A 65,205-nucleotide genomic window follows, 5' to 3' on the forward strand; every position below is an offset into this window, starting at 1 on the left:
AAATTCAAATATTGAGTATATTTTAGCTGCTTCCAAACATGTAAAATGTAAATATAAGGAATGTTTTTTGCAGTTTAGTGTAAATTATTGGTGTGTGAATCACACAAACTTGCACGTAGGCATATTTTTCATGAAGCGCGCTATTCATGAAATATGCCTACGTGACAAGTCTGTGTGATTCCCACACCAATAACTCACACAAAACTTAAAAACATTCCTTAATTAATACACAACAAGATTGTCACTTTTCCTAAAGATTAAGAATAAAGTTAAAATATGTGAAAAATCAAGCATGTTTTAATCACACCCGCCAAAAAATTTGAAGTTTTAATAACTTTTAAATGAAATAAGATTTTTATTTAATTTTTGTGTGAAATGCTAACAAAATATATAATTCATGATATTATATAGAAAATATACTGAAAGGATAAAGAAACGCATATTAAACTTTTGAGTTAAATTAAAGCAATTATTTCAAATATGTTTTCCAGCATTATTATCATACACTTTAATTCATCTTTAATCAACAAGATACCAAAATGTTGTGTGATTTTGAGTGATAATTCCTGAGATATCGATATCAATATGTAGAAACCCCCAAAAATAAAATTAAAAATTCTCATTATCTCCCTTTCGCATAAGTAACAAACTTGATTTTCCTGTGCATTGAGTTCACCAGAGCATTAAAATTTTATCTTTTTCATAGCATTATTATTCAACCCCTCCGATGGTAGTCTGAATGGCTGAGATTAGCTGTATTATTCCAAAGCTAACAAATCCCCACGACCAATCGAATCCCACGAATTTTCGATTTAGGATAGAATGTACAGAACCTAGCAAATATGGTACACATCAATGTTTGAAAAAAAGTCTCAAGAAACACTAGCTACATTTTTTCAGTGTAAAAATGTTTAAAAATCACGCAAACGATGCATACGTGCGCGTTTCAGAGTAAAATCGACGTAAAGTGGCCAAGCTCGCGGTCTAAATCATAGCAGACAGTTTCTGTCAATTTAGAGTAAACAAATGAGTATGATTGTCTGCTGTATATATATATCAGTGATAACCGATGTGACATGATGAAAAGCCTAATCTCTTTGTGACGTTGTTACGCGCCAACATTAGCGTCATGGTTGGTTGGAAACATTTTAAGTTAACTCTCTGACAACCATAAAAACTTTTATTTGGTTGAAAAGTTTAAAACAATCTGTCATTTCATTTAGTCAAAAACCAGAGAAGAATCTTACCTTAACGCAGGTCTTTTTTATGCATATAAATTACTAGAAGTCTTAATCTAGGTTTTCCAGTCAACCTCGTACAGTTTGATATTTTTGTAAAAATGCCCATTTCGGTTAGATAAAGATGATACCTTTTGCTTTAAAATGCATCTTATTTGCCCTGAAAAATATCCTGAATGATAAAATTTGGATGGGATAGACAAGGATCAAATGATAAATATATATCTATCAATTAAAAAAAAATAGGTGAATGGTGTACTATAAACATGATCTCTTTGATGCAGCTTTTTGTATCAAGGAATTTTACACTGAGTATCACTAGCTTTTTAATATCGTGAATCCCCAGGGTCGTCCGAGTGGCGTAGTAGTTAGAGCGTCTGACCGAGAGTCGCCAAGTAAGGCATTGATCCTAACGTCGCCACTGTAGGACGTGGAGACCGGTCCCTTGGATGATACTGTATAAAACGATGTCCCATGTCACAGTAAGTGCCGGCACGACAAAAATAATCCTCACTGCTAAGTAGCCCTGAGTGCCGAGTAAAGGACAAAATTTTTAGTTCTCCATCGGCAAGTAGTGGCGTCTCAATATGAGTGAAAAATTCTCGATATTATAATTATACAATAATTATAATATATAATTAATCAATTAAATAGCTCCAGTCTTATGATCATGATCATGAGAGGTTAATTACTATATTAGGTCTGAGACCTGTGTAATATATAATGACTATGTGAGCTTTCAACATCGTGGTTCCTATACCCAAAGCCATTGAACATGTCATGTGTAATTGTTTTTGCCTGTCCTGTGACATTCTAATAAAAGTATAAACAGACAAAAGTCTTCTAATTCTAAACACATTGAGTGAGTTATTTTGCTAAAGAATGTAAAATCACAATTTGTACCAAGGTAATGAAGAAAAGAAATCTAAATTATTACAGAATTATGCTTACCAGATACATGTGTTTAAATCTGTTTTTTTAACCTTTTTCAATCCAAACAAACCTCAAGATTTTCAGCAAATCATTGATGTGAAAAAAAAAACATTTTCCGCTAGCTAAAGACAAGGACGATATCTATTGCTCTAAAATGCATCCCATTTGCCCTGCAAAATGACACAAAGGACAGATAAATTATAAATGAATACGTGAATAGATCAAATATGAGCAACTTTTACGTCTTGAATTTCTGTCAACTAACCAAGAAATATGTATTTTTACATAAATGTGATAACACTTTGTATATTTAATCTCATATCTAGTTTTTTATTTATTTTACATGCAAAGTTCTTCAACGTATTTATACAAAAATTGCTTGCTTTTAATTCTTTCTTGACAAAATATGTCTGTAAGAAGATATAAAGTCTGCATACTAAGGGGGAATGCAGTTTTCATTGAGCTTTAGACCTAAATGTGACATTTCAGGAGGAACTGAAGATCAGGAATAGATATACAGTAAAACTCGATTATAACGAAGTCATTGGGACCAAAGAAATTACTTCTTATATCCGTAATTCGTTATATCCGTATAAGAAATATATTAGATTTGTTTAGTTGGGGATCAAAAATGACTTCGCTATATCCGTGAATTCGCAATATCCGTGGTCGTACTAACCGAGTTTTACTGTATACATGTATTTCACTTTAAGAGTTTTTAACAAATTATTTAAACCGATAGTTCAGTTAATTATAAGGTGTCTATAGGACTCTTCAAAGCAATAGTTTCTTAAAAAACATTTCAAATATTTTTTGGTAATTATACTGTATATGAAATAAGTGCCTAGTTTTTGTAAAGTTGCTTAATTATTTACCTCAATAGTTATTATACAAACGTTAAACAATTTGGAAACAAAATCATCGTTGCTAAACTTTCTACAGACTTAAATGGTTTTAAAGTAAAATTGAATCTTGCAAATTCACCCTTCTTGACTTAGATATTATGTATGCCAAGAGAAATAACTTTTGTTTCAAGTGCTGTTTATATGAATTTGACCAGGTATGTACATAATGTGTAAAACAAACGAGGAACAAGAAAAGAGATACAATGGAATGGAATGTGAAATTCAGCATAAATATCTAATCCTTTTAAAAGTTCAACGAAGGGAGCAGCATTAGTTTTTTATTTCATTTTGTTCGATAACAGATGCAGCCTGTACAAATGTTTTACTCGCACACATAAAAAAAATATGTTGATACATTTAACTAATAAGTACAATACTATTATTTGAAAGAAATGCTTGTAATACGCATTTTTTTGCTTAGAATAATAATGTTGTCACAATCTAGCACTAATGAACAATTTCCTAGTTTTATCAAAGAAAGGCGCAGTATTTGAGTACACAGGAAAATCAAATTTTACTTGCTATTGTGCAGCAAGATTTAAAGATTCTTACAAAAAGTTAAAAGTACCCTTCTCAGTGTGATCCACTAGGGGCCAAATGAACGGGGACAAAAAAAAATTAGCAAACGTTAATTCTAGCATAATTGTAAAAATTCTATTCAGGATAGTTCAAAACAATAAAATTTAAATAAGAATACTATATAGCTAGTTCAATTGTGTAATTCCTTGCATGAAATTAATCCGAATATGTTAGTTTCAGAACAAAATTATTAAGAAGAGACGTCATTTAATGTTTTGTTCTTTGTGGTTAAGTTATACTTCCTGTAATATCATAGGTGAAAGTTTTGTCACTGTTTTAAAAGCTTTATTTACTACAAGTACTTAACAAGTTATAAATATAAACATTTATATTTATATCATTTCATGTTATGTTAATCAGGTTTATACTCTGACAAAGTAATAACAGAAACCTATGGTATATAAACCCCTGGTAATAATGAATGTGTCTTTTATAAACTGACTATGTACTTTTCGGCTGTTTGTAATCATTATATCTGTTGACAATTTATTTTTTTGCGTATGAGAGAGTTTTGCAGGTTTTCATTTCACTTTGCACCTTATATACAAAAGCTGAATCTGTCCCACTCTGTTGACATTTTAAATTAATTAGTTTTTTATGCTGAATCTCGCATTCCATTTTTTGCTCGAGGGGAACTGGAATCTTGTTGACTCCCTCAATGATATACTTTAAATGTTTTATTATACAAAAATAGACATTTTCAAACCCAGTAACTGCCATTCGAATTCAAAAATGGTGCAATTATAAATGAAATGGAAATAAAGGAAATATTGTTTACTTAAAATGTAAATAAAATAAATTAAATAAAATGTCTTTGCATTTGAATCAATTACATACAAAATACTTGTATCTATAAATAATTTAATTTCCTATTATGAATCATTCTGAGGAACATATAATATTTTGTATAACATAACTTGCCTACGTCACAATGAGTTACGTCAAAAACGTATTACTGCGCTTGACGTTATTTTAAAAAAAAATGCTCAAATTGAAGCCTTTTTCCGGAGGAAATATTGTCTCATTGTCTACACTGAAATTAAATTATAAGGAATGAAGCTTATTTCAACTTATGTTATCCGATATAACAAAACTTGGGGCAGTTTACGCTTAACCGCTTCGCGGTTTATAAAGCGTAAACTGCCCCAAGTTATGTTATATCGGATAACATAAGTTGAAATAAGCTTCATTCCTTAAGAAACTTTGTTTTATAAATAATTTCCGCTGTCACAAAGTTACGTTTACAAGGATGACGTCACAATAACAAGTTGCATTTTCAGGTATAAATTAGGTTCCGCCTCCTTTTACAGCTGCATTATGTAAATTCATGATTTTTGGGAACACATCGGTACTTTTCATATGAATAAAAGAAATTGCTAGGTGTTTCGAATAGGTGTGTATCAGTTCATCAAACTGACACACCTTTCTGAAAGGAATCAGCAAAATATATCGATTTACTCTTTTATATAGTGAAAAAAAAACCCAGTAGAGGTATAATGACAGCAAATAAACTTAATATAGAATAATTAAATAAAATATTACTGCAATAAATATAAAATAAATAGATAATTATAAATTTAAACCTAAACTCGAATTGAAAATTACATTACCTAAATTAACTGAACACATAAGATGGTAATACTTGTGTTAGATTTATAGTTTCTTTGTTAGAACTCTTTAATTTATTCGAAAGTTAACAGGCGAACTGGTTTAAAGGTCAGAGATAGTCGATTGGCTATACTTTTTTTGCTGTAATTTTATTGATAGGTCATTGAGGTCAAATTCTTTCGTGAGTTTTGTCTTTGTTCCTTTAAATCCAGTCATAAGCTAGTGTTTGTCTGATACATCTATGTTTGATTTAAAATGTTTACTAAACATAAACCTGATTACAGTTAGTTCTTTATTTTCTTTTACTGACACTTTGCAAGGTTGAATGAATGGTTAAATGAATGAGTATTAATGAAATAGTTTTTTAATGATTAAATGGAAAATGTGTAATTACAAGCACGTAGCAAAAGGGTAGGGGGTTGCCCCCCCCCCCCCAATTTTGTACCCAACATTACTTTTACTATTGGCTCCCTCACTTTATACTACAGGAAATTGATATTAGGGAAATGAAGTAGATCTATTGAACTCCAAAAAAAAAATGATACGAAAAGAAGTTGGCATTGAAAGAAGATCACCCCCACCACCAGCACGAAATAGGATTTTCGAGTTCGGGCAATTCCCCTTTTTTTGCTTGTCAACTTTTTCAGGTAAATCAATAAAAAATTCCCTGACTGCCCACCCCACACTTTCAAAAACGATGTTAATGTGGCTGGTAAATAATATTCAGCAACTGATTTAAATAAATATAAATCTTGAGATCTGGTCTAAAGTTACGGTGATATATAAAGTATTTTTAAATTTATATGAGATCTCAAAGAATATGTAAATATTGTAATTTTAGTAAATACAACTACATATGTAATGTTATGATACAGGTTCAGATATGGTTTGGAATTAGAGCTGAATGTTCAAATAATTATTTGAGTTTTATATGCATGTGGAAAAATAAGAGTCATTTCCCTTTAATTTTAGAGATAATCATGATCATATTAAATGAATCGATTTTATGCTAATGGAATAATTTGTGATAGACTACACCTATATTATTGTTAAGAGATATTTAAAATGTTAACATGTTTTAAGGGTGATTAACCTGATCCACAGGGGCATCTTATCCACTCTGTTCTCTATTTCACATATATTTTTATATGTGAAATAGAGAACAGAGTGGATAAGATGCCCCTGTGCCTGATCTTTAATTCATATCTTTCACACATTAAAAAAAACTGTAACACAACAAACTGAGTTTTCATCTTATAATATTATGCCAGAAAAACCAGGTTACCACTGATTCTCAAATTATAGTCTCAATTCGCTTTAAATAATGTACCGTGTTTTAAGTAATATAATATTTCTAATAATTTTTTTCTGTCAGTCATATGAACCATTGTTGGTTGTTGATTAAAATACAACAATTGTTTGTTGTAACTTGAATGATTGTCTTAGGTGAAAATCGCATTTTATAGCAGAAATCGATATTTACGTTACTGTCGCCGATCATAGTGTAGTTTTTATTTAAACCAAAAAGAAGTTTTAAATCACTTACATATCTTTTTCTTAGTAAGATTGTCCTTCATTTGAGTTATATTTTCTGAATATCACACCCTTCACACATATGCGTGTCACAAATTTTTAAAAATTTTTAATATATTTATCAAATTTTGATGTCACCGCAAAATTATTACTTTTCTATTTGGAAATTCAAAAGGACTTGGAGGATTGCTGAACTGACTCAGTAAGATTAAGTTCTAACTTTTTAACATCATGAACACTTGTTCCATTGCATGGAACGGTAAAAAAGACACTGTTTATCTGTATTTATAGAAAATAGCCCCCTTTTCTTATGAGTCCAATGGTTAAAAAAATCATCGATATTTACGTGTTAGTATTTATTCACAAATTAAGTAAAAGAACTACACTGTTTCCTATGGGTCAAATTGACTCACACTCAAGCACTAGAATATACCTTTAATTAACAGTGGAATAATTAAACAACAGCATTAAAAGTTACGATAAATCTCAGAAAGATATTTACGTTACCGATATTTACGTTACCAATATTTACGTTACGATGTTTTAAAGTAAATTATGATTAAATTCTAAAGCTGTTTGAACAGATTTGCGAGTGAATCTTAATGATTTAAAAACTTAAGACATGAAGAACATGACGAAATACACTGTTTTTCAAAATGGCATTTTTTTTCTGAAACAAGAGTGCAGAAATGCAAACGTAAGAGCACATGCAATAATGAACATATTTTACACAATGTGGTGTGCATCCGTGTGATTTGAAAATTGAATTGACATAATATTATCACAAGAAGAATTGTGGTTTAATGATCGAATGCTTTCATTTTTAGCAATTGGTTAATATTGCATAGTTTTAAGTGTAATGCACGTTATCATTCGGAACGTAAATCCGAAACAAAACTTTCTTTAGTTTGTATTTTGCTGTTTGTTTGAACTGATAGTGTATCGTCAATTTAAATAATGGTTATTTACACCTAAACTGAACTGTATACCAAGCTAAACATTTTAAAGAACAAAATATCATTTTTCGTAGGAAATATAATTCCAGAAAATAGGCGCTGCGCTGCACGTAAAGGGGGGGGGGGGGGGTCTTCCACATCGGATTAAAGAAAAAAGACGGCTGTGGGTGTTGGGTGTCAAGAAACTGGTCGAAATTGAATCCATTTCCATTTTTGTTGCTTTGCAATTGATTTTAGATTGTGCATGCACCTAATTTTTCTCATTTAAATTGTTGCTTAGACATAGAACTTAGAACGTATGCGTCCATGCTTTAATGGTACTGAAAATTCAATTTACGTTATACTAATGTAGAATGTACGTATACTGCTTAATAGAGCACAAATAATATGCAACTGTAATTATTAACAAACCTTTTTAAGGGTGGTGGGGGTAACTTTGTTTTGTTTTTGAGATTTGACGATAAAGTTTTCACAAGCAATTAAGCATTTTAAATAAACAACAGATAAATGGTGGAAGGGGGGTGTCATAAATTAAATGAATCCTCTATAGATAAGTCATAACTTGAATTTTCAATGCAACCCTTTGTCAAGAACACAGATAAGAAAATTCATAAAATTCAATAATTTGAAATAATATATTCGTTTTTCCTCGAATATACTTATATTTTTGTATGATATCTATGTGCGATATTTACGTGTTAGTTAACAAACACTTCGTAATCGGGTAATGGCGATATATTTTACCTTCTGATATTTTTAAAAATGTGCGTTTCTCTGAACAGATTAATAAAGAATCAAATAATGAAGCATTTTAGGGAATATTGTCATTATTTAGCTTATCGTCAGATTTGATAAAAACTTTTTAAAATAAAAAGAAAATAATTTCATTTAAATGAAAATTATGCCTGTTTTGTTTTTACTAGTAACCACAGGGGCATTTTATCCACTCTGTTCTCTACTTCACATATAAAATACACGTGTATTTTTATATGTGAAGTAGAGAACAGAGTGGATAAGATGCCCCTGTGTAGTAACTGAATCAAAGATTTCACAGCCTTTTACAAATGTGCTTAAACGGTTTCATAAATGTTTATAGTTAACAAAATTTGATGTGTATTATCTTAATTTTGTATTTTTCAAAAAAATTCTTTCGTTTCCACATATGGCTTTTCAACATCACGTAAATATCTTGGTGTAAAATTAGCCCTCCAACCGCATTCATTTCGAAGGAGGTCAACAAAACACAGCTTGAAGTATGTAAATCAAATTGTGATTTTTAATAACTATACACCTTCATGTTTCAAATGACATATAAAAGTGTTATTTTCAGTTCACAAAATTTTTTGACTTTTTCCAAAGTCGATTTGGCACTATAAATTGAGAATGCGTGTTACACAATAATACTGGTGAACTTATAGCTAGCTGTACTGGTGTACGTTTAGGTGATTACAGGGATTATGGGTTCACATTCAGTAAAATCTCGATCCATTGTGGTAGCATATTTATGAACATCTGACAAATAGTGGCATAAATATGCCACCGTAGACCAGCTGTAGACGATGACCATGTTCAAAATATCCTAGCTAGCTAAACATTGCTAAAAATAGAATAAGGAATTTCCAACTTTAATATAGATGTTAAAGTTAATTCTTAAAATAGAACACGGAATTTTCAACTTTAAACATGTTAAATGGCTAACAATTGTTCATAAACAGTGAAAACAAACTATAAGTCCGTATGATATCTCTATAACAATCGTGTCAAGGCTTATTGTGTATACTTACCAGTGTAAACAAACATGGCTGGCACGGATTGATATGGTGAACGGCACATTCAACAGCTAGAGGATCTTCGGATGGTTAAAGGTGAGGTATGATTCTTGTGAATGTGATATATTGTCTTATTTATATGACTTTGATACATCCAAATATTTAAAAAAATAGATGTATATACTACACTAACATGACTAAGTAAATATATTAATGAAAATAAAAAAAAAATCGATTACTGATACATGTAAATAGAGAATGATTTTATGGAAGCTTTTATATATTGAGGTAGCCTATACATGTAATTTTTCATTTGGGAAAAAGATTGACAATTTTTTAACTCTTAATCAATGAAGCATGTAGAGATGACAAACAGTATTTGATCTCAAACATCAATTAAACATTACAAAATAGAACTAGAAGCCAAACACAGACCTCATGCATATGTAGAACATGCAGGTACCAGGAAGGAATGAGCACCCCCTGTAACTTAATGCATAAAAATTAATGATACAACAACACACTTTCTTCTCAATGTTACAGATGTATAGGTAACATGTAGGTAAAAACAGTAATGATAAACCTGATCATGCATGAATTAGATGTCAAAGATTCAGATCAATACGCCACCGTTTGATTTTTGCTTTTCTCAAAAACAGCCTCGCGGCAAAGCGATGAAGCATCCTCATGTAGTGTACATTCAAATTTGTTCAAATCATATCCCCATGGGGTAGCGTACGACCACAATGAAATTCAAACTCGTAGGGAAAAAGTCAGTCAAAAAATATGTTTGGATGCTCAGATACTATAGTGTAGATTCAATTTTGTTTAAATCATACCCTTAAATCATCTCCCTTTTAGAGTAAGGTCGGGACCACTATTTTGATTCATACTGATTTTTTTTTCTTGAGTGCTGAGTTGAGTGATGTTGCCTCTTGGCTTCTTTTTATGAATCATGATGGTACGGCTGTTTCTAGTAACAAAGTGAAAAAAAACGGAAAAAATAATTGATATTTAGACTTAAAATAAAATTATGAAGATTTTTGCCAGAGATTTAAAAAATCGCAAGATGTATTTATCATTCTGAAGTTCATGCTCGTATTGAACATGTTTTACTGTACATATTTCTATTTTCCTAGATGTTTAATAGCACAAACTTTCGTGACATTAGGGAAACAAGATTTGTCCCATACAAATTCACTTTATGAGAAATCGTCGGATGAGTAATACACACGTGTTTAAAATTTCTAATGACCAGTCAAGGATAGATTATACCCGGTATAATTATGATCATTCTTTTATGAGACACACTTACGGTCACACGCGAAGGTCATGTTTCAAACACATTTATTATAATTTTAAATTACTTAATTTATTATGAAAATAATAACGCCATTGTACTATATTTACATTCAATGTAATTTTCTTTATGAAATCCATTAGAAATCCATGACGTTCAAATCTCTATAACACACGCGAAACCTTGTCACCGCGCTTTAGAATAGACAGTAGGAGCTATATGCATTTTCAATACTTTATGAACACCAAAATGTACATTATATATTTGACACAATTTAATTAAAAAAAAAAAATAACCCTGTTGAATTAACGTAAAAATACAACAAATGTGCATTTAAAATTAATTTGTCACTTTTTTCCTCGCAATGTTCGTTTGCGTTATTTAACTTTACGACGTCACAAACGGCTCTTACGTCTATAAAGCACACCAGTTTTGAAGGGCGCTAAATTCACATCAAAGATTACCGAAATAAACAATTATGAAGAGGAAAAATTAAAGAATGTAAATATAAGTATTGAATTCATATTTTGGGATGTCTTCGGTCCTATAACACACCTGGCCGTGCCGACAAATTATCATACCGCGCTAACGCACGGTATTCAATTTTTCGTCACGGCCAGGTGTGTTATAGGACCGAAGACATCCCAAAATATGAATTCAATGCTTAAATATGTATTATCCTTTTTTCCAGGTTTAACAAAATGGCTTCTACTGAGGGTTCTCGTTCCCATCAGAAGTTAATGGAATGCTTCCAAAAACTGGGACTAAGTGCTACAGAGGCAGAAATATTCCAAGAAGAATTATGCATGGTTTTCTCCGCTTCTGATACATCGATGGAGGTCACAGACACCATCAAAGACCTGAAAAACATGACTATCGACTATGGAGATGTATTTCACAAACTTTCCATTGCAATTAACATTGTCTCTGGGGTAGCTAAGCTTTCACCTTCAACTGCAGGGCTTACCACTACATTTTCTGTCCTGTCAAATATATTTTTGCAAGTTGGAAAGGCTATGAAAGCGACCGTTCCGTCTGCAGATAAGGACAGTGCCTATGCTGCCATTGAACGCTATCAGGACTCAGAATTAAGGACAGATGCTGTGGGCTTAGAAAAATTGTTTTACAATACCATTGCCTATCTGAATTGTATTGAAGCGAATGCTCCTAAAAGTCTGATAAATCATCTAGAGGATAAATACCCTACAAATGATGCTGTGAGGTTTCTTGGTAAATTAATGGCGAAAGTAAAGGAACTCCTACCTTCAGATGTAAAATCTGCCCGAAGAGCATCAGCGTATATAAATTTGTATTCTAGACTTGCAGTACTCCGAACATTGGTTTTATGGCAACTGTATTTGATTAAATATTGCAGTGATTCAGATCGGTCCAGTACACAAGGTGTCCATGCCATGATTAACGAAAGTTGTAAGTTGGACCTGGAGGTGGTGAGATTTGTCACTGAATGCAAATTTGAAAAAGCTATATTTTTGGCCATGTTTAATCCAACAGAACATGAACATTTTCTTCATCTCCTTCGAATAAACCAAATCCGGATTCCATGTTTAGGACAGGATAAGCAATTCTGTACACAAAGTCATTTGATTCGGTCCTCCAACTGGTCAGCATGGAAAATGGAAATATCAAGACATGGTGGGCCTATTGGAGGATGCAATAAAAGATCCGATGCCTGCGAATTGCATTTGGAGCCAGTAAAATCACGAAATCTCGACAACATATTTTTCATAAAATCAAAAAGAAAGCCCTCACGTTACATCTACTTTGGTCCTAAGTTCAGGTTTTGTTGGTCTGTCTCGAGGCGGCCTGGTCCTGAAGGACATTGGAAGATCGTTAAGCTAGAAGCAGATGGCGGCATGCCTCAATACCTCATGTCCCCTCATCAGTGTCCGGGTTATTTTATTTACATGACTTCTTCACCCAGAGGATACGTGAGGGGCTCGACAGATCTCAAAGTCATTAAGGATCAGGGATTGTGGGAGATTCTTGATATTTAGTGTACAGTCGAGACATAAAGTGAACAACCATGGAGCCTAAAAAGTGAAGAGATTTGCGTGTACAATCATACTTTTGAATTTTTAGAGAAATGCTCTCAACACTCTTATTTAATATCGAAATATCCATATATAATGTGTCATTTAATGCGGAAACATGTCAAATAAAAATTATATTAAATGAATATCAATAAAATAAGAAAATAAAAGCAAGTACTGTAATATTCTCGACCTAAATTTTATTTTTTAAAAATATTATGACTTATAAAAACTTCATTTTAGTAAGAGGAAAGTTCTAAATAGCGTGCTCTGAAGATGTCTTGTATCCTTGCTCATGTTGTTATTATCTGTCTTTAAATAATGCACATGTAAGATAGAATAATCTACCTATTCACAGCTACTTTCTTGTCTTTAAACTTTGTCTCAGAGAAGAATATTTTGTACACTGTTGTGAAAATGAACTAGTCACTGTATACTCCGGTAATATATTGGTCAACATTAACGCTACATTGCCAAAATTTTCAACTCATTTCCGCTACATTTTGTCAGATTTTCGACCGATCATTACCGCTACAGTTTTCCGGCAAAAACCAACTCATTACCGCTACATACTGAATCACATAGGCACATAATTATGAGGTACAACTTTTTTTTAGTGTCTAGAGCTTCCTTATATAAATATGTTTTTTAATACATGAGACAAAGCGCATCCCTGTGTGAATTTCAGCAGATTGTTGGATCTTTTTAATTTTTGCATCCTATTAATATCAACTTTGAATACATTTTTGTGCAATCAGAGTATTTTTTCAGCAAAACGATTTTGCATACGACCAATGGGCAAGGTACATGTTCCATTTTTTTTTTTTTTTTTTTTTTTTTTTGAAAAAGCAGCTGTCTTTGAAGTCAGAATTAAAGCATGGGTTTAAACTTATCATGAGGAGCAGTTTTATGAAATGTTAGATAGGCATATGTATCGATGCTTAATAGATTTAGATGGACAATTAAAGTTTTTATTTTTCAAGTTCCCTAGAGTTTCAAAGAATCTGGTTAATACCAGTTCTATAGAATATGTTACATATGTACAGCATTCAAGATTTAAGATTTAAGTGAGGAATAGATAAAAGGCTTTAAGTTTAATCATGAATGCAAGAACTTCCAATAAAGATGATTTTATCACAGATGATGTACTCCAAAATGATATTCTCAGGAACGTGGCCGAAATTTTGACCTATGAAATGGACACAGCATTGCCTATACGTGTAAACCCAGACCAAGGAGTTAACGACTATGGAGCAAAACTACTGTCTCTGTGTAGATCTAGTGGATTGAGGATACTTAACGGACGTCATAAGCAGGCAATGGACAGGGATTTTACTTTTATGGGAACAAGAGGCATGAGTGTCGTTGACTACTGTATCTCAACGCCTGATGTGTTCGAATTAATTGAAAAATTTATTGTGTCAAATTTTACAACTTTCTCCGATCATGCCCCATTACATCTCCAATTTAAATCAATTTATAGTGAAACGGAAAAGCAAAAAAAATCGTATACTAATATTAACACTGAGTGTACACAGAATTTAAGGGTACTTACACAAACAAAAAATGGATGCACGGGTTGATATATATTTTTTGACTGATTTTGATTTGAAATGACATAAATAATAAATCCCTGAATTATAAAGAAATCGTAGGTTTTCCTTGGTGCTTATATATGAGATTTCGTTTTGCCTTCTATATAATTCCATACAAAATTTTGCATAATTTTTAAACCTTATGACAAAATCATATATAATTCTCCCACTCTACTTGGTAAACATTATTTAGGTTACCAATTTAAATGTAAATCTATGAGAAATAATGCTGATTTCTGAAAAAAAGTTTGTTTCTGTTATTTATCCTTAAGGCAGGTAAGAAAATTTAAATGGAATCCTGATTATGTAGAGAAAGCAAAAACCGAAATATTAAAGGCACTGGAAACATTGCATTCTTTACTGGAGGCTCCAGAGGATGAATCTCAAGACACGATTGACACATCTATAGATCGCTTTACTACTAATATATCACAGGCCATGGGACCCTATTTCGAAATTCAAAGAAAACCAATGCGTAAAAATCGTTACTCATCCAGAACGACACACGAGGACAAACCGTGGTTTACAGAAGAATTAAAAAGGAAGCTCGGTTTATACAAACGTGACCTTCACCTGTTCAACAAAGACAAGTCTCGGATCGCGCACCAGAATCTAATGCAGTCAAAAAAGGAATACAAGATAATGGAGGCTAGACTAAAAAAGACAGTTCAAACGTAAGGAGGGAAACGTTCTCGATTATATCCGGAAAAAAAATCCAAAAGCAATTTTCAGAAAATTTAGGAAGAAAAATATTGATGAAGTGAATATACACCCCGATACACTATTCAATCATTTCAAGGAAATGACATCTGACATCAATGCGCAGGCTTCCGCGGACTTACACATTGACAACGACAATATTATATTCGACGAACTTGATAAAGAAATATATGAGAAGGAAATTTCAGACGCAATTGGCAGATTAAAGAAAGAAAAATCACATGGAACAGACTTAATAATTAACGAATATTTTATAGAATTTAAAGAAATATTAATGCCTTATCTATGTAAATTGTTTAACAGAATATTATTGTCTGGTTTTTTCCCACGAATGTGGTCAGAGAGCATAATAGTTCCTATATTTAAAAAGGGAGATATGTCAGACCCAAATAACTACAGAGGCATTAGCTTAATCAGTTTTTTTGTAAATTATTCACGTCAATTCTAAATCAGCGTTTACTCGCATGGTCAAATGATAATAACATTATTACAGATGCTCAGTTTGGGTTTCAACCAAATAGGGGAACTACAGATGCCATATTTTGTCTCTCTTCTATAATTGATATCACCTTACGTAAGAAAAAACGCTTGTATTGTTGTTTTATTGATTTTAAAAAAGCGTTTGATTCAGTAGATAGGTTAAAATTATGGGAAAAACTAAGTGTAATCGGTATAAGAGGTAAATTACTTAAAATCATTCGTAATATGTATCAGGGTATGAAGTCATGTGTGCGGTCTACAGAAACTTTGTCAGAATTTTATAATTGTAAAACGGGTCTTTTACAAGGAGAAGTATTATCTCCGATATTGTTCTCATTGTATGTAAATGATTTTGAAATGGAGTTTTTAACAAAGGGTAATGTACCATTACAAAAATTAGAACTAAATCTTTTTGCACTCATGTACGCTGATGATATGGTAATTTTTGCAGAAAGTGTAGATGAATTACAGTCTATGTTAAATTCATTGTATAATTATACTACAAAATGGGACCTTACAATCAATATAGAAAAGACTAAAATTGTTATATTTAGAAATGGGGGGAAAATTTGTGATAATGAAATATGGAATTTGAACGGAGAACCTATTGAGATTGTTGGCAAATTTATTTACTTAGGAATGCTTTTAAATTATAATGGAAAATTTAATATTACACAGAAGCAATTATCTACACAAGGTAGAAAGGCTATGTTCTCTTTAAAAGCTAAAACAAGTGAAATGTATTTGAATACAGAGACAATGCTGTCTTTGTTTGACACTTATGTTGCTAGTGTTTTAAATTACGGATGTGAAATTTGGGGTTTTCATAATGCAAAAGATATAGAAAGTGTACATTTGCAATACTTTAAATATGTTTTAGGTGTAAGAAAAAATACAAACTCTGTAATGATTTATTGTGAAACTGGGAGACTCCCATTGAAGGTGGTAAGGTTACTTAGAATTATCAAATTTTTGTTCAAGGTGTTAAAAAGTGAAAATTGTATTCTTTTAGCCTGTTACAATATGCTACTAGAGGAATGTGAAAGGAGTAAGAAAAATATAAATAATTGGGTAACAAATATAAAAGAAAAATTGTTTGAAATTGGACTAGGTGATGTTTGGTATAGTCAGGAAAGTATTCAAATGAAAACACATTTCCCTATCATCAAGCAGCGGATTGTAGATATTTTTATTCAAACAAGTTTTGAGCAAATAAATTGCTCATCGAGATGCAAAATTTATAAGTACATCATTGACAATTTCTCTCTCCAATATTACTTAACAAAAGCCATTCCTTCTAAATATAAGAAGCAATTAAGTAAAATACGTATGTCGTCCCATAACCTAGCTATTGAAAGCGGTCGCCACAATAATATACCAGCAAATGATAGATATTGTGAAATGTGCCATTTAGATATTGAAGATGAATTTCATTTTATTTTAAAATGCCCTCAATTAAGTGATATTAGATGTCGATACATTAAAAAATATTACTGGAAAAAACCTTCAGTTTTCAAATTAATACAACTGTTAAGTGTAAAAAACTTTAAGGAACAGTGCAATTTAGGTATTTACCTCCACCATGCTTTTGAAATACGTGAAAGTGTCACAAAAACATTTTCTGTCTAAAGTATATGCATAATCTCTATATTGTTTAAGGTTGTTACCATCTATGATTATGTACTACATTTGTTTATATTACCATGTCACGTAACATATCATTTGATGTTTTTTACATTTTCTTATAATGCTATAAGATGTATGTCTTGGGCAATAAAGATATATATATATATATATATATATATATATATATATATATATATATATATATATATATATATATATGTATATGTATATATATGTACAAAGAATAATTTAAATAATAATTAACTGTGAGATCCAGTTGATAGCATACACGTCAGTCCTACGTATCTATTGTAAACAAACAGCTAGCAATGTCAGCTGATCGTTAAACTCCGGACAGGGATTTTAAACATAAAGGATTCCTTTAATTCTGACGTCGGTCGACACTCCTCACGTACATGTACTTTGAAGGTAAAAATATGATACATGATTTTGTAAAATGTGTATGTTTTCTTACAGCATGGTATCAAAACATCAGGTAAAAAATTCTTCCGATAAGCAGATAAGGGATAAAAATAGACTGACATATTTTAAGTTATTTATATCTGTTTGTGAATTTAAACCCTGAATTGTTTTGATTCCTTATGTAGATAAGGCGTTTTTTTTTTATTACATGACTGTTTAAGATATCACTTTGCAAATTATTCTGAGATGTAAACGCCGATGATTCAATAGATATTTTTGTGAAGCATGAGCATTCAAACAGATCAGTGATGTATAATATCAATAAATTTTCTGGGTGTCGAATTCTGAAGCGAGTTCTGAAATTACAAAACACTGACTCTGGGTATGAAGATTATTTTGTACAATCAATGTTTTTTCATTGAATGTATTTTATCGACATGCATGGTTTTATTTAAGGTTTCGTCAAAGGTCAACATGTCTAAAAAATTATTTTTACAATAGCTCCAAAACTATGTGTGGTATAAAGTCAAAATATTTACAGTTTATAAATATATCATTGATTAATAGATAGAAAGTATCACTTGATAACAAATATTTCAAAAAAGATATTTTTTTAGAAAAATTGTATCAGAAAATGTACATATTTTAAGGAGGAACAGGACCTTTAGCTGAAAAAATTCCTGTCAATGAATTTTTTTCATCTTTTTTATATTACTTTTTTAATATGTACTTAACATTTTAAAACGGTCCTGTCATGGGATTTCTTGACTTATTTAAAAGATATTGCCCCACAAATACCGCCCTGTTTAGAGTTTGTATGGAGTTTAGATACTTCATGTTTACGGGCCCATAACGGAGTACATAATGCGAATTTTTACGCACAAACGATAAATATGATAGATAACACTATATACTCAAATATTTCATAATATTCATAGCGTTTAAATTATCTGAAAGCAATTGTTTTAATTTTATATAATATTTGGGTGGGATAATTTCTGCATTTTTCAAGGCAGCTTCAACGACAAAAACCTCCTTTGGAAAAAATTCTGTCAATAAATATTTCTTAATTTACGATTGAATGTCAGTCCTTCATCGTAATTATTTACTGCATGAATATCATAGGGTGAAGCTAACCTCAATATCGCACAGGACATCGTTGAATTAGACGTAAGCTTGATAAAAACGCTTCACGTTTGTATTTTCCGAGTGCGGGAAATCAATTGTGACGTCACACGAAAATATAAACATTCAAAATTATCTAATTAGAGAGAATCTCTACTACTCAACACGAAAAAATATTAATTTTAAAAAATCTGCTTCAGAAATTTATCACGATATATTGACTGTGACCTGTTTAACCCTGTTTATTATGAAATAAAATTGGTCATGACTAGTGTGTGTACTTGATCTGGCTGCACTGAGAATTCAAACACATTGACGTCAGACTGCAGGGTAAAGAGATACAAGTGTGTGGATTGGGCAACTTCAGTACAGCTATTTATAAGAACCAGGCAGAAATGAAAATAAGTGATTCATGATAGTGATAGATTTTTCAAAAACTATCATATTTACATTAAGATACATCAAACTAAATACTTGATCACAGTTAAAAATGGATTTCATGCATAGTTGATTAAAAAATGAATTCAATATATACTGAAACAGTCAACAATATCCATTGAAAGGTGTCTGTACGTGCAGGTGATTTTTTAAGAAGGCCCGCACTCTCCTTGAATGTGAGTTATAAAATATTGAAAATCTTGTATCAAAGAATAAAAAACAATTAAAAAACCCATGGGTTATTTTAATTACAAATAGATATTGTGATTTTAATTTATGTAAAAACATGAAATTCTAGTTATCTCCCTTGGCACTCTTTAGTAAAAGGAGTTGGAAAGAGTTATTTAACTCTTCAGTTTAGAAGGGAAGGATTAAAAAATGTGTGTGATTTCATCCTCCTTTTGGAAGTTTTGCCGGTTTTCATACATCCAAGGGGCATGTAAGTCTAAAATTTTCATTAGAAAAATATAATCCTAGGATTAAAAAAAAATAACTGCCTGCAATTTGCTTAATTTTATCTGACAAAAATAAAATTTTATTTCCTAAACATGCTAAGAGTTTGAGTGTTTTGAAAAAGGCTAACTTGTTTAACAATAACATCAAAACCACTTAATTTCAGTTAATTTTGGGGAAAAATATTTAATTTTGTACTGGAATTTGAACAGTATCTCGCTGCTGGGGATTAGAGTATGATAAGTATCTCTCCTTTCCGTCGATACTTCCTTAGTACTGCAATATATACACAGTCGACTGGAAGAAATCCTCGACCTCAGCATACATGAAGCCGTAGCAAGAAGCAGTGAAAGCCACAGCAGAGATTGGATTGAGCATAATTTTTTCTATGTCTCGGCGCCTCTATCATGTCTATGGATGTCATTTTTAGATCAGGTATTTGTTTAATACATAACACAGACAAATGTCGAAACAAAGACAATATTGACTATTTTTTTTTCAAATTGAAAAAGGGGAAAGAAAAAATAATAGCAAACATACAGGCTGACTGCTAGTAAAAATCATCAGTCCTGCTAAAAATCTACCAGCCTAGCTGAGAAAATAATTGTCTTTATTTTTGAATGTAGGCTAGAGGTACTGTGAGCAATGAGCAAATGATACCCCCCCCCCTTGCCTCCCATATGAATATAATAGTGTCCATGTTTTGCTGTAGGAAAATATCATATTAATAATGCCATACTTTCGTAAAATACCACTTTGCATATGATTGTACTTTGGAACGTCACTATCAATACCCCTTGTCTGAACAAAGTTATATATCCACGCCCCCCCCCCCCCCCTCTCCCCCCTTTTAATCACAAATCTTGTACTGCATGCTCATGATACCATTAGTTGATTTGGAAGCGATTAATCAAATTATTAAATTTTATTGAATGATAACTTTTAAGTCCAGCTGGGCATCAATATGTGCAAATTGGTAAGCCCACAGCTGCACAGCAAAATTTGTGTGTCTCGGGCAGTCAGGTGCACTGTTTTTTCAAACACTGTTTTCGGAATTGCCAATTGGTCCTTCTTAAAATAGTGAATATTTAGTTAAGCCCTGAAAAAACTCAGATGTTATGGCAAAACGATAATTGCTATTTTTCTTATTCATTTAATCAAAATGTAAAATTGTGCCCTATCAAACTGTATATTTCAAAACTTATATATGTATGATATTCTTCGAATGCATTTTTCTTCTATTTAAATCATATATAAGGGTGGAGAGTCCTACAGAATTTAATTGACAAGCAAAACAACTAATAAAATACTGTTATGGTTTTATCAGTGAAACGGGGGAGGGGGTGTTAAAGCCACAAAACCCTATCCGAATGGGGGGGGGGGGGCTTCCCAAATATTCCTACAAGCAAATATATACAAACGTAAAAAGAGAGAGATTTATAAATATAAATATGAGAGCACATACAATATGCATGGGTTTCTGCCAATGGTTTCATCTCATTTAGGTTTAAAATTCAAAAATAAAATTTGATCCTACAAAACTAGAACTCTTTTTCAATTTATAACTAACAGTATGAACTCATGATGATATCACTAGTACATGGGAGAGGGGGTAAATAAATATTTGTTATCAATAATTCAAAAGCTAAATTGTTATATAAATGTATGCATTCTCATGTCATATGATGAATTTCATGATTTGTTATCATTTCAGATGCAATCTGAGCCTTGTTCTGAATTTCAATATCCAGTTTGACAAAACCTGCACAGCTGAGGTAATGTAATCTCACCAAGAAAAGATTATCAATTCAACTAACGTTAGTGTTATATTATTTATGTATCATTAGATAATTCTGTATTTTGTGTTGACAACTTGGAGTTTTTTTTAATTATCATTAAGAACATTCCTTTTCGTTTAGTAATCAAGGGCCTTCTGACTAAGGGTTGAATTATAGTGAACACTACCATTCAGAGACTTTGAAACAGGTATATACTTCTTCTGATCTTGATTCTCTGAATTTTTTAGCTCACCTGTGAGTTGAACGCTCAAGTGATCTATTCTAATCAAAGTTTTCTTTTGTCTGTCATTGTCATTCTTCAAGGGGAGAGAATTACAAAATTAATAGCATTACTGACACTTCTCAAGAACCAATGGCCCAGGAAATATGAAACTTATGTTGAACCATTGTCGGGTGGTGTAGATTCAATTTTTTTAAATCATGAACCCCATGTGTAGGATGGGGCCACAATGGATGATCAGAGTTTAACATAGGAATATATAAAAAAAATTTAAAATATTCTTCTCGGATACAGCAAGCCTTGATTGGTACTATTTATATGAAAGCATTTTCAGGTGGTGTAGATACAAGTTTGATTAAATCATGACCCGGGGATACGGTGGGACCACAAAGACCAATCAAAGTTTTACTAAGAATATAAAGAAAAAATCCTTTAAAAATAGTCTTCCAAATAACAGAAAAGCCAGTAAGTTATATGTACATATGGAAGCATTTTCTGTAGTGTAGATTTATTCGAATCATGACTGCCCCCCCCCCCCCCCCCCCCAGGTATAGCGTGGGGCTACTATAAAAGTGCTCAAACTTGTAGGGAAAAACTCACAGTCAAAAATAAGTACCCCGTAAGCATCCTTAGTGTAGATTCAATGATGTACAAAATCATACCCCTCCCCCCTCTCTCTCTTTCTTACAGGGAGAGGTCAGGACCACATATGCTTTTAAGCTTTTCAATACAAAGCTGATTTTGGATTTTTATCCAAGCCAGGTGAGTGATGTGGCCATGGGCCTTTTGTTAAATCATTCCTCTACACACATATGTACAGTACAACTCTGTTATAACTAACTAGGACCTGTAAAAGTACTTCACAAAATACTTCGTTATAACCATATTTTTAATTTTGTAACATTTATATAGTTGGGGATCCAAGAAGACTTCTGTGAATTCACAATATCTGTGTTTGAACTAAACAAGTTTTACTGCAGTTACAAGTATGTGGGAGCCAATTAGAAGTAAAAGATGTATTATTGTATGTCATCTTCATTATTTTGCTCAATCCATACAAATGTTACTTTGAATATTGGAATATAAAAATCAGTAAAAAGTTAGAAATTAAAATTTATAAAATGCAGCATATCTAAACAGAATTTTTGTTCTTGAAAAAAAAACTGTTTTCAGATGAGGCTGTAATAGTAATAAAATTATTCAGAATCAAATAACAGCTAATTACTTGAGGCAAGGATGTGGTGAGGGTTAAAGAAGGGGTTACATCACTTGAAAATTTAGAGAATTGTAGAGCTGAGGTTTTTCTCAAGAACCCTAGGGCCAATTTTTACCAAACTTTGCAGGGCTAAGACCCCTTACAAGGGGTGATAATCAAGAAAAGAGAAAAAATAGGGAGCCACTGGGTCAGAAAAGCTGAAACTTGTGTTAAAGCATCCAGTGATTAACTGAAGATTCTAAATTGTTTAAATCATGTCCCCTCTTCCTAAGAATAGACCTAAACCACAATAGGTATTACAAGTAGGAAAATCTGGTGTAGAACAGAATGACCAGTTACTCTGGTGAGTGTTATGGACCATGGCCTTCTTGTATTCATGATCATGATCATAGAGAAAACGAACCTTATCTACTCTCCTCTTTTAACAACAACAATAAATAAAGCTTTACTGAATTCCTATTTTCATTAACAAAGTTCAAATTTTGAATTATATTTTTTCCAGATTGATGAATGAACCACATGCATTATGTCAGAGGAATCTAGCTGGAGCACCTACTTAGCAGCCAGGACACATAGATGTACCTGTACAGTTGATACAGATAATCTCAACGGCACATTTCTAAATGATGGCCAAAAATCTAATAAAGACACTGTCAGTTTAAAACTTGTTGAAAGAAATCCTACGATGGCCGATATGAGCCGTCAAAATACAAGTAAGAGTAGCTCTATTATGTACGAAGAATCAATGGCAAAACACAAGAAGTAGTAATAGTAATTTGTACATGTACAAATCTTGAGACAAAATACACTCGAGACAACTTAACATTCCTTAGATTTATTGGGAAGATTATCTGTTAACTTAGAAGGGACAAAATTAAGAACATGTGTATCTGATTTTCCCCTCTGTATTCTCCCCTAAGTTTAAGTTATTTAATAAATGGTGTGCACCTTTCCGTCTCTCTTTCACAAATCTACGGAATGTTTCTTTGTTCCAATGAGAAAAAAAATAATGAAGAAAAATGTAATATGGATCCAGGGCAAGTAAAGTATGAAACAGGGGAGGATCCAGCCATTTTTGAAAGGGGCTTCCAGGGTTGTGTCCTTCTAACCCCCATCCCCCTACAAACTCCCAAGCAAAGATTGACCCACAAATTGAAGATCTAAGGTTGTGGTTAATATTATCTTTGTTTTTACTTCCTTTTTTTCTTTGAAAACGTACCCCCAGTTCAAATAAAAAAATAAACACATTTCAAAACCTATTGAAGCCTTAAATTTTAATAGATTTGCAGCATTTCCGAAGAGTACAAAGGATTTGTTTTTAGAATTTGAAAAACATTTTTGGGGTGGGGTGCGGGTGGGGTTTAAAATAAAGAGTTACATGTTAGTTTCTTCAAAAAATATAATCAAAACACAGTATATACATGTACATGCAAACACAGATAAGATTGCGGGAATCTAATATCAAATTAAACCTCGCATGTTACATATCATACATAAAATATATAAAAATAAGTAGAATATTTTCTACCATTTTCTCATAAAAAAATAGTGAAGGTGAATGGAGGAAACTAAATGTGTGAGAATCTAGCTATTCAATACATAAGTAAGACGTATAAGTGTTTACTACTATTCTCGTTCTCTCTCTCTCTCTCTCTCTCTCTCTCTCTCTCTCTCTCTCTCTCTCTCCACTTGAGAAAAAATAAAAGGGGGTTCCAACCCCTTGACCCCACCCACCCACTATGGATCCGCCAATGTGAAAAAATAAACACATTTCTTACACAGATCATCAAGAAACAGATTCTCATCTAGAGGCATAATAATAATTAAGATGCAGATCCCTTGTTTATGGAATTTTTAACCAGCATCTTGGGGCTTATGAATGAAGGTACATGTATAGATTTTGTTGTCGCCAGAGTTAAAATCAAAAACACCCAGATAATCTTAATAGAGACACTTGGAAAATATTTGATTAGATCCAAGACGAAAATAAAAAAAAAAAAAAAAAAAAAACTCGCTGCATTTTATGATCAATTGAAGTAAGGTACACAACATTTATTTAACAAAATAGAAGAAAAATCAGATACACATGTTTTTGATTTTGTCCCATCTAAGTTTACAGATAATCTTCCCAATAAATCTAAGGAATGTTAAGTAGTCTCGAGTGTATTTTGTCTCAAGATTTGTACATGTACAAATTACTATTACTACTTCTTGTGTTTTGCCATTGATTCTACGAACATAATAGAGCTACTCTTACTTGTATTTTGACGGCTCATATCGGCCATCGTAAAATCCAGACCAGAAACAACGGATATTGATTTCTAAGCTTCATCAAATGTAAAAGGGGTTTAATGAAACCAAGACCAGGATACACCCAAGGATATTTAATATTACACCCCTTCAACATAAAATTTTGAATTTTAGTTTGCCTATCTAGTCAAGAACATGAATTTTTTTATACGCCCGTCTTAAGACGGGACGTATTATGTTATAGGCTTCGTGTCCGTCCGTCTGTCCGTCTGTCTGTTAGCTTTTTCGTTTCCGGCTCATAACTTTAATACTACTAGGCCTAGGATTATCAAACTTTGTCATCTGATGCATCTTGGGTAGAAGGTGTGTCGCGCACAAAAAGTAGGTCACTGTGACCTTTAATTAAGAAGTTATAGCCAAATGTGGAAAAATCCTTTCCGGCCCATAACTAGAAAACCATAAGACCTACAATCATCAAACTTGGCCAGTTTATGCATCTTAGGTAGAAAGTGTGTCGCGACCTATTTCAAGGTCACTGTGACCTTTAATTTAAGTGAATTTTTTTTTTAAAAAGTGTCTTTTTACTATTCATTTATACATCCCAAATAATGTAAGAGCATTGCACTGTCCTTATTAAAAAAGTGTTAAATCAAGAAAATACTTATTTTTTTTAAGCATATACTTGACAGCAATCTTTAACAAATATAATGTATGTTAGAGAAATCCTACCTCTCCCATGAGTGTAATTATCAAGCACTGGTCAAGAAGAATTTTGATAACAGAAAATTGCATGTCAAATTAGAGAGAAATTAATGTGTTTTGAGTGCGAGGAGCATTGGTGTTATCTATGTCCCTTGAGTATTGGGCAAATGGGTAAGCCTGTTTGATTAAAAATAGCTCTTGCTGACTAGCTTAAGTTTTAAAATGAATTTGATGAAAAGTAATTAAAACAAATTTGATACTGCATAATAGACCAATCTGATATTATGTAACATTATTTAAAAACTAATTTTATGGGGTGGGGTGAAATCAGCATGTCCATATGAATTACATATTAAAACCTGTCGGACATTAAATCTCAACCAAAAAAAAAAAAATCTTTGAGTATTTTATATGTTTTAAAAGAAAAATTATAGTAGATTGTGCAGACCCATTCATCTCTTGGTAGTAATGAGTAGACAAGCATCCAGTTAAAGATTAATTATTGAGTTCAATGTAGGAAGGCTAGAATCTTATCTGTACCCTTTGGGGATTAGACAGAAGAACTGCTGGTCAGTTTATAACATATGTCATTTGATGGCCAGCCTTTTTTTTTCAAAATTAATTTGATGTACATTCAGTTGTTAAGACTAATTTGATGATGGGCATTTGACAAGGTCTAACACAACCAGCACTGAAATCTATCAGTGTTGTTATATTTATTATAATTGATGCATACATCACAGGGGATGGATAAATATTTTAAGGAATGGAAAAATCATCGAAATCTTAGAATCAAGGTTGATGTGATTTTCTTGCATCTAAACTGTTCAAGAAAATTGTAATCTTTTGACGGGCGTATCATGCTGTGGCGCGGCACTTTATTTTTATATTTGATACACTTTATAATGTTATATTAACATTTTTCAAGATTTCTTTACTGTGAACTATGTATTTCAGCAAAAATTACATTTACAGATGATTTTTCAAAAATTGATTTAAAAATCCAATTGAAATATTTAGATCATGTCTCATAAATGGTTAATCACAGTTACCACAGAAACCAAATATTTGTTTTAAAGAAGTTAGGTACAAAAAATGTTGTGTCTTTCAGTATTTTAGCTTATGGCCACTCATTCAGTTTTCTTCATACAAGCTAATCACATTGACAAAATTTGTTTAGGCAAATACAATATTTTTGGAGATGTTGTCATGGTAACCAGATACAAATCACAAAAGCATATTTAAAAAAATATATTTTCATGCATTTACAATTAACTGTGAAAATAATACATGGATGTTACTGGGGTAGTCAATAATTATTTTGTATTTTATGGAAATTTGTAAAGTCAATTTATTTAAAAAAGCATTTCCAGAATAATTTGTTACCATGGTTACAAAAATCTATGAGAAATCCACTGGTTTTATCTAATATTTGCAAGGTTTAGGAGAACATTTTTTATCTTATATTATCATTTTTTGTGCTTGTGGTATTTTTTCCACAACATACTCTGAAAATGATATATTTTGGTATTTTCTTGAAAAATGAATTTTTGTGATATTCTGTTACCATGGTTACAGAATATTTTTGAAAAACCCATGGGATTTGCTTTGTTTTAATATTAGAATAAGGATTGTGGTCTTTCTATCCTATGCTTTCAGTTTTCTTTAACATGTGGGATTTTTTCTAACTATGCTCTGAAAAAATGCTTATTATTGTGAAAAATGAATTTTTGTGACATTTTGTTGCCATGGTAACAGAGTGTTATTTAAAATCCCATGGGTTTTATTTAATTTTATTGAAATTAAGAAAGTGCTCTTTCTATTCCACCTTGTCAAACTTCTTAAACATGTGGGATTTTTTCTTACTATGCTCCTAAAAACGGCTATTATTGTGAAAAATGAATTTTTGTGGCATTTTGTTGCCATGGTAACAGAGTGTTATTTTAAAACCCATGGGTTTCTTTTAAATTTTATTGAAATATAGAAAGTGTTCTTTCTATTCCACCTTATCAAATTTCTTTAACATGTGGAATTTTTTCTTACTATGCTCCTAAAAACGGCTATTATTGTGAAAAATGAATTTTTGTGACATTTCGTTGCCATGGTAACAGATTATTTTTAAAAAACCCATGGGTTTTATATGATTTTATTAAAATTAAGAATGTGCTCTTTCTATCCCATGTTATCAGATTTCTTTAACATGCGGGCCTTTTTCTTAATATGCTTCTAAAATATGTTGGATTTGAAGAAATATTGTAAAAAGTGAATTTAATGAAATGGCCTATGTTAAATTGAAATTCAGCACCTTTAATAAATCCTATATAATTTTATCCTTATGGTAATCATTTAACATTTTATATGTACTTCTCAGGAAAAAAAGATTTATTTATGGTACTATCATCAAAAAAGCTCTGTTCTTGTGTTCAATAATAGCTAAATTAACATTTTTTTTCAATTTTTTGCTTGGTTGCCATGTGCATTTACATGGTGCATTGTTTCCATGGCAACAAAGGCTGGCCAAAAAAATTATGTTGTCCAATGATGTTCCCTTGGTCCATGAAGCAACAAATTAAAATTTTGTAAAAATCTGAAGTGGTCATGAATCACCCCCTGCCTGGTTCTTATAAATAGCTGTAATTCACAATATCTAAATGACGGCAAGGTCTTTTATAAATTTCATTAATAATTATTTCTAAATTTAAATGTTTAAAAAACAATTTTAGAATTTAGAATAAAATTACACAAGAACTGTTGATTTTAACAACGTTTAACATGTATATCATCACCGATTATGACGTGATTTGTCTTTTAAGTCATGTGACATGTGTCCTGTCTCCCCTTAAGATAAATGCACCTGCTTAATTTTGTCCTTTTTGTGAAAACCATCATTGCAGAATAAATATATATGTTTATCATTGAAGGGCACGTTTGACGTAAATGGTCTCTGAAATGCTGTAATTGAAAGCATGCCATGTATAAAGACAAGACCCCGATAGAATCTGCCTTTTGCAATGTACTTTCGCTTTCAAGTACCAAAATTTGCCTGCACTTATTTTGTCCTAATAAGGGCATATAATTCCTCTCTCACACAGTAAAATGTACCCCTATGGTTTTTATAGGGTTAAGAGAAAGGGATATTGCGAATATCGTGTCCCTCTAGGACAAGTGGGGTGCAGGCAAAACCAAGTAATGAAAAGGAAACAAAATATAATGCTGTGCAGTCTTTTTTTTCAAAGAACGAATTTTTCAAAAACAAAAAAAGATTCAGTAGCGGATGATCAAGGAATCTTGAAAAAGGAGGTTTAACCAGTTTAATTTTGGGTATGGGAAGGGGGCCACAGTCATACCAAAATAAAGATATTTAATGAATCTCATGTATAAATTTTAATTTTGACACAAAAGAGGGGAACTGCTGCCTCATTAATCCTCCAGTGAGATTTGTTACCTGCAGATTTACTTCACCTCAACATTCTTATTGATAATTCTGCCTATAATCTATTGACACATACATGTAACATCATAAGGCCCTAATACACTTCCTTCACCTGCTTACATCTTTGGCAGGTGCCCTTGCTGATGCCCACTTTTCCATCTTAGCTGCAATTGCTCTTGCTCTGTTGATGTTTTTTGCGTAGCTGCCTTCTATCCAACATCCTTCTAAATGCCATGTCGGTGAGGAAGCAGAAACCCTGGTTTTCTCTATTGTTATTACATGGCTAATTCAATTCCATTTCAAGAGAGTTATAATTTCTTCACTAGCATTGTTGTCAACATTATTATTTTATAATGGGATTCTAATTAATTTGATATTTTTTCAGGCCATATTACTATCAGGATTTCCTCAAGCATCTATTCTAAAAGGTGTCAATTAATCTTTAGACTTTTTTATTATCTCTCTTTTTGACTATTCCATGTCTCAATTTCATACTTTAGTAGTGACAGGAATGACATATTCAGAGATAACGAACAGTACTCGACCTCAAAAGTCCACTCATAGCATTATAAAATAGGAGCAGAGCAGACGCAGACCCCAAAAACATTTGAGGGGGATCAGGTGCTATAACTGTTGAGCGATTAAATTTTGTTTGAAGGGAGAATTTTGATGCGTTCCAAATTTTCCTAATATCCTGGTAAAACGGTATTTACTTTTCCTTCCTACATTATAGGTATATATGTAAAGGTTTTACTTCCTCAAATTCTTGTACATCGGTCTTTACTGGCCGTCTTACATGTATGTAGCACAGTTGGGCCTTTATACTTTGCAATATTTGGTTTGATGTCCTGAAAAATTGACGAAAGTAGAGCAGACTTTCACATCTATATCTACAAGTAAAAATCCCTCCTTATTCGTAGGCCTGTTGTTGTTCTCTTTCTTTTATTTTCTTCTTCTTGGTTAAAGACGGGTATATACATGCTGACAAAACGCTCGAAAAGAATAACACTTTATTTACAGGTTGCCCTTTCTTAATTCCCCCCTCTTTCAGTATATAATTTTAACATCAAACACATTCCTGATAACCGGTCAAGGCTATATATTTTTAATACTTAAATGACAGGTATAATAGATAAATTTATTGCACAGTCAGAGGAAATCGATGAAATATTTAAATTATTATCTATGTTACATGAATATAACGAAAACAAACAGGAAATAATTTTTGATTATATGATTATTCAAATGTACAGTGTTTCTAAAACAGGAAGTCATTTAGGGTAAGTTATGAATCTAGCAATTTTCATGTTTTTCATGTATTTTACATGCATGGGTAAATTATCTAAAAAATGAATATAATTAACAATACAGTGTGTCATAGTCCTATATAATTATATAAACAATGTAAATATTCGCTGCCATAAAACATTTGCAATTATTTATATAAATGGTTAAAATTATCTTAGTCATAAAAAAACATTACAAATTCTAAACACATTCATTAATTTTAAAAATTGAACTTATTATTGATGAAGGTGACTCCTACATGGCATTTTATGCAATCGATACTTGCCCTCAAACTGTTCTTTCATAGACGTCAAGACCTTAAGTTTTCTGAGATACTCGTGATGCATAAATTTAATTAAGCGTTTGTCGATTTCATCAGTTCGATAAAAAATAATATCGATCTGTTTGACTTGATAATAATGATAAACATGTACGTAAGGAAAATTACGCAAATTAAAACCGATAATGTCAGGAAATCGACACGTATTGTCGACAGAGATATGATATGCAGGGCGACAATATAATACAATTATACACTATTATAGATAATTATAGATGCGGTGAAAGGGTAAAACATACAGTGCGCAATTGTGCAAAAGTGAAATATATATACAAATGCCATTTTATACATTTTTATACATATGTTTTCCATCTTTACTTTGCAGGGATATTCAACAATGGCCATGGCTTCTAAGGAGGATTTTCGTTTTGAACAAAAGTTAACAGAATGTTTCAAAAAAGTGGGACTGGATGCTAGAGCAGCAGAAAACGTCTTCCTAGAACTATGCACGGTTTTCGCCGGACCTAAGAAATCAAGAGAGGTGAAGCAGGCCATCAATGAATTAAAGAAGTGTGTTAATTCAGACAGTGGAGATGTGTTCAACAAACTTTCCTTTGCAATTAACTTTGTTTCCAAGATTTCAGCCATTCATCCCATACCTGCAACCCTGGCAACTACGTTTTCAGTGTTGTCGACTTTGTTTGTACAAGTTGGAAATGCAATGAAAACGACAGTTCCGTCAGCAGACACGGACAGTGCCTATGCTGCCATTGAGCGCTTTCAGGATTCAGAGCTAAAGGCGGACGCTGTGGGTTTAGAGGATTTGTTTTACACTGTCAATGCCTATCTGAATAGTATTGCGGAAGATGCTCCAGAGAGTATAATTAACCATTTGGAGAATAAGTTTCCTACAAGTGATTCTGTGAGGCTTCTTGGTAAATTGAGGGCAAAAACAGAGGAGCTATTGTATTCTGATATAAAATCTGCATACAGAGCAGCAGCGTATATCAATTTGTATTCCAGGCTTGCGATACTCCGATCACTGGTGCTTTGGCAGTTGTTCGCCATCAAAAATCGCAAAGGTTATGATCAGTCTAGTGCACAAGGCGTCCAGGCCATGATTTACGAAAGCGAGAAGATAGACCTCGAGGTGGTGAAATTTGTCACTGAATCCAAATTCGAAAAAGCTGTATTTTTGACCGTATTCAATCCCACAGAAAATGAACATTTTCTCCATCTCCTTCGAATTAAACAAATTTGGATCCCATGCATAGGTCAGGACAAATTGTTCTGTGCACATACTCACTTGATTCGGTCGGCCAAGTGGCCTGATTGGAAAATGGAGATGTCCTCAGCACCTGGAGGGTCTATTCGTGGAAGCAATAATAGATCCGATGCCTGTGAATTTAATTTGGAAGTGGTGGAAAATCGAAATGTGGACAACATATTTTACATAAGATCGAAAAAGTGGCCCTCACATTATGTCTACGTAGACAGTAAACTCGGATGTTGCTGGTCTGTTTCTGGACACCCTGGTCCTGAAGGTCAGTGGAAGGTCATTAAGTTAGAGGGAACCAGTGGTACACCTCAATTCCTCATGTCCCCTCTTAAGTGGCCGTGCTATTTTATTTATATGACTTCCTTACTCAATGGAACTGTGAGGGGCACATTTAATCTGAAAGACATTAAGGAAAAGGGATTGTGGGAAATTCTTGATATATAGCGAATATACCATGTATTGTAATGAATTTAACGAAAACATAATCTTAAGACTGGGTAATGTAAGGTTTGTTATGTTCAATGCTATTTATTTTGTCTTAAGGCTATCTTTAAAATCATGATTGCTTGCCTTTCCCCAACTCACGGTAAAATTATTGTGTCGGTAGATAGATGGGGGAATTTTTTTCCCCAGAAAATGACAACGTATTTGTTGAAGGGATAAGAGGAAAAAGAAAAAAAATGTCCTGGAATGTGAAAAAAAAGTTTTGAATTGGCCATTTTCATTCAATCGGGAGAGGGTAACCAAACATTTTTTTAAAGATGGCCTTAATCGTGTTTTCATTTGTTGCAACACAGTTTTCCTCAGAAAATGAAACAGTATGTAAAGACACAATTGAATTGATGCATATGCTCCTTTTCCTCTTTTATTCACAAGTACATTCAGAACCATTTTCCAGTATAGATCAGAATCACAGAAAATGATACATGTACATGTAGCACTGTACAAATTCCAAAGGATAAAAGGATAAATGAATCAAGTGTATACATGTAGGTCCTTACCTATCATTCAGATTAAAGCATGATTTTTTTTTTTCAGTTTTATAATGGAAATGACTTTTGTGTAGATACATGTAATTTGTTCTTTGGCATATACAGAGGTAACAAAAAGATAAATATTATCTATTGTCCATAATAAAATAGAATACTTGTGTACATTACAAACATGGCTATTATGTACTTTAACAGACAATCTTACAATATTTAGGATATCTAAACTTAAGGAGGCTAGGGGATCAACTAATTTTTTTTTCAATTAACCACTAGATTTAACTGAAATTTTGTGATATATCTTAATGTGCTGTCAACAATCATTTGGCAGAGAAAAATTTCATAAATTTTAGCTTTAAATTTGATCATTTTATTATATATTTATATGGAGCTCTTCTTCTAATAGAGATCAAAATAGTCAAAAAAATGGTCATGACCACGCAGCCTTTTTAACAAGTGATTTAAAATTCCTAGCTCTAGCTAGAGAAAAAATTCTTCACAATTTATAACCATAAACATCATATACACATAAAATCATCATACACTGTATGTATGCATCTGACAACATTCGTTTGCTATGTAAAATAGCATTTTAAATCATCAAATGGATTTTAATGAACATTCAATGCACCCAGAACTGAAAAATATATGAATATGCATTTTCAATTTGAAAAAAAAATACTAAAAATTTTCTTTCAAATACATGTATCAGAGTATTAATATATTGATATAATTACATGTATGTACATGTAAAATAACAGAATTAAAAACTAAACCAACTGATTACATATAGACACCTCTACCATCTAACATGATTAACCTCAGTCTCAAAGTCTCTAAAATTTTTTGTCCATGTTGAATTGTGAACTTCCATTATGCAAAAAAGCATTGGATTTTTTTCAAAAACATGGTTCACCTTAACATCTACCTAAAAAAAGTTAAAAACTGACCTGCTACACACAAATTATATGTTTGTGTTCAATACAAATAATATGTATGTGTTTTAGTTTGTTTTGAATTTTGTAATGCCAATATGACCAATGGAATAATGATTACAGAATATTGTTAATTTTTTTTTTATTCATGGTACACAAACTGGGCATCACAGCAGATGACAATCCATCTGAAAGCAGTAAGTTGCTGATGTGGTACTTCTTGGTCAGTAAAAGGTCACAGCCTTTATGAGCCAATCACATGTCAGGGTGCCTTAGATCCAATATTAGCTGAGAGTTGTAAAATGTTTTTAGCTTGCAGGACAGATGGCATGTCTATCATCTTTCCTCTGAATGTAAAAGCACCCTGGAAAAAAAAATATTATGGGCATTAATTGTTATATTCTGAAAAACACAAAATGATAGAGAATGTACATAGAAACACTGTCACATAACAAAGTATCAGAGACACATTATTTTGCTTTGTTGTAAGCATAATTTGCTTTAATCTGTAGAGTTCACAATATATTTTAAAGTCAAGGGGAAGGAAAATCACTTTTGTTATAAGCATCAATTCTTAATAAATGTGTTCACTATAATCATGTTGTACTGTACCAATAAATGACATTTTTCATTTCTTTGGAATTTACTGTATGTTGTTTAAATGTATATTCATTATAAAAGAATCCATACATTTTAATCTATACTAAGTCTTGTTACTGTTAAAACAGAATTCAATAATTACAATCATGTGTGTGATCAAATAAAATAATGTCATAATTGTGTTTTTAGTTTGCTGGTTTTTGATAAACAATGAAATTTAAGCCCTTTCTTCTCAAAATTTCTTGTAATTTATTCTCTACATTTTAAAAATATTTCTCTCAACATATTCCTGCCTTTGCGTCTTAAAAATAAATTTCTCTACCCCACTCCTTCACCCTTCCTTATTAGACTACATGTGATAAATTTTGCTTATATTTTTACAGCAAACTGTCGACTGAGTCCTCATTGTTTGTGGGGGACCACTGTGGATTTTCTTGAGTAACCATTGCCAGAAACAATTATTTTAATTTTCAAAATTAACTGTATATACAAGATATGTATTTAATCTTCTGAATAACACAATTAATCTGCATGTTCCTATGAAACTCTGACCCCACCCCAACAAATAAAAGTTTACTTACAGTGTACCAACAAACACTGAGCTCAAAAATTCAAATGACAACACAGTAATTCCCCTTTACCTTCCCTGACTCTGTGTGTTTACTGAACGCCTCCACGAGCTCCGTGGCCCACACCACCTGATCCTGGTTGGGGGAGAAGGCTCTCTGGACAATGGGCACGTGGGAGGGGTGGATGACCTGCTTTCCTGTGAAACCCATCCTGGCTCCTTCCAGTGACTGCTTCTCAATTCCTTCTAAGTCTGTTAAAGAAAATATTTATTTATAATTTATAACTGTTTTCAAACTTCAAAAACAAGCTTCTCACTTTAATGGAATTTTTCCTGTTACTTTGACCATTTTCTTACGGAATTAGGACTGAGATCCATGTAAAATCTATTTCAAGAAGATACATCCAGAGTGCAGTTTTCATGCAGCTTATTACCTATGTGTATTTGACAATAAAAAAAATTAATATCCATGCACATTTAGAAAGTTACACTACCTTTTCAAAATTAGACCCCCTTTGTAAACGGGATGTTTGTAAAACACTTATGCCCCTCTCCCCCTAAATTGGATTTTTTCTCAGTCCAAAAGAGCATATCTTAAAATTTTTAAGTCCAAGGGGCATAACTCTAACAAAAAAGGATGCGATCATACCCAAAACAGATCTTGACCTAGATATTCAGTTCATAAATCTGTATACCAAATTTCATTTCAATATGTGCAACCTCTGTGAAGAAAATGAACAGAAACGGCAAATACATGGAATTTTTCTAAGTCCAAGGGGCATAACTCTGTCAAAAATGGTGCGATCGTTACCAAAACAGAACTAGACCTAGATATTTACCTGATAAACCTGCATACTATATTCCTTCTCAGTATGTGCAACGGCTCTGAAGAAATGAACGGAAAATAAATGGACCAACATACCAACGGACAGCAGCAAAGCAATATGCCCTACATTCTTCGAAGGGGGGCATAAATAATTGGTCTTGGATTTATTCAATGTACTTTATACCTGTATATTTTAATATCATAACATGCCAGAAGGTCAAAAATGAGAGCATTCCTTGAAAGAAGTTGTAAAACTTACATGTTATGTATTTCATGTTAAATTTTTCAAATGAAATTCTCTCAAATATCAACGTATCATATCCTGCATATTTGTTTGGAAGTGTTACAGTTTATACATGAAGCTGTTTGAAAAAACAGACCTTTTAAATCAATATGTACCATATCAATGGCTTGTAGTTTGAAGGCTTTAGCACATGTGACTATTTTCTGCCTGGCATACAGTAATTCCTTAGCATCAGCTGTTCTTGTGGCTCCTAAAAGATGAAAAAGATACAAAATTTTAAAGAATTTTTTCAAGTCTAACTAAAAGTTTGTTTGTTTCTATATTGATTCACATCCCTCTTAAGAATTTTTCAATCATAATTTAAGTAAATTTATAGTACTAAAGTCCATACTTATGCTCCCACAGTATCCCTGAAAGCCTTACATGGGAGATAGAAAGCACAATGATATACTGAAAGGAAAAAGAAACGCAGGGTAAACTTTTGAGGTGAATTAAATTTGTTTTTCTTAAAATACTTTTTAGTTTTCCTATCTAACTTTTAAAATATCTTTCAAAAAGATATAACCAAATTCTCATAGGATTTTGTTAATAATTCAAGAGTTTTGAAGGCTTACCCCCCCCCAAACATGAAAATGACTCTCATATCTTCAATGTCCATCTCGTGCATCTGTCAGAGTCTTATTTCTCCTTTGCATGGAATTTCATCAGAGTGTTTATCTTTCGAACCCTGGCTATATTTAGCATGGGTAACGCATAAAAATTAGTCAAACGGCGCGCGCATGCGCCAGTGAGAGGAATACAACCGTAAGTTGACTGGCTAAAAAAAAACAAATTGCGGAATTGTTTTCTTTCAAATTTTGTATGAATGTAATGATTATAATCGTGTACACTTTAAATAGCGGTTTTTGTGGTAGTAAGGTGGCGATTTAAGAGATGGCAGGACGAATAACCCGCTCGTAACATGGCTCTGTTTCACGTTAACGTCGTCGTCACGGTTGATTGAAATCCACTGTAATGCCCTCTTGACAACGGCTAAAAAGTTTTTGGGGGAAAATTTACAAGAGAATGCTAAGTAAATCATTATTAGGCAATTCGAAAACAAGACCCCGTTGAACTTCCGTAAACTGTGCCAAGATTGCAATAAATTTATAATGTCTCTTAATATTGAAAAACGATGTGCATACCTCATATGCATCAAATAAAGCAATAAGATTTGTGGACAAACACGTCGTTATCAAATTGCACGTGTTTTTCTTTTGTATTTTCCCTAATGACGTCATAAATTTTACGGTTGAGTAATTCTGAATACTGATTTTGATGCACAGTAGCTAAATTTCCCATCTGAACAATTTTCGTAATTTTCGGTCATGTTGTCAAATATTTATCGACAATTATCCTACCCTGCGTTTCTTTTTCCTTTCAGTATATTTTGTTTCCTATTGGAATACAGCAAAACTCGGTTACAACAAAGTCACTGGGACCTATGATATTACTTTGTTATATCTGTATTTCCTTATATCCATAAAAGGAATTCATTAAATTCATATAGCTGGGGATCCAAGATGACTTCCCTATATCCTTAAATTCGCAACATCCTTGTTTGTACTAAACAAGATTTGCTGTACATGTGACTAAAACTTACCAATATCTGCGCAATAATCATCCGATCCGAACACGACTCCATCCAGCACGTACAGCTGCTCCTTCAGTTGGAGATCCACCGTCTTCTGAAATACGTCCCTCAGGTTCATCAGACCCAGGGCGCTCTCCACGTACGTGATCAGGAAGGGGCGGGTCTGGAGTGATCTCCCCTGTAATGCCACCTTCAGCTGCTTGGTAAACTGACAAAAGGAATTGATATATAAGCAATGCGACATGAACGTTAAAGCAATATGAGCTGCATTTTACATGTTTTTATTTTGCTGGTAAATTGTGTTATTATGATTAATCTGTATGTAATCTAATCCCTTTGGCCTTATTTCAAAATAAATTAAAAATCAGAAGATATATTTCTGTACAACCGAAATACAGTATTAATAAGAAACCTTATTGTACGGGATGACAATAATCAATTTTGCTTCAATCAGATATTAAAAGTTCTTTCATAGCAAATATGAACAACAGAAGTTTAAAAAATTTCTAATTTTCTGTCATTGAAATAGTTAATGACAAATTTGCGACATTTTTTTTTCAATGTCAAACATGCAGCTCATATTGCTTTAACTTTATATGCCTGCCAAAGTAATTGACCTATTTCAAATTAGAAATCTAATAGGAAACAATACTTTTTACTTAATGTAACAGATTTTTTTTCTCTTTGAAATAACTTATCATTTGAGAGTTTATGAAAATCTCTGTTATTCTAAAATGCAAGATGGAGGCAATAGTATGTACATGATCCTCTGATATTGATTAATGGAAGATGCATATGCAACCTTTGGTCAATGTAGTGTGTACTAAGGGGAACAATCAGTTACTCATCAACACAAGAAAGAATCAGAACCTTTGTACCATGTCAATGTCCTGTGGCCGCTCCACCTTGGGCAACATGAGGGCGTGGGGCATTCTCTTGGCTTTCAGTACTTCCAACAAGTCCCCCTCCATTAGTCCACTGGTAACCGAGTTCACTCGCACGATACACTCGGTGCGACCAAAGTCAATCTGGTCCAGGGCTTCTCTTATTGTGGAACGAGCTTCCTCCTATAGGGTCAGTACAATATAAAATAAATGTATATCCAAAATTCTAATGATGAAAAAAATTTACTATTATTTGTATTATATAGTCTCATTTTTCTAATTTTAAATAACATACTGTAAATCACGTTTAATTCTCAAGAACTTAATTTTCACGAATTTACGTGGGACATTTAGTTCGTGAAATTTTCTTTCTCGCATTTAAAAGTATTCCTTATGATTATATAGAGGAAAAACGACAATTCGTGAAAATTATGTGTCGCTAATAAAGAGTCAATGACTATCTTGCAAAAAAAAGGTGTCGCGAAAGTTTAGTGATCTACAGTAACATATAACATTGAATGATAATTTCTTTAAATTACCAAATCCAATAAGATCTAGATAGTATATGAAAATACAATTTGGATTTCAACAAGATTTCATTGCCATTCACTACAAACTGTCAGTGAAAGATAAGAAAAAAAAAAAATAAATTCCACTTCACAGATATCATCATCAATGTCATTTTTGATTCCTTTAGAAATTTACCTTTTTATTTGCTGCCACGCCATCTTCACAGTCCAAGACTGCACTATCCAAATCAAGGGAGGTAACCTTCTGCATTTTTTTCTGATCATTGCCTGGTACATACATCACAGCCCTACGAGGGGTATAGGGCTTCGATTGTGAATTTATTTGGCCTCCGTACACACTGGCAACTTTGAAAATTATGAAAAGAAAAAACACAATCAAATATTTATTATCATAAAGGGAATTAAATTGTTCTTTAACTAATTAATGTTAAAAGTACTCCATCTCCAGAGCAAAATGATCAAAGCAAAGGATCAGTAATATTGCCTTAACAAATCCATGAAGGTTGATAATGTTTAGACTATTTAGCTGATCGAGACCTAAAATGTAAAAACAAACCAATATCGTAACAGATTTGGTCGCTTAATCATGGTGTTGAAATCTCTTAATCATTATTGAGACATGAATGTGTCAAAACCGCTTTGAACCCGGGACCTCTAGCATTTATAATCATGTGTAACTGTCATTGACAAGCTAAAAGATTAAACTGACTAGCCCATGTTACTAGCTACTACATGTAGGATGTTGCATATCTTACGCAAACAGTATTCATTAAAGCTTCAATATTCTCTCTATTCACATTTCAGAATTTGGACATTTTACAAAAGTGGACTGATGCTTGTGATATTATCATAGAGAGCTTAACCCTTAATTAGCATCTTTATGCTATGTTTATCAATTTTTACAAATTTTTTTTCTTTAAAATGTGCTACCCTGTATGAAAAATGTTATTTTTGATGATCTACATGTACAGTGATGTAGGTGTAGCATGTATTTGCTTATGAATTTTATGCAAAATCTCCTTTAGGAAAATGTCAGTAAATTTTAATTACCTTGATTCTGCCGTAGTGATCTGATGTAGAGGAAACAATTAGGAATTCTACGGAGCAACTTCATAATGCAGCTAAAATTGGGCCTCAATATGGGCTAACATTTAGGCTGTAATTAAGATAAGAAGAAAAAAAAATTTGATCATTAAAAATAAATTACAGAATTTTGCTTTGCATTAGTTATACATGCCTGCTTTATTTTTTGTAAATATGGCCAAAGGGCTACTATCAGGTCTGGTCCAAAGACTATTTTTACCTATGTAGCTATTTATCTGCCTTTTTCTGGCCAAAACACCGAACGACACAACATGGTGATTGAATACAATATTTTTCCATACAGTCACAATGATGAATACGACAAAATTTTAGCCAAAATATGATTACTTTCTTACTCGTCAATTTTACAAAATTGTTAATTTCCTAAGTAATCATTTTTTGGTCATTTTTTTATCATATCCATCATCAGTGTGACTGTATCAAGAAATTTGTTATTCACCTGTAATGGGAGAGGAGAAAATACAGCGGACCAGACCGGGATTCGTACACGCGCCCCCTAAAACTCCGGTCATGTGCTCTTCCAACTGAGCTATCTGGCCACCGGCAATTGAATCCTGCTGACCGCAGTATTCATCCCTCCTTAAAGATCTTTGGGCCTCCAAAGACCCCAACCCAGGCTCATCCCTGGCAGGCCTCTCACTTGTCAATTCCAGGACATGGCATGGCACCAAGTGTAACGGGAGAGGAGAAAATGCAGCGGACCAGACCAGGATTCGAACTGGGGCCCCCTGAAACTCTGGTCAGGTGCTCTACCAACTGAGCTATCTGGCCACCGGTGATCGAATCCAGCTAGCTGACCGCCACACACCATATATAGCACAGTTCGGTCGTTTGGCCAAAAATTGCAAGTAAAGCATAAAGAAGGTAAAATACCTACTTTGTATAAGTTTAAATGCCTAGGTAGAAATAGTCTTGATCTGGACCTGACTATAAATTTTAGATCTATAGGGGTAACTAATATTATTCTTGTTATTAAAAGAAGATAAATATTTCGTGACAGGCCCCTGCGGATAGACTGGGGGCCATAAGAAAATTAAAAGCACTTAAAAACATGATAAAATGTTGGTGTTTATCGTTAGTTCTTTTGTAAAAGGGGATCATGGTTTAGATTGGTATCATATTTGATAGACCTGGTTTAAGGTTAAAGTAAATTCGGGTTAAATGACAGCATGGAACTCGTATAAGCATGATTGTCATCTAAAACAATCAACGTCATTGAAAAAGTATTTTGATAACATTAGTCCAATCATGCTTTTCATCATTATATTTTAATTTAACTTACCAATTAATCTTTTCGAATGTTGTCAACTCGTATATTCATACGTTTTCAGTATGGATTTTAGTGCTATTTCCGATTTATAAAATACGGTGTCGGCGTGTTTTTCTTCACCGTGCTTTCGCCCCCCCCCCAACATAGATGAAATCAAAATCTGTTTCGTTCCTTTGCAGGGCGTATATCTTAAGCCCATATAGAATATAAAATTAGTCAAAAAAAAAAAAAAAAAAAACCAGGCCCATGGTCCACATCGCTCACCTGAGTAACTTTGGCCACGGTATTCTTTATAAGATTTCCAATTTCTTATCTCACTTGTTACCCTTACTAACAACATGGGATATAATTTCGAGAATAAAAATTCTAAACTACCACAGGATGCTTCCACGTAAATTTCAGCCATAATGGCGCAATGGCTCTTGAGAAGATTTTTAAAGATTTTCCCTACAAGTGTATCTCAATGACATATATTTCAATGTAAAACTTGAATTAATTTTCTATTGTGGCCACGCCCTACTCCTGGGGGCCATGATTTTGACAATTAAAAATTAATCTGCACTACCCAACTTGAGGATGCTTCTAAGAAGTCGGGGGCGACATATTGCAAAGGTAATCAATTTTTGCTCTTCGGGCTGTTTCTCGGAGATGACTGGGGCAATCTTCCTGAAACTTTCCTCAAAAGACGATCACTGGTTGTAGTTTTGCAATGAGGACGTTCAATTTCAAAATGATTACCGTTGTCATGGAAACCTGCGAAAAGCGAAAATTTTTCCGAGAGTTTTCTCTCTGGTCCCTTGAACATTCATCATGAAACTTTATTGTTTAATTAGTATTAATTTTGTAATTGTGTGATTTGCATTTAAAAATTGCAAATTGTCAATATATAGTTGCCATGAAAACTGGGGAAAAGTGAAATTTCTTTTGATTTTTAAATCAAAGTACTGAAAGGACTGATCCTAGCTTCGCTAATGGGTATTGTTTAGTGATGAAGTGCAGTAGTGAAAAATGAAAGTTTTTGTCCAGTTCAGGGCAACATACGCTATCAATTAATTGCAATAGCAGAATTTCTAGTTAGTTTTAGCTTTTATTTCCCATGCGGTGCATTTTTTTTTTGGGGGGGGGGGGGTCCCATATATTTCCATGTAAAACTGTAAAATGTTGAACATATTTTATTGTATAAATACTATAAAAATGGTTTGAACACAAGTTCTAAAAACTTACTAGTTTCTCACCATACAACTGTCAATATTTATACATAGGGAAAATAAGTGAAAAGGAATATTGATGTACAAACAAGTTTGTAAAATTGAAACATACATTTGTTACATAATTATGATAAATATATAATTATATAGATATATAGAGTGTAAATGTTAGGCAGTAATAATTAATTAAATCTTCCAGAATCTCTTATAAATTCATGAACTGACTGAAAAATATATTTATTGATTTCTACATTTTGTGACTCATCTCCCCACAGCAATAAATGACAATTAATAATGTTCAATTTGATATTTGGTTTCGTAAGACACAGTAAATCTCTGAATAGCTTTTCTCTAGCATATTGCAGACAAAGAAAAAATGATATGGGTCTTCTGATGTACCACATGAACAGTTAGGACTCTCGATAATGTTTCTAAAACATGGTTTTGGATCCTTATTGTGGTCACGCCGTATCCCGAGGGATCATGATTTTTACAATTTAGAATCTGCATTACTCCAGGATGTTTCAACACAATTTTCAGCTTTTCTGGCCAAGTGGTTCTTGGGAGGAAGATTTTTAAAGATTTTTCCTATATATTTCTATGTAGAACTTTGATTCCGTATTGTACATAGCTTGAACTTGAGAAGAAGATTTTTAAAGACTTATTCTTATATAAATTTCTCAACAACAAATCCTCATAATTAAGCTTTTATTTTGTCAAAATATTCATAAAATCAAAACCTTATTAAAAGTCATATGATATACAGGTACACACATGCAAATTAACTGTATCTAAAAAAAAAAACATTGTCAATTTTGTTTAAATATTGTTAGATTAAAATCTCGCCATGTTCCTACATCCACAGTAGTTTGAATATGAAAAAAAATTCGCATTAATTGATAAAGCAAAAAAAAAAAAAAAAAACATGGCAATGCTTGATCATGAAGCTCTTTAGGGCCTCGTTTTCAGATCAGGAAGTCAGAGTCCAAATGGACAGCATGGTGAAGAACAGAGTCCGGCCTTTCATTTTCACTTCTACTGTTTGACCGTATTCCAGACTCTTAATCAGCACCAGCTTGCTGTCATTAGTGAAGTTGTCATTTGCTGGTCCATCGCTGCGAATGGTATCTATGACTTCACCATCGACAAGTATCTGAAAAATGGTGTCCACCTGGGTTGCAAACAAATTGACGGAAATGAGGTACATATCAAAACGGGGCGAGGTGAAAACCCCAGAAACGGGGTCTAAGGCTGAACCCAAGTTTTCACGTACAGCTCCATTGGCAAACGGATTACAAAATTCTTGCTCACAAGACAAATGAAATTCCTTTTGAGTAGCTGTCACTACAACCACATTGGTTTCTGCAAATACAAAACATAGAAAGTTATCAAAAATACTTACATCATATGTAACTGCTACATGTATAATCTGTCTAAGTTCAAGCTTAAAAGAAAAAAAAAACAACTATGTCTTACCATTCAAATCAAAATACTTGAACACTGCAATAGATGTTTCATTTGATACCCGTGTCGTGTTGAAAGTATAGAATTGGTTCTGTATGACGTCACCCTGATTATATCTGGCCATAAATGTGTAGGAGTTTGAGGTTCGAGTAGAAACCGACAAGGTCGAGTAGTGAATCATCTTAAAACGGCCATCAAGGTAAGAGGCGTGAATGGCCGAATCCAGGAGACAGGTGGTCATGCTGATGACGTAATATCCGGAGCTAGACACGGTGTAATTGGTGTTCGCTGTGAAAGTTTGGGCAGTGTTAATATGTACGTCATCATAAGCTAGATGTTGCCATGGGCCTCCTTGAATCACAGTGCCGTCTGGGATGCTGGCATATAAGACTTCTTGAGGAGATTCCATTAGAGCTGAAGTAAAAGAAAAAAAGCTGGTTATATAGATAGAGTTATTTCGACCTTATCATCAGCAGTAGAGGACTAACATCTGAAGTCTTACCCCATAACCCGGCAGACCCGATGCAGTTCGAAAACATAATAGATATCGACAGAAGCTGTAAAGCTTGTAATTTTGAAATTTACATATACCTTCCTTAGAGTGTTACATGCAATTACTATCCGTCATGACCCTATAAAGTGTCTTAAAACATACTTCGCAATGAAAACAAGGTTAAAGTAGAGCCACTCTGCAGCGTGCCGTTGGCATGGACCGTCATTTCATCTCCCTTGTTCAAAGCAAGCACCATAGCATTCGCACCATCTTCAAAATGCCAGCTGTTGGCAGGCAAAATGTCATTTGTGATAGACCCCACCATGACGCCATTCTTCCGAAGTTCCATCATGACATAGCGATGGGACTCGGTTCTAGCCGTCATGTAGAAGGAGTAGTACCCAGTCCTTTTGGCTTTGAAAATTCCCGTGTTGTTATCATAGGAGTATCCCCTATTCATTTCGATGTTGTCAAACAATATCTGGCCTGGTCCGGAGAATTGCTTGACCCTACCCGTGAATCCCTCATTCACTGAAAAAAATAAAAAATAATATTTGATAATACGAAGTCAAGATAATATATAAATAACTACACTGTACATAATACAAGGAAGATCTTACACTCCACTTCTATAAAGACAGACGAGTAGGCTTTTCCATACTCTGTTGAGACTTCCAGTTCGTAGATACCCGTATCTGCAATGTTTCCTTCACATTCGACGCGTCTATATTGAATGAAATCCCTGATGCCAGTGAAGTCCGGGCCCTTGTCGCGACACCCCGGGCACGTTACGTTATAATTGATATCACCAGTCGAAGAGTGGCCACGGGGCCGTATGTTGTAGCCAACAGTAATATTTCTATATCTCGGACATTTTAAGGCACAATTTTCTTGTTTGTTGACTAATTCAAGAAGAGGAACACCTAAAAGGAAAAAAAAATGGTTTTAGAAATAAAGAATTTTTTGTACTGTCTTCATTGTTTGTTGTATATGATTATTGAGCGTTTTTTGTGTGTTTATTTTAAAAGATATGTTTCTTTTTTTTAAATTGGAATTGATGAAAGAACCTACGATAATCGTTAGAAGCCGTGAAATAACAATCCGGAGGTGTTATATAGTTCGTCTACAAAATAAAACAAAAGTTATGCCCCCTATGGTTACACAATTATGTATTTTTTTCTTCAAAAGTAGGTCAGAGGTCACAGTTGAGGTCAAATGATAAACATTTCTGTACCATGCAATGGAAAGGAAATGTCATACTGAATACTTATGTCAACTATTAACTTCTTTAAGCTACCCGCCATAGTTACGGGCAAGGCTAACGGTAAGTTTACATCAGACAGAGAGACATACAGGACAAAAACAATATGCCCCCCCCCCCAGGATTATTCATGCATGGGGGTATAAAAATGTATATATTACATTTTCCCATTCCCATCTATGTGAAAAATGAAATAATATTAAAAAGATATATTTCTGTACGACAATGTACGTGGCTGTATTTAAAACAGGAATAGAGCTAAATTTAATGCTTAAAGTTGCAAAGTATCAAAGATAGTATATTGCATGCGAGAGCGCTTGCATAAATTGAATCAAAGTAAATAATTTGTTTACATGGAATGTAAGGATACTTTAATGAACCATAAGTAACTAAATGTATCACGGTATTATTATTATTGTAATTAAAATATCATTATTATAAAAAAAAATATAATCTTAAAACAACATGACATACATAAACCAAAAACAAAACATGACATTAAAACATAAATTGTATTACAATAATGCAATATAAATATTTTTTAATTAATATAATAAAACTTTATATAAATTCAAATGTTCAGACCACTTCTTTTGTTGATTGCTAATAGAAATTACATACCGAGTTAAAGAGCCCAGAATTATGAAACATCGAAAAGAACTTCAAACTGAACACAATGGGTATAGTTAACATGGTGACCAATGTTCAGAATAAGTTAACAACTTTTCTTACCACCTTTATATATAAAAGGCAGATTGACCACGTGACAATAACTGATCAATCATTTTCCTTGTTGTATAATATTGATTTAATCAATTATTTTTTTAAAGCAGACTTACTCATTTTGACAGAAAAGAGCTTTCATTTCTATTTCTTTTGGAAAGGACATCTCACTACAGAAAACAACTTTAATGTCATTTCTTTTGGAAAAGGACATATAACTACAGGAAACAGCTTAAATGTCATTTCTTTTGGGAAAGGACATTTAACTACATGTTTTCATCAAACGTTAAAACCGTATGGATAAATTGAGCTCAAAGGCTTTTGAGAACTTCATTCTGACTAACTTGAAACAAGCGTATACTGTAATTTGAGAATCTGTGTTCCTCGCTAAAGGTAGGACACAATTCACTGTAAAATGTACTGTATATCACTGTCAAAAATTCCCCAAATTCAATTTTTCTGAAACTTTGATGTTTTGCTCTAGAATACAAAATCTCTCTTTATATTTGATATAAAAGAAATTCAAACACACTTTTTTGCCCACATAGTCTGAAATATGGCCTATTAGACCCCTGTAAGAAGATTTTGATGTCAGACATTCGACTTAAGAATGAGCCTTATTTTAGAATTATCAGTTGATCTATTGTAAATTTGTATAATACTTTTAATAAAGATAACCTTTTTGTTACTTTAAATCAGTAAGTGATATTGATACTGGAAAGTTTGAGTAAAATATTAAGTAAAAATACAACATACAGTGTACGTAGCGTCGGAATTAAAAATTCACATGTAAATATCCGACAGTTTTCTTAAGAGAAAATGTATGATTCAATTTTTACAAAAAATACACTAAATTGTTCGATTGAATCCTTAAATAAAATGTGCAAAAATAAAGAAAATTAAGCATTGGTTTCAGATATTTTGGCGATTAAAAAATTCAATAACAAAAAATACTAAACGATTCTGTAGATGGCGTAACAATATTTTACCTTTGTCCTCTTGATATGTCCTTGACCTGTGTAGTACATAAAATATGGAGGACTCCTTATACATGTGTTCAAATATCAACCCTCTACTATATATGAAACAAAAGTCACACTGCATTTTATAACAGACTGTTACATGCTTGTTCATAGCACTTAGCGTAAAGAAATTCCAAAATGCAAGCTCCCAAGTGACCAATATATAGGATTCTCTGATTGTTTCACAAAATATTACGCAAACATGCCAAAACTTATCATTTTTCTTCCAGGGATCATTCATTGTTGTCAATCAAGTAATTTTATTCATTTTTTCTCCAGTATTTTTGAAGAAATGGGTTAAAATAGAATGCACGGGTGTTTTGTCCTACATTAAGGAAAAAAGAAGAGTAGGTGCAGATCTAGAAGGGGTATAAGGAGGACAATTTAAGAAGGACAGACGGTGCCATAGGGAGTTATGGTATAAAATTTGATTGCAAAGGCTTCTTGAGATATATCCTGTGAATAAAAGTTTTAGAAACAAATAAAATTTTTGAATTTACGACTTTAACATTTGACGTTTTTGCCTTAAAATGTATAGGGGTCTACAGCAATCCATTGTATTTGTGGTATAAAACGTCAAGCGAAATGCATAGTCTTCTCTAGATATTGCGCGGAAACAAATGTGTTAAAAGACAAAATTTTAATTTATGACATTTATCTCTTAGTCATAGGGAATGGATTTTTAAAATGTCACTGCAAAAGCTCAAAGGCTTGTCGCGATATTGAAACGAAAGTGTTATGTTAGACAGATAGAACTATAGATGCAGACAAACGGACAGACAGCTAGACAGACGGACAGACCTAAGTTTTCATCTAAAATGTTAACCTCAAAAAGCTAAACATTTTATTTCTTTCCAGTTACAAAAACATAAAATGTTACCAGAAAAACACACAATATTGTTTGTATCCTAGAGAAGATCAGGCCCAGCAATTATTGTAAAAATGACTCTTTACAAGTCAAATATTATATTATATCAATCTTGAACATGTCAATTAAGCTATTATTGAATCTAAATATCTAAATTTGCTGATACAAATTGTTTACTACATAGTCAAATATTATATTATATCAATCTTGAACATGTCAATTAAGCTATTATTGAATCTAAATATCTAAAGCTGTATACAGATCTTATTATTAAATATCAGTTCTATTTATTTATGTTTTACTATTATATAGATTTTAACAACAGTTTATTATATATATACATTAACATGTATATACGAGTTTGACCCACTTAAAAATATTTTCAGTCATATATGGCGTGTGTTACAACGCGAAATGTAATAACAACGAAAAATGTAATTAACAGGGGTTATTACATTTTGTAATAAATACATAAAGTGAGGTGTTTAATAGGTAAATTTATTATTGTATTACTATTGGCATACAGAAACAATCCATTTCATTATTGGATGGAAAGAAAGAGAGAGAGAGGGAAAATTTTTATTTTTCCCTGTCTGCAATGCTGGTGATTTGCATGGAACAGTATGGAATCATAATTGTCAATTACCCCCCCCCCCTTCCCACCCCTCCTTCCCGCTATTTATTTACACCTGCCAGCACAAATGAATAGCTTTTTTTATATTCATTCTATTTGTCTTTAAGAAAGCAAAATCACACTGGTCAATACCCATCTAATCAACCCTGCCCACAAATATACGTGTCTTATTTGCAACACCTATAATTTGAATACATTTCTTAAACTGATTCTATATACATGTAGCTAATTAAATCTACATGTATACATTATGAAATTTATTAATTGTAAGGAATTGTACATATCAACTTCTTTTCCTTTTGCTTTCTTTTCTTTTCATCGGCCACTTCTCTTTTGAAAATTTTACTCAATCTGGCTGACCAAAAAGTTTGTTATTACATTTGTGTTCTTGGCCTTTGCTTAATCTCGACGCAAATGTAACAACGCAAAATGTAATAATTCAAAAATTGAGTTATTACATTTTCTGGCATTGATCTCGACGCAACATGTAACAACGCGAAATGTAATAATCCTTTAAAGGTATGTTGTTACATTTTGCGTTATTACATTCTGTGTTGATTTTGACGCAAAATGTAATAATGCAAAATGTAATAAGGCAGGTTATTACATTTTGCATTGTTATTACATTTCGCGTTGTAACAGGCGTGTTTTTGATAAGTTCAGAATAACTAAAATGAAAAAAAAATCCTTCTGTTTGTCTTGTTACTTTATAAAAATTATTTGGATTTCCCTGTAAATTACACAATTTCAATCAATGCGTTTTATAGATATTTGAGATTTCAAACATTACTAAAGTCTGATTTTTCGACTCCGCAATAAATATCAATAAATATCAGACAAAGGGTCTTTTTAACTATAGAAACATGAGGATATTTAAATTTATAATCGGAGAAAAAATAAACAAAAATAGCAAATATCACGTAAGTCTACACTTAATCTCGTATTCTAGCTTATTTTACATAATTTTTGAACAGTGAATATTATGGCCTTTAGCAATTATATTTCACAGATGTAAGTCCTTGCATAGGGCTTTCCGTAGTATGCAAACAATTTTGATCTTGAACTAGGAGTCAAGTCCTATCTTTTGGGTTGCTTAATGTTTCATTTCTTGACTTTGGGGTTTGACATACATTTGACTTGTGAGAAACTTTATTCTCCGCCAAAATCTGTCATAAGGAGTCATCGGTGTTTTACAAAGCAGCTTTTTTACTTTTTTTTAATTTTATTTAATGTAGATTTTGACAACAGTCTAAGAATATTTATAGTGAAATCCGATATGCATATCACATCTGCTATAATTATTGGTTATGTTGTTTTCGGATCAAGAAATTAAAGAAGAGGTTATTTAGAATTATAATGCATGGCATTGGTTAGCAAATTCTTGTGTGTGTGTTTGCTTTAAAAGAGTCTCAATTTAATGAAACTATCTATAATTATTAATTATATTTAATTGGAATTCAGGGTCATTGTGTAGCGAGGGATCTTTATTGTGTAATGATATATCTGTATTTCAAATAACAAATGAGTGGTAAAAATGATAGATGAAAAAGCGAATTAGAATGAAACACAAAAAGTGGTAGAGTGAAGTTAAAAATAAAAATCAATAAAAATGATTAAAATAAAGAAATGAAAAAAGGCATATTAAAGTTGTTTTTTATTTTTTTTCTGTAATCAGATAGATATAATAACTTTTGACACGGAAAAGTACATACTTAATAACTATGGATCAATATGCTATAAAAATAGTCCAAAGATATTAATAAAGTTAGTACTTTTTGAATTGTATTAAGATAAATGTAATGAAAACAGATGAGAAAATCATTTAATTTAACAACTAGTTGGAAAAACAGATAAATTGAGATTAGGGTTTCTCAATAAATTGGATATATTTATCAGTGAACATTAAAAATATCATACAACTTTATTAAGTAATAAAATGAAAGTACATCCGGGACGCGAAAACAAGGATTAACGTGACATTTATTATCATTTTATTTTAACTTGGTTTTCTTTCTTTTTTTTTGAATTGGAAAAATAACAAAACCAGTATGATTTTCTTTTCTTCACATATTTTCTCAGTAGAGGATTTCTGTTTTCAATATTTATGTAAACATTAGACATAACTTGAAAGCAAATAATAGCATGACCACAGTATACTACATTCTTTAAGGTTATTGCATTTTGCGCTATTTAAAAATTGCACTGAAGATAACGCAAAATGTAATTAAATAATATGTTATAAAACAAAATATAAATATTTTTTGATTGCGTTTATAATATGGGAAACACGCTTTACAAAATATTTTAAATAACTAAAAGAATGAGATAAACGTGACGTCTTATACGAACCAAAATAAACATCTAAGTGTATCATTTTTTCTAAGCACTTATCTATAAAGCATTATTTTAACTTTTGATTTGCATATTTCTGATAAACCAGTCTTACAATATTTCAAACCAATAACACATTAAATTTTTTATTAACAAATATTTACCATATGTCCATTAAAAGCTCATGATATATATGGTCGGCATGTGTGCATTGGTTAACAAATTAGAAGTAAATGTGTCAAGCGAGGAGGAGTGGGATGTTTTCTTCGTATGTTTTCATTGTATTACATGGACATACAGAAACAATCCATTATATTATTGGATGAAAAGGGGAGAGAGAGAATTTTGTTTTTCGATTGTCTGCTGGTGATTTGTATGGAACAGTATGGAATCATAATTGTCAATAAACCCCCTTACATTTACACCTGTCAGTAAAAATCAAATGTTTTTTAGATTCACTGCATTTGTCTATAAAAAAAAACCACACTGGTCAGTACCTCCTTCCGCGACAACCCCGCCCACACACGCACGTTATTAATTTGCAACACCTATATTTAAATACATGTATTAAACTACATGTTTGTAGCTAATCAAATTCAATATATAATAAAAACCATTTATTGTAAGAAATTGCATATATCTATATTTTTCCTCTTATTTTACTGTCATAGGCCACTACTGTATTGTAAATTGTACTCAATCTGGCTGACTTAAAAGTGTTTTATTACATTTTACGTTCTTGCCTTTTGCTTAATCTCGACGTTAAATGTAGCAACGCAAAATGTAATAATCTAAAAATCATTTTATTAAATTTTGCGTTGATCTCAACTATAATAATCCTCAAACGTGTGCTCTAACATTTTGCGTTATTGCGCTATGCATTCTGCGTTGATTTCGACGCAAAATATAATAACGCGATATGTAATAATCGAGGTTTATTACATTTCTAGTTGTTATTACATTTCGCGTTGTAACACTTCATATTTTTCTTTTAAATTGAGTTTTAATATGTTTTGCAATTTAGAATATCCCACAATGAAAAGTAAATATAATTGATTTGCTGATGCATGGAAATGCATGGAAATAGAAAAAAATATTTAAAAATAAACACCACCAAGTTGTGTCTTAAGATATCACTAAGATACATCAGGCTTAAATGAAATTATTGACATGCAAGTTGATGAAACAAGAATAACATGCCGTCTCGTTTAAAGTCATCATTTTGTAAGTTCCATGGTCAATACAATGACCATGTCAGCAAATACAATTTATCATTAAGTCAAATGCTGACTGAAGTTTTTTACACTAATTGTTATTCCATTATTTGTACGTTGATTTGACGCCGGCTTTTTCTGTTATTTCATAATCATGGCAAAGAGCACACGGCGGGTGTGACCGGTCAGCAGGGGTTGCTTACTCCTCCATGGTACTTGATTCCACCTCTGATGTTTCGGAGATCCGTGTTTGCTCTACTCTTATCTTTTATTGTTTTATGGAGTTTGAGATTGAATACTGTTGGTTACCTCCATATCCTTCTAGAAACAATAAATTTAAAGAATAATCTAATTGATAACACGTCCCCAGTTATTTTTAAAATAAATTTTATTTTACTTTATTTTTCGTAGAACTATAACTATATTTAATATTTCTTAAAATTGGGAGTTTTGTTTAAATGATGCTAGCATATAACACTTTTAGCAAAGATAGTCACATTGTAAGACGACAGCAAACCATAGAGAGTCCTACAAATATAATATCACTATTACGCTTTCTGTGATGATCTATTAAAAAAGGACAATTTTTCCGATGACATTTTGCGTAAACAACCTATTAAGTCTTTCGCTACAAGATGTCTTATTTATCAGATCAACCGTATTAATATACTGCACGTGCGGGAAACATGGTATTAACTGTAATTTGGATTTTATGTTGATTGTTCTTGATAAGCATCAATCTTTTAAAAAACGGTTTATACATAATAAACAATAAAGTTTATTGTGTACTATTGGTCTAATCATAAATCTTATTCATTAGTGAAGAAATCTGGTAAATCTGGATTTTTCAATCAGATTTAAAAAAAACATATTAAGAAAGTGCATGTTAGGGCACAAAAAGACTGACTAGGCATACGCTTAAGCACTTTTAAGACGAGACGCAATTTTCTCCGTCTGTTAACAGAATTTAGGTTTTAAATTAAAGACATGATACAACATGTCTGCAAATGATAATACCAATTTCTTTAGAATACGAAATTTTAACATTCGGAATAATATGTGTAATTGATTATATTAATTATTAATTGCTACTCAAAGAAACCAATAGTGCTATCCTTTCTTTAAAATATTTCATACGTCATTCCCCTTTACGGTAGCACTTTATTTCTTTTTTAAAACTGAAACAATTCCTTGTTTTATCAACATGTTTGTCAAAAGCTTGACTCTTTTAATGAGTCATAGATAAAGCACAACTGATAGATATAAACTCCAGGCGCAGGTTTCAAAAGGAGACTGCTTCATGAGTCTTTGGAGTTGTCCAGTTAACAATTGGATCATTGACTTGAATGTCATCACACTTATCATTATAAACCTTTGCTCCTAGGTTTTATTTAACGTCTATGTTCCAGTTTATATCCATATTAAAATCGAATGTGTCAAGGCTGTGATATCTTTAAATTTAATTTGTCTGTCGGAAATTTTAAATATGTTAAAGATTTTAAAAACTGGGAAAAAGAATTCAATCAGAGTTCCACTGAAATTAAATTAAAATAATGAACCCTATTCAAACAAAAACAATGTTGTTACATGCTTAATCAGCTTTGACTAGTACATTTTGCGGTGTATTCTTCTTAATCTTTACTTTTGATTTTTTGAATAAAGAGTGATGAAAATTTTATTTGCCTGTTAGCCGCTTGATTCAATAATTTGAACATACCTGTGACACTTCTTTGTCATATTTTGCCAAAACTTTTTAATATTTTGGTCTTTGGCTTTTACATTTTTAAGGTATAATTATTGACGAAAGTCCTTTTATTTGGATAATAATATTTTTATCTCTTGACTTTGCAGTTTGACTTGTTATTGAGAAACTTAGATATTTTCAACAGAAGCTGCCATACGAGGGCATTAGTGTTTCACAGACACATCTTGCTTTATGCTGTAACTAAATATTATTACAATTCACCAGCACTTACAATAATTATAATGTTGTTTCTTTAGCTGAACTTCAGGTTTTAGCTCTCAATAAGATCAATTTCTAAATAAACTGACATAAATAATGAATTTTTACGTCGATTTTATTTGCGAATTCGGGTCAAAATGCTGTTTGTTAATTTTTACGTTTTAGAATTTTGCAAATGACCACAGGTTTGTTTACATTTTCTTATTGGTATTTTATTTTTAAGAAAAAAAATTTGGCGGTTGAAATGAACTCGAAAATTTGCTAAAAATTTATATACAGCAAAATTTTTAGGATTTACGGTATAGGTTTATGATACAACACCCTTGTTGTATTATATACGAAATTCGTACAGTGTAGGGACGTCATCATGGATTTATTAATAAATGCATAATCAACCTATCGTTGGGTCAAATATTGACCAACATATTTTTTATAAATTGAAAAATTGTTTCATCCATGTTTTCATACTAAATTTGATTACCTATGACTGTAAATACCGGATAAAATACTCGATAGGGTCCACGATGCATGTGACCAGAGGACTGGATGGACACTCAAAGAAAAAAACCTAGTTCATTTAGCTAGTGTGCCTCTAATATAAGCATTTTTCGAGATGAGCTAATAATATTTCTGCTTACTGGCTAGGATAACGAGTAGTGGACTGCGGAGGTAAAGGTACTCATAGATGTATACCTAGTGAGATTTATTTATAAATTCTAGATTTACTAATCTTATTTAGAAATTAATATACCCAGTGCATAGAAAAACTACTTTTCATGTCTTGATTGTTTGGACAGTAAATTAACTGGTCTGCTAAAAAACTTTTACTTGTTATTTGTTTCAGTGAGGGGATGCTTAGTCTTCCTGGGCATTTGATCCCATCTTATCCAGTGGACTGTGTTTCATGCGGCTCTCAGACTTGTATTGTTTGTAATTTGTTTTACTTAATCATTCCCAATGCATTATCTTTTCCTTCTGCAATCTGCTATTATAAAGCTTAAAATATATCGTTGTAATGAAAATATTTTCGGTCAAAATGAATTAAATAATTAAAGTCAATTTTTAATTTAATCCACTAACACCAACATCAGTGGTACATGAGGTACAGTTTATAATTAAATCGTCATATTTATGAAAAAAAAATTAATACATGTAATTAATTGATATGATTAAAACAAACATAAATGAAAGGCATATGCACTTTGGTACAAAGTACCCGGGTATAACAATAAATTAAACATACAATGAGAAAAGAAAGGATAGGATGATGACATTTCAGTTTTGGAGGATAAGCAGTCTCGTATATGTTAGATATGTTTTTGTTTTTTTTAAATTCGTGGCTGACTTAATTGAGAAATCTCTGGGGTGCTAAATATTTTTTTTTTGTGTTTATGAGTTGTAAGTTTAAACAACTCCGCAGTCATATAATTATATTATCCGCAGTTTTTCAAAAATAGCCAAACTAGAATTCAGAATTCAAAATGAGTGAAAAAATGTGCAAAAAAGGGTTCATCAAATTATTTTATAAAGAAATGATTTTTTTTAATTTTTCATTACAAAAAAGCATTAAGTTAGAAATAGTCATCAAGTCAAATTTCCAAGTTTCTTAAAATGACTACATGTACTGCATGTCCTGCTTTCTCGATCATGGTACATTCTTTTTTCTTCAAAATCATGTATAGTTTCATGACATTTCATTAATGATTTCAACAAAATACGTCTTGTTTAAAATTATTAAACAAGAGAATTAAAATGAAAATCAATGTGATAGTCACTTGACAATTGGTGCTATGTCACGTGGTCATTTTATTTTGCATAAATTCAATAATTGTCACTTACTTTGAGTCAGACTTGCACGTCGACACAACCAAGATGGTTCTTAGAATACTTCCCACTTTTATGTCCACGGTGGCGATGCATGTTCTTCACATGTTCACGATTGATTTTCCATTAAAGGTAAATTCATCAGATTTTTGAAGATTTGTTACATGAAATATCTTTATTCATGAATTTATTGTGTGATTTTCTATGTAATGTTAATGTCAGACTATCGAATTTATCACAGTTCACTTTAAATTCGTATTATTTGAGTACTATATTATTATGTTAAAAACAATGTTCTACCGCAATATCTTAACTTGATTCTTTACAATTCAATTAATCCTTTTAAAACAATTGAGTATAAGCTAATTCTTAAGTAAAACTAAATATGTTAACTTATATATCAAATGCTACAGATGGCATAGGTACTAGTATATTTAACATGCCATTATTTTATGTACTCCTGATGGACAGCAATGGGAGTTAAAGCATCAAAACAAAAAAGAAATGATTTTATCAGAAAAGAATATAGACAAACAATTTTAAAAAAAAGAAAACATAAAAATGACGATTCTAACAATTCGTTGATAAAAGCAAAATTCATTCCCATTGAAATTTATTCAAGAAATTAAAAAATAAACAGAGGAAAGATCTATAGTGCCCATCGAAGAACTTCGTTGCTGTCGTTTGGACGAAGCACGTTGAGGCCAATGATTTGACGGTTTAAGAAGGCGACATTTTTTATGATCTTATTTAAAATCCAGTGAGGGGTAATAACGGCGGGGATAATGGTTTCTTGTAAAATAAACAAACACATGTTGAAAACAAAAGAATATATTGAGACACATATGATAGGGTCTGCCGTCATAAAACATACTTATGTGTGAGAATGTTCTCAAGTCTGAGAATTATCTCAAATCCAAAATTCTCAGACTCAGCGGTCATGATAAAAATTTGAGAAAAATAAAAATTCCTTAAACTCTGTTTTATTTTCAAATTCAGCTGAGTAATTCTCAAGAATTGAATTGAGATTTTTTTTCTGAGAATTCTATAAGTTTTATCATGGCGGACACTGAACTCAGAGAAGATGGGGCGAACCAAAAGATGGCAAGAAGATATTTGAATGTTTGTAGAAATACTAGTAGATTGAGAAACTGCGTACGTTCGCAATAGTAATTTATGCAATTTTCAATCGGGCGCATTTTAAGCTGAACACGTACGTATCGTAAATAAGACTAGGCCATTTTCAATCTAATATTATGCGCGTTATGTTCTAATTCATTTCACTCAAACGAACATAAATCATTTACAATCAAAACAAGAACACTAGTCTATATAGGAAATGGAAGCGCTTGCTTGCCAGTATTTATTAGACGTATACATTTACAAAACACAAGTCTTCAATGGTACCGATTCTCTACCTTCCTTCTACAATATATCAAAAATATAATTAATCACACATAACAGTACAAAATGCATTTTAACACAATGCTTTTATATGTCCTCAATTCACTGATTAAAAACGTAATATAATGCATGTATGAACACAATTATGCTTCTTCCCTCCCGCCCAGGAAAAACCATAGATAAAAAACAACATCGATTTATGTTGAAAAAACTATGGAAACCTGTAAGTCCGCAGCAATTGCGAGGTAAACAAAATGAATGGCGGACTCAATCTCACAAACTTACGTACGTATCATATATTATAATGTACAATTAATCGACTAGTTTAAGTAAAACCTATGCAAAAAAAATATAAGTTAGAACTATCTGTAAACACATTTCGACTATATGTAGCTAATATGTACCATTACACAACAATTTTACATTTATATCAAATTTTACATAAAATTATCTAGAGTGACTAAGCAAATTGTTTCCCATCTTTGACAATTAATCTGTTGTGTACAATACTTTTAATTTTCTTGTCATGAAAACAATTACTTTCTTTATTAAACAAAATACTAGTAAAATGTTGAAGTAAGTAAGAGGGTGGGTGGGTGGGTGTGAATGTCGCAAAACAAAGCCTTCGAATGAGTTAAAATCGTGATTAAAGTGAATACCTGTTCACCTGTTCTACAGGTATCGACCTTTTAATACTGACCAATAGCTACTGTCGCTATCATTAAACAAAAATACGTGTTCCTAGTACATATGATAAATTAATATATCAGCTACAAGCATCGGGTAATACACCTGACTACTTTTTGTCACGGGTGTCGGCGTTGAATGGGGACACTTGTTCGTGCTGTTAAACTTGCATTACCTTTGTTTTCATTTTATTACAGTTATGTTGTGTTTGTTTGTTTGTATATTGCACTACTTAAAAGTGTCTTTGGTATCTTAGTTTTCTGCACTGGAAAAAGTACGCATTATGTTTTGTCCTACTGGGTGATGTATAGCATACATTCGTGTACGCCGTTTACAATTCATCACACTTAGCAGTAACTAAGTGACCGTCTCTATTAATAGGGGTCTGTAGAATTTTCAAGAGGTCGATCAAATAGGCAGACTAAGTCTTTTTGTGGCTATTAGATCTCTGCTACTTTTTTCAAAACTGTAGTTTCTGTCTGTTAATTTTTTCACGGGGTTACTGTCACTGGCATAACTTAAAATTATCTAACTGTAAATGGGATATTTCTGTAACATAAAATGTTTATCTATCATAAAAGTTTTTTTTTTTTTTTGATTCCTTAACATAATTTTATTTTATGATTTTTTCAAAGTAATACTCTTCTTAACTTTTAACTGATTTTTTTTTTATTAAAAGGATGAGATATTTAAAGACCCTTGTTTCCATACGCAGCAACCGTCAAATTATCCACGTAAGCTGTGCATGTTCTTTTATCTCTAAGATTATTCGAAATTTTTTTTTAATAATTTTTTTCTTACATTTCATTTTATTTTGTATCCTGTTTAATTATACCTGTAATTTTAGTGCTTCCATTGATTACTGTGAACTATCCAAACAAATCCCTCAATCTTGGCCGGAGCTGCGAAGTCTGCTGCCTGAAAGATGACACAGCAAACGTCGACTTCTATCAGACCGACCCAACACTCACCGATGAAATTAAACTTTATCGCTTTGGCGAAGAAGAAGCTCCAATTCCTTTCACTATAATTAGTGAATATCCGTTAATTCGTCGAGCCCATTTCAAGTTGCGTGACTACCCCCAAGGCGACTACGAGATTCGAACAATAAACCGCTACGGTTCGACGTCTGTGAAGTTTAAGGTCCTTTATGATTCCTCAGGTAACAGATGATTCTACATATAAAAGTACAGTTGAACTTCGGTATTTCGAACTCCGATATCCCGAATACCATGGGTATGTCGAAGTGATTTGGTAGTCCAAACAACATATTCTTTAAGTATTTAACCTTCGAAATCTCGAATCGTCGAATATCTCAGTCCCATCAGGTTGTAGTTAGCGTAAGAGATAAAATGAAAATAATACTCTAAACATAGAGAATGATCTTTAATACTTGGGTTAACAATCATAGTTTTTGTAAATTTTTCATGTTTTTTTTTATTTTAATACAGAGGCTGCTGGTTGCACTTCACCCCTGGGCTGTAAGTTCAAACGCCCCGGAAGACAGATTGTCAGTTAGGTACTGAATTTATTGATTCATTTCTTTTACCTCTCATATACTACTGTACATGTATGTAGAATGCACATTCATTTATTACAGATCTTAATATCTTAAGTCATTGTTAAAAAAAACTTTCATTTCAATTTTGATAACGAGTGGAAATACATGTAGTTCATTAAGAACTTTAGTATTTTAACCTTATTTATATTTACATGCATTATTAAAAAAATATCGATCCAAGTGACTCGATGTTGTGTTTAAGGTATATTATTGTCGGTAGGGAGAGGACAACCGAACATTATTTTTCAAAGATATAGCCCCACGCAACCAACCGTATTTAAATCTAAATTTAAATAAAAGAGTTGAATATGAAATTAAATATGAAATATGAATATATAAATGAAATAAAAGTGAACATTTCTTTTACAGGACCAGCGGATGCTTCATGGTCACCATTGATCATGACGCCATTCAGTCATTCAATGTGTAGCAGAAAAAGTCTCTAATAATAAAATATTGTTCTTTCCTGAGATATTTATTTATTGTTTGCAGACCGTTACTCCCTCCATTATAATTTCGTCTTTATCCTCGTTTGATTGAATGATTGATTGATTGTATACTGTTTAACGTCCCTCTCCAGAATATTTCACTGATATGGAGACGTCACCATTGCCGGTGAAGGGCTGCAAATTTAGGCCTATTCTCGGCACTTACGGCCTTTGATCAGGGATGGATCTTTATCGTCCACACCTGCTATGACACGGGGCCTCGGTTTCTACGGTCTCATCCGAAGGACCGCCACATTTAGTCGCCTTTTAAGATAAGCAAGGGATACTGAGGACCTATTCTAACCCGGATCCCCACGGGGCTATCCTGGTTTGATGCTATGTGATGTTATTGCATACTATTAAATATCTCATATATTTACTCACATAGTAAAACATTTATTTATTAAGAACCCTCTATACACTGACGAAAAATATTTTTTGGACTTTGAGAAAATTATATAGTGTAAAGGAGCCTATTTTGAAATAAACTAATCCATTTCTAATATAGGGAGCGTGCCTTCTTTATCCAGGAAAAATCTTTGAAGACAGTAAAGTAATGACAAAGAAAAATTGCTTTTGATTATTCAAATGGAGAAAATACATGCAAATAAAGTTTTCAATTACTCTATCTTGGTCTGTCAAAATGTTTAGAATACATGGATTTATGTAAAATTTTGTCATACAGCGCAAATTACAATTTATTCTTTTTTATGTCAAATGGTGGGTCAGTCTAACTACACGCAAGTACCCTGAAATTAGGGTGCAGTGTAGAGAGGGTCCTTAACTGTTCCTCTGCGAGCAGATTTTATGCGTTTTTGAGACCTTTGGACATACATGTAATACATGTATCCTTATGAATAAATTTTGAACTTTTTTATCCAAAGAGAAATCTTGCCATACTATTCTAAAGGGAATTTGCGAGATACAGTGTATTACATTCCATAAGAACTTGAACAGCTATATCTCAGGACTGACCTTAGATTAGTGGAAATAGGGTCAAAAATAAAAAAAAAAATACTTTTGTTTCCCCTAACGCGACCGACCCAATTAAATTGCAGTGACTGAAAAGATTTTTTAAATAAGTTGATTCAAAATGTTTTTATTATTAACCAAATTTAAATAACATACACTTTAATCAAATTCAGTTTTTATCAGAACGGCCGATATTTTCCTTCTGTGATTTTCATGCATTTGTTGGAAACAAAATGGTGCTCAGATGTGATTACAGAGAATAGGTTCTTCATAGCGGCAACGTCTCAATATTACGGAAGTGTATTAGGGCCGCAGCAGTACCTTTTATGAATTTGTTATATCACTTTATTACATGTACTTTGTTACAACAATTTATTAATTTGTTATAGCAAATTAATAATTTGATACAACAAATTAATAACTTGAAATTATAGCAAATTATTAATTTGTTTAAAAAGATTAATAATTTGTTATAACAGATTAATGATTTGTTATAACAAATTAGTAATTTGTTATAACAAATTAGTAATCTGGTATAGCAAATTACTATTTTTGAACATTTGACATGTACACAGAACTATAGAATCTATATCAGACTAGAATTCTTTAAAATATTGAAAACAATAAACACACACTCTGCAGTTCTTTTCATGTCTATGTTTCTAAAAGCAACTCAGAGTTTTCACTTCAAACATCAATGCTATGATAAACTGCAGCAAATTCCTTGATTCTATTCCTTAAAGCCTATTCTTAGAAGCTTTAATGAAACTTTGACCATACATGCCCCCCCTTCCCCCTTTCCGACTCTGTTCAGTCATAGCATCGAATTCGTATGCTAGGAAAAAATTATCTTATTTAAGGCATGCAACAAAATGTTACAATATAAATAGTTTTATTTGTGTGTGTGTTTTTGTTCATTTTATAACCTCTCTCTCTCTCTCTCTCTCTCTCTCTCTCTCTCTCTCTCTCTGGATTTATTCTTTACATGTGACATGATCTACTTTGAATACTGCTTTTCGACATGCATTTATGTCTACTGTTCAACCCAATAACATCAATAACATCATTAAAGAATAACATCTTTAAACTAAATCCAAAAATTCTGGAACTGCTTTGGTGGTGAACATCCATGGTTCCGAATAAAGCTGTGAGCAACAAAGGCAATATTGACCAAAATGAATTTGCAGATAAATCATCATGGGAAAAAATACATTCCGTAACAATTTTCCCCGGAAAACGAAAGAAAACAAAAACCCCAAAATACACTTAACAAAACTTCTAAGTGTTCACTTTTATAAGTGTATTTATTTAAAAACTACTTTATGGAATAGTATGACATTTTCAAATCATTACAACAAATGAGTCCTCTCAACAATTGTAGCAAGAAAAATAAATACCAACGATGAAAACCAATGATCAGTGTTTTGTGTAATTAGTAATTATTTGTGATCATTGTCAAATTTTAAAAACCGGTTTTACTAAAAAACACAATACATTGGCAAAATGACCATTGAGAAAGAAGGGAGAGCCGTTAGAATGTTTATATCTGGACCATCTTTGCACCACGTTTTACTAACTTTTATTTCAGTTTTTTAATTGTCCGTGATATTACTTTTAAAAATAAACAATCCGTATCAAAACCCATTTAAACACATTTTTTGATAGGCATATACGTCTTTTTCATCGCCAATTTATCACAATTTGAAAGTTTTTGACAAAATTTAACCAAACCGGAAGTGACTTTGTTCTTCGTCTGAGGCCAAAATTTTGAGTCACACCAGATTTAAAGACAGTTAAATTGTCCTGAAACAATCTTAGAAACATGAAAACAAAACAATTCAATCGTATGAAAATGATATCGTATGAAAAAGAAATCGGTGCTTGTGACAGTCTAATATCAGCTCATGTAGTCTGAATCATCCCTAAAGCGGTGTCCTTACGTGATAGACGTCCAAGGATATTGACCAAAAGACCTCTGTGTGATGATGCATCTTCAGATCTCCAGTTCTGAATCCCATTGAACACATTTTTGACTTTTATAAAAATTTTTATGCCCCCCTCCTTCTACTTGATTTCAACGGTTTGGAAAAATCTAGGCAGTAAGTGTGGCAGCAGATGGGTCAATCTCATATTCAGGGGTACATGTACATTGTATCCAAGAGTAAAGTATGTCTTGCACCTGTAGAGCGAATGGTGGTCTTTATCCAAAGAAATATCTTTGTGTGAGTTTTCATTTTGAGGGTACATCATTTCCCTGACACTTTGCTAAAAATTCTGACGAGATACTTACATGATATTTACGCAACATCGAACTGAAATAAGCATCATTAAGCATGAATTAACGAAATTATTAATTGTTTGCACATGTTCTTCAAACCTTAAAAGTTTGGTTCAGTGTATTCATAAGTGGGTAGCGACTGGTAAAATTTAATAATGTATTAAATTATTAATTTAATTCTTTCGTATGCGTGAAATTTCTTTTAATTAAAACAGAGCCTGATGGAAAAGTTCTCAAAAGTCCCACTTAAGTCTTATAATTGGCCAAAAACTTTCAATTACAATTTATTTTCAAAATCCGACATATACTAAGAATTTTGATTTGATCTGGTTTTCATAGATCTGTATACATTTCAAATTTTGTCAAAAATAGTAATTTCTTTTATTAAATACTAATTTGTTTTAAGAAATTATTATTGTTGTTATAACAAATTATTAATCTGTTATAACAAATTACTAATTTGTTATAACAAATTATTAATCTGTTTTATCAAATTGATAATCAGTTATATCAAATTAATAATCTGTCATATCAAATTAGTGACTTGTTATAAAAATTAGCAGTCTGTTATAACAAATTACTTTTTTTTGTTAAAATGTTACAATATAAATAGTTTTATTTGTGTTTTTTTTTGTTTTCTCTCTCTCTCTCTCTCTCTCTCTCTCTCTCTCTCTCTCTCTCTCTCTCTCTGTGTGTGTATATTTCATTTTCGATTTATAAAATACGGTGTCGGCGTGTTTTTGTTCACCGTGCTTCCGCCCCACACTTAGAGAAGAAATACATCGTGAAGGTTTAACAACCCTTTTGTTCCTCTGCAAGGAGTATATCATAAGCCCGTATAGAATGATATTTATTTAAATTAGATAAATCACTCTTTAAAAAAAAAAAAAAAAAAAAAATCAGGCCCATGATAGGCCACATCACTCACCTGAGTAACTTTAGCCATGCAAGTATTCTTTACAAGATTCCCAATTTCTTATACCTCTTGTGACCCTAATTTAACTTTCACCATAGGTAATAATTTCGAGA

General features: G+C 32.2%; 5 protein-coding genes across 6 annotated transcripts; 3 read left to right on the plus strand and 2 right to left on the minus strand.

The window, feature by feature from the left end:
• Window positions 1-9,451: 9,451 nt before the first annotated feature.
• On the plus strand, window positions 9,452-13,050 carry LOC134268686 (uncharacterized). Its single transcript, XM_062750927.1, has 2 exons — window positions 9,452-9,617; window positions 11,513-13,050. Exon 2 carries the CDS (start codon window positions 11,523-11,525, stop codon window positions 12,834-12,836), a length of 1,314 nt encoding a protein of 437 aa, XP_062606911.1. The 5' UTR covers window positions 9,452-9,617; window positions 11,513-11,522; the 3' UTR covers window positions 12,837-13,050.
• Window positions 13,051-17,584: 4,534 nt separating this feature from the next.
• Window positions 17,585-33,746, plus strand: LOC134268687 (toxin CfTX-B-like). Its single transcript, XM_062750928.1, has 2 exons — window positions 17,585-17,722; window positions 31,305-33,746. Exon 2 carries the CDS (start codon window positions 31,317-31,319, stop codon window positions 32,640-32,642), a length of 1,326 nt encoding a protein of 441 aa, XP_062606912.1. The 5' UTR covers window positions 17,585-17,722; window positions 31,305-31,316; the 3' UTR covers window positions 32,643-33,746.
• A 149-nt stretch (window positions 33,747-33,895) lies between these two features.
• Window positions 33,896-41,894, minus strand: LOC134268689 (citramalyl-CoA lyase, mitochondrial-like). Of its 2 annotated transcripts, none has more exons than XM_062750929.1 (8): window positions 41,794-41,894; window positions 40,458-40,563; window positions 39,583-39,752; window positions 38,872-39,060; window positions 38,003-38,201; window positions 36,497-36,610; window positions 35,364-35,542; window positions 33,896-34,486 (listed from the first exon to the last, which is right to left on the minus strand). In XM_062750929.1, exons 2-8 carry the CDS (start codon window positions 40,519-40,521, stop codon window positions 34,385-34,387), a joined length of 1,017 nt encoding a protein of 338 aa, XP_062606913.1. In that variant the 5' UTR covers window positions 40,522-40,563; window positions 41,794-41,894; the 3' UTR covers window positions 33,896-34,384. The 2 variants fall into 2 exon arrangements, with proteins under 2 accessions (XP_062606913.1, XP_062606914.1); XM_062750930.1 differs by having other exon boundaries at window positions 40,458-40,551; window positions 41,790-41,808.
• A 2,052-nt stretch (window positions 41,895-43,946) lies between these two features.
• LOC134268691 (uncharacterized) lies at window positions 43,947-46,250 on the minus strand. Its single transcript, XM_062750933.1, has 5 exons — window positions 46,181-46,250; window positions 45,567-45,869; window positions 45,109-45,477; window positions 44,466-44,867; window positions 43,947-44,351 (listed from the first exon to the last, which is right to left on the minus strand). Exons 1-5 carry the CDS (start codon window positions 46,248-46,250, stop codon window positions 43,960-43,962), a joined length of 1,536 nt encoding a protein of 511 aa, XP_062606917.1. The 3' UTR covers window positions 43,947-43,959.
• Window positions 46,251-57,845: 11,595 nt separating this feature from the next.
• On the plus strand, window positions 57,846-60,396 carry LOC134268692 (uncharacterized). The gene is made up of 4 exons (XM_062750934.1): window positions 57,846-57,890; window positions 59,557-59,611; window positions 59,725-60,039; window positions 60,329-60,396. The coding sequence occupies exons 1-4, from the start codon at window positions 57,846-57,848 to the stop codon at window positions 60,394-60,396; spliced, it is 483 nt and encodes a 160-aa protein (XP_062606918.1).
• Window positions 60,397-65,205: the final 4,809 nt, after the last annotated feature.

This window comes from Saccostrea cucullata, unplaced genomic scaffold (genome assembly GCF_032062105.1).
Source record: "Saccostrea cucullata isolate Sc308-1 unplaced genomic scaffold, CSIRO_AGI_Scuc_v1 ctg1426, whole genome shotgun sequence".
Classification (NCBI taxonomy): Eukaryota; Metazoa; Mollusca; class Bivalvia; order Ostreida; family Ostreidae; genus Saccostrea; species Saccostrea cuccullata.

Bases quoted from the DNA above. Each gene is read 5' to 3' on its own strand.
- LOC134268687 (XM_062750928.1), top strand. From the start codon at position 31,317: ATGGCCATGGCTTCTAAGGAGGATTTTCGTTTTGAACAAAAGTTAACA.
- LOC134268689 (XM_062750929.1), bottom strand. From the start codon at position 40,521: ATGAAGTTGCTCCGTAGAATTCCTAATTGTTTCCTCTACATCAGATCA. The intron at 39,753-40,457 runs GTAATTAAAATT...TAATTTTCAAAG, and splicing joins ATCACTACGGCAGAATCAAG to TTGCCAGTGTGTACGGAGGC. The intron at 38,202-38,871 runs GTACAAAGGTTC...TCCTTTTGTCAG, and splicing joins GGCCACAGGACATTGACATG to TTTACCAAGCAGCTGAAGGT.
- LOC134268686 (XM_062750927.1), top strand. From the start codon at position 11,523: ATGGCTTCTACTGAGGGTTCTCGTTCCCATCAGAAGTTAATGGAATGC.
- LOC134268691 (XM_062750933.1), bottom strand. From the start codon at position 46,250: ATGGCGGGTAGCTTAAAGAAGTTAATAGTTGACATAAGTATTCAGTAT. The intron at 45,870-46,180 runs GTACAGAAATGT...TTTTCCTTTTAG, and splicing joins CATTTCCTTTCCATTGCATG to GTGTTCCTCTTCTTGAATTA. The intron at 45,478-45,566 runs GTAAGATCTTCC...TATTTTTTTCAG, and splicing joins TGTCTTTATAGAAGTGGAGT to TGAATGAGGGATTCACGGGT.
- LOC134268692 (XM_062750934.1), top strand. From the start codon at position 57,846: ATGGCGGACACTGAACTCAGAGAAGATGGGGCGAACCAAAAGATG. The intron at 57,891-59,556 runs GCAAGAAGATAT...TTTTATTAAAAG, and splicing joins ATGGGGCGAACCAAAAGATG to GATGAGATATTTAAAGACCC. The intron at 60,040-60,328 runs GTAACAGATGAT...ATTTTAATACAG, and splicing joins GGTCCTTTATGATTCCTCAG to AGGCTGCTGGTTGCACTTCA.